Source organism: Taudactylus pleione, unplaced genomic scaffold, assembly GCF_031769625.1.
Source record: "Taudactylus pleione unplaced genomic scaffold, aTauple2 ptg000329l, whole genome shotgun sequence".
Taxonomy (NCBI): domain Eukaryota; kingdom Metazoa; phylum Chordata; class Amphibia; order Anura; family Myobatrachidae; genus Taudactylus; species Taudactylus pleione.
The window spans coordinates 5,774,669-5,846,757 of NW_028284730.1; the positions used below are offsets into that span (position 1 = coordinate 5,774,669).

Consider the following 72,089-nt stretch of genomic DNA (forward strand, 5'->3'; position numbering starts at 1 on the left):
AGAAGCCCTCCTCCCATAGCCTAACCATAACCACATCCCCTAGTGCATAACCCTAACCCTTCCCACCGGCACCTTATCCTAGTCATCGGCACTCTGAGAATGTCAACATTTCAGAAATTGACACAATAATCTTGTCAACATTCGGAGGATGTAGACATTTAAACATGGTGCATGTCAACATGTTGAGCCATGTTAACATTGTAGTGTCAACATGGTAGCTGTCGACCATGTGACTGGATACCCTTAGTATACAGTATCTTGCATCATCATAATGTCCGGGGAGGGAGAGGAGATGGTGACAGGAGCTCAGGTATCTTACACTGGAAAGGACTGTACAAAAATTCCATAATTTCTTGCACGAAAATATGGACATCTAGCAGAAAGACTGTTTTTTCGTTTTAACTTGTTGGTGTATTCTGGATCGAGGTGACTTTGAAAATTCTATGGATATCGATGTTACTGGGAGCTTAGATAAGGACACCTGTGGATATGGAATCATACCTCTTGAGAAAGTCATGTGAACGTGACGAAACATGTTAAGTACTCTTCCGATGTATACACACCGGGGAACCAAGTCTTGCCAGCTCCAGAATCAGCTCAGCCTCTCCCGCTTCATCCACACTAGAGTACTCAGTCTAGCCGCCTTCGGAACAAGTGCAACCACCTGCAGGAGAGCCGTTCTAGCGGGATCCGAGGACGCACGATCGGCGCGTTGGTTACATATGCGTTGTTCACCACTTGCCATTTAATTGCCGCTCCTGCTCCAACCTAATTTCCTCTGCAGGTTCATAGGATTTGGGCTGCAATAATATTGTGGATACTGAGCTATCACTTATACCCCTTTTACACCGTAGCTAAATCCCGTGTTATTGCAGGGTTAACCCGGGCAGCTCCTTGGTGTAAAAGGGGTGAGGGTTGGATCGTCGGGTCGAGTGACCTGGCACTCCAACGCAGGTAAATAGCACGGTTTAACACGGGCATAGCCCTTGAAACCCTGCTGTGTGAATGGAGCACTCCGGGTCTTGATGACCTGCAGTGCGCTGCAAGATGCCCGATTGGTCCGGCTTCAGTGGCGCTTGGAGATGATGTCATCTCGAAGCGTCCACTTTCACGCCGGAAAAGCCGGATCTATGCAGACCCGACTGCGGTGTGAGCGGCGCCGACTCGGAAATATCCCGAGTCAGCGCTGGCTAATTTCCAGGTCTGATCCGGATAGGAACCCTGGGCCTGATTCAGACCCGGTCGCAAGCGCTGAGTGCTCGCAACTGGGTTGATGGTGGCCCACAGCGCATGCGCATGACGGAGCCTGCTCCGTCATGTCCATGCGCGAGACCTGGCTAGCGACAGGCACTCCGTCGCTCCGGGTCTCGCACCAAATGGGGCGATGTTGAGTGACAGCTCGCAACGTTTGGTGGGCGGGCCGGTGGGTTGGCTGCCCAAACGGAGGCGTTCCCATGAGAACGCCTGCCATTTGGGGGAGTGATGTCACAAGTGATGTCAGTGGAGAGCTTCCGGCTCTGTTAGAGCCGAAAGCTCTCTGGGGCTTGCGATGGGCGAGACCCTACCACAAGGGTCTTGTCGCAAGCCCGATGACCATCATTCTGGCCACTCGCAATAGCTGTGGGTGGTCACCCACAGCTATGCGAGCAGCCAAGAAGCCGCTCCAAAAAAAAAAAAAGCCCGGCCCTGATTCAGAGCGAGCACTCTGTCAGAGCGAGCGACTCTGACTCTGAATCAGGCCCCCTGTTCCAACTCTGGTGGAAAAGGGGTATAATTAAGGTTAAACATAGACTGACCTGTTTATGGAAGATTTGGTTCCCCTGTTATTTTATTCAGGATCGTAGGAGATCCCCTAAATTTAAGTTAAAGAGAATATATCTTTGAAAAAAACAGATTGCTGTTAAACCCACAGTACGTCGTGTGAATTGCCAATATTGCATATTTTATTGCTGTTTGATCTTCCGGGGGATCAACAACAGGCTTACACTAACAGGGGGTTTTAATTAAGAGGATTCCAGTGTGTAAAGGCCCCCATACATGGTGCGATATGCAAACGATCCAATCTTGATTGCAATTTCCCTTGAAATCCTGAACTCTCCCGGGCAAACGATATTGTGTCCACACATGGAACAATTGAACAAACGACCAAATGATATAGATGGGTCGTTAACTACTGCAGATCGTTAACGAAATATAGTTTGGCAGTAAACAACCTCACGGTGCATCTGCTGGAACATTTAAAAATAGTGGAGGGGAGTGGCCAGGATCCGTGACAGCAAATCGACCATCGTACATCGCATCCTTCATCATGCACACACACGAAACGATGTGTGCCAAATCGTGAAAGATGGGTCAATATCTTTCTGCAGGTTCAATTGATCAGCGACGACGATGTACGATAGCGGGGGCGCACATCGGCACCATGATCATCCCCATACACAGCACTTTTCACATGATTGGTCATTCCAATCAATCGAAAATGGCCAAATCGTGTAAAAAATCGCACTGTGTATGGGGGCCTTAACCTTCTAGTATTGCATACCTCTGCAGAGACAATTCTATTGGACACATATTGAGACTAGGGGCTAAATTTACTAAAGTGAGAGGTTTTAGAAGTGAGTTTTAAAAGTGATGTTGCACATAGCAACCAATCAGATTCTACTTAACAGTTAACATGCACCTTCTAGAAGATAATAGCTAGAATCTGATTGGTTGCTATGGGCAACATCACTTTTAAAACTCACTTCTAAAAACTCTCACTTTAGTAAATTTACCCCTAGGAAATTGTTTCATTGTTTCCTCTTATGATTTTCTTTTTACTTTCTTTATAAGATTGATACATTGTGATGTTTTACATGCTACATTTTATTCAGTAATAATTAGTATTTAATGGTGAACCATCGGTATTCTGCTTCAATTGCGCAGTTCTTGGACAGTTAAGTGGCTTGTATCATCATGTACTACAAATCTGCCTCCATGTGTACAGTATGCATTTCATCCGTTGCATAAATAAAGGGTTTTTTTAAAACACAAGTAAAATATATGTAATTTCCTCATGAAATAATATTTTTGCATGTATAAATGTTAAACTATAAAAGAAAGATGGCTCAACTTTCCATTGCAATAGTAAGCTAGTAGTATGTGACATTACAAAGCAGCATATAGCGGTACAGATGTCAAAGGATATCATATGGTATAAGAGAGCAGTATACACATGCAAAACAATCTATAAAACACCATTGTACTGTATATAACAGCATCATACTGTATATGAGAATGTAATACTCATATCATTGCTGTAACAGTCAGTGGCAGGGTTAATGCTAGCATTATAATTAGCGGTGGAATGTGTATGTCTGACATGGCTCACAGAGGAAGTATTTCTGCCATCTGCCTCCTGCAGTGACACATCTGACTTGTATTATTGTGTCCAGCAGTTATTCAACATCCTTCACACACCCTGCATACTTCACGCTAACTTTCTACACACACCTCACACACAGCTTCCGACATGTATCTCTTACCCATAATATTAGGGCCGTAACTAGCCATGGGCGACTGGTGGTGCCGCCGCACAGAGCGCAGTGTCGACCATCCACGGTCCCCTGTATCTGGCTAGCAGGGTGCCTAGAAAGGCATCCTTCAGCCAGAGTCACAGATGCAGTGCTGCCCTGGAGCGTCCTCTGGACACTGCAAACTGTTGCTTGTGGCCCTGCCCCCCCGTGGCATGATGTCATACGCTGATGGGGGCGTGGCCGGCACCGAGCGCTGTAACTCAAAGTTACGGCTCTGCATATTACTATACGTATTTCTCACCCAGCCTCTTATACCCACTTCAGCTCTCGCATGCTATATGCACCTCTCACCCAGCATTCGCTGGGCTGATTCTAAGTCAGACGCAAAGTGACTGTGTTTGCATGATGCCGCAGAAGCCAACCTTATGCTATTGCGAGTTTCCATTGAGATAATGCGAGGATCCGTGTGGCTACAAGCTGGAAGCTGCTCCGCCCACTGTATTTCACTCCGCAGCCGTAACTCTCATCATCAGTATCTGCCCCATGGTAGGTGCAAGAAATCCATCTGTAACAGGTTTCCTTTCCCCGTACACATGACTCAGAGTAGTACGGACCTCTAGCTACGTACCCACCACACGCCCATAACATCCAACAATCCTGTGCGATGGCCTTGGTGTAGCCCATTTCACGCAAAGTGAGATCTAGCAAAGATCCGACCAACTCGCAATTTTGCTTCTGCGCATGCGCTCTATGTTAAAACTCACTATTTACATCCGTGAAAAGAGATGCGTCTGACTCAGAATCAGACCCGCCTCTACACACATCTGTCACACAGCATTCTACACAGAGGCATTGGGTGACACCCGATGCGCACTTCATATCCGCCCACAAGTGCCCAAAAAGGGGGCATGGCATATCATAAAGGGGGCATGGCCTCACCAGAAATCCTGATTGCATCACTCTGGGGGCATGCCCAGCATCCTCAGAGATGCTGCCCCTCCCCCCCTCCCTCCCCCGGAGACTAGAGCTGGGATTTTGGTGTCAGCCCCTCCGAGGGTGACACTCATGTGCGGCCCGCACTCCGCCACCCCCATAGTGACGCCACTGTTTCTGCACTCATCTCTCACCCAGCATTCTACACACTTCTCTCTCCCAGGGCAGGATGTGTTAAAGTGAAAAAAATCTGTAAAACCATGGAAAATGCCATCTTCGGGGGTTTCACCACATTTTCTATATGTACAAAGCATTCTGGTGCTTCTCCCCGTGGTGGGTAATGCCATCTTCAGGTGGCATTACCCAATTGAAGCCTATGGGCTTCTTTTTGGGACGCCTCCCCTGAGAGGGATCCAGTCGAATATCTCCCATCTCACCCAGCATTCTATACGCATCTCTCACCTAACAGTCTGCATGCATCTCTGACACATCTCTCACCCAGCATTCTGCACACATATCTCACCCAGCATTCTATACGCATCTCTCACCCAGCATACTATACGCATCTCTCACCCAGCATTCTGCACACATATCTCACCCAGCATTCTATACGCATCTCTCACCCAGCATTCTATACGCATCTCTCACCCAGCATTCTGCACACATATCTCACCCAGCATTCTATACGCATCTCTCACCCAACATTCTGCACGCATCTCACCCAGCATTGTACACACATCTTTCACCCAGCATTCTACACACATCTTTCACCCAATATTCTGCACACCTCTCTAACCCAGCATTCTACACACACCTCTCACCCAGTATTCTACACACATCTCTCACCCAGCATTCTACAGGCACCTTTCACCCATCTTTATACACGCATCTCCCACCCAGCATTCTACACGCATCTCTCATCCAGCATTCTACATGCACCTATCATCCAGCATTCTACAGGCACCTCTCACTCATCATTATACACACACCTCTCAACCTGCATTCTACACACATCTCTCACCCAGATTATACACAAAACTTTCACCCAACATCCTACACACATCTTTCACCCAGCATCCTACATGCATCTCTAACCCAGATTCTTACATGCACTTTGCATCCCGCATGCTACGTGTACCTCTCACCCAGATTTGTACACACATCTCAGCTTGCAACATGCACCTCTCACAGAATCTTACATGCACTTTGTACGCTGCATGCTACATGCACCTCACATTCAGATTTTTGCACGTAAAGCTCACCAAGATTCCTATATCATACTTCCAACATATGCCTCGCATCCTGCATGTTACACAACTCTCACCCAGCATCCTACATATGCCTTACATCCTACCTCCTACACATATCTTACATCATGGTTCTTACACACACGTATTAAACAGTGCCCCTCTTACATTGCTTCCTCCACACACCTCTCATATAGCTCTATTCATTATCACCTAATTTCTACAAAAGCATGTGACAATGAACATTTTCACCGGCTTTTGTAGAAATTAAGTTTTGGGGCCATTCATCATAAAGGTAATGCAGGAGATATCACAGATATCTCCTGCTTACCTTTCTCTGGCGGAATGGCCCGCTGCCCCATACACTAGTATCACAGATATCTCCTGCTTACCTTCCTCTCGCAGAATGGCCCGCTGCCCCATACACTAGTATCACAGTTATCTCCTGCTTACCTTCCTCTGGCGGAATGGCCCGCTGCCCCATACACTAGTATCACAGATATCTCCTGCTTACCTTCCTCTCGAAGAATGGCCCGCTGCCCCATACACTAGTATCACAGATATCTCCTGCTTACCTTCCTCTCGAAGAATGGCCCGCTGCCCCATACACTAGTATCACAGATATCTCCTGCTTACCTTCCTCTGGCGGAATTGCCCGCTGCCCCATACACTAGTATCACAGATATCTCCTGCTTACCTTCCTCTGGCGGAATGGCCCGCTGCCCCATACACTAGTATCACAGATATCTCCTGCTTACCTTCCTCTGGCAGAATGGCCCGCTGCCCCATACACTAGTATCACAGATATCTCCTGCTTACCTTCCTCTGGCGGAATGGCCCGCTGCCCCATATACTAGTATCACAGATATCTGCTGCTTACCTTCCTCTGGCGGAATGGCTCGCTGTCCCCACACACTAGTATCACAGATATCTCCTACTTACCTTCCTCTTGCAGAATGGCCCGCTGCCCCATATACTAGTATCACAGATATCTGCTGCTTACCTTCCTCTTGCAGAATGGCTCGCTGTCCCCACACACTAGTATCACAGATATCTCCTACTTACCTTCCTCTTGCAGAATGGCCCGCTGACCCATATACTAGTATCACAGATATCTGCTGCTTACCTTCCTCTTGCAGAATGGCCCGCTGCCCCATACACTAGTATCACAGTTATCTCCTGCTTACCTTCCTCTTGCAGAATGGCCCGCTGCCCCCATACACTAGTATCACAGATATCTGCTGCTTACCTTCCTCTTGCAGAATGGCCCGCTGCCCCATACACTAGTATCACAGATATCTGCTGCTTACCTTCCTCTGGCGGAATGGCCCGCTGCCCCATACACTAGTATCACAGTTATCTCCTGCTTACCTTCCTCTGGCGGAATGGCTCGCTGTCCCCACACACTAGTATCACAGATATCTCCTACTTACCTTCCTCTTGCAGAATGGCCCGCTGCCCCATATACTAGTATCACAGATATCTGCTGCTTACCTTCCTCTTGCAGAATGGCTCGCTGTCCCCACACACTAGTATCACAGATATCTCCTACTTACCTTCCTCTTGCAGAATGGCCCGCTGCCCCATATACTAGTATCACAGATATCTGCTGCTTACCTTCCTCTTGCAGAATGGCCCGCTGCCCCATTTACTAGTATCACAGTTATCTCCTGCTTACCTTCCTCTGGCAGAATGGCCCGCTGCCCCATATACTAGTATCACAGATATCTGCTGCTTACCTTCCTCTTGCAGAATGGCCCGCTGCCCCCATACACTAGTATCACAGATATCTGCTGCTTACCTTCCTCTTGCAGAATGGCCCGCTGCCCCATACACTAGTATCACAGATATCTGCTGCTTACCTTCCTCTGGCGGAATGGCCCGCTGCCCCATACACTAGTATCACAGTTATCTCCTGCTTACCTTCCTCTGGCGGAATGGCCCGCTGCCCCATATACTAGTATCACAGATATCTGCTGCTTACCTTCCTCTTGCAGAATGGCCCGCTGTCCCCATACACTAGTATGGGGACCTAAATTCATCAAGCTTCGAAAATACAGGGTAAGTGTGGAAACACCCTTATAATAAGGAAATGAGTAAGGAAATATTAATCCAGTGTCTACACATATGATATGGGAGTGGGGGGAAACTTTTCAGGGTATGTCACCAGAATGGCAATGAATTGCCCCAAAACGTAATTTTTCTTTACTAATTTCCTTTTTATAAGGGTGTTTCCACACAGAGGCGCACAACCACTGCTGAGTCAACATGGCACACACCTCTCATAGAGTGCCCCTCTTACACTTCTTCCTACACTCACCTCTCAACACTGCATCAAATGATCTACTTACACCAGAGCCGTAACTAGACTCTTTGGTGCCCTGTGCCAGAAAGAGCATTGACGCCCCCCCATTTTTAAAATAGGGACATAAGAGAGTGCACCTGAAAAAGGGCAATGGCCTCATGGGAAAGGGCCAGGGAGGTTATAAGGGAGGCCAGGAGATGTTGGGGATAAAAGAAGAAGGGGAAACTACAAGTGAGAAGGATAATAGACAGGAAAATTGACAGGCCCAAACAGCGCCCCCTGCCCTGCGCCATGGCACCGGCCGCACTACCATAGTTACGGCCCTGACTTACATCTGATTGAAAGTCACTTCTCTCTACTCGTCCTGCTTGAGCTCTCTGACACTTTCTATACAGACTACCACACTTTGACACCTGTCACTCCCATGATCTTCAAAACACTTTTCTCTTTTTGTTCACTGTCTAACTGTCATAATACTCCTGCAATGTCTCTTCTACTGATACATCCCCTCTACTCCCTCTATCTTTTGGGTCTCTTCAAGGCTCTGCTCTTGGTGCTTTGCTTGTCTCTCTTTATAGGGCATATTTATTAAACAAATTTAGTGGGAAATCCCCCGAAAATAGTCTTTGGTGATATCTGCTGCAGTTCCCCCGTTTCCGATCACAATAGCAGCCCTATAGGTTTCTGTGGGGGCTGCTATATTGTGAGATTTACTAAGCTCTGGAATGCGAAGCTTGACCCTGTTAGCTAACACCACATTATACAGGAAAGTGATCGCTGATGCAATCACTGTAATGTTCACATCACATGGACGGGCTCTCCTAAACCAGTACAGATATTCTTAATGCCGTGAATAGCGGCGATAGGAAATTCTAATTATCGGGTTTAAAAATTGATAATTGATAAATGGGCCCCTAAAACTCTTCTCTGGTGAACTAATACACTGCTTTGGCCTCTACTACCTTCTCTATGCAGATGACACACACATCTACCTCTCCTCTGCCTACCTCTCTCATTCTGCATTATCCAGTGCCTCACTTGGAGTGGAGTGGGAGGCAGAGATTTTTATGTGAAGGGGAGGGAAGAGGTAATTATGGGGAGTTGAGGTGGTAGAGGCATTTATGAGGAGGGGACAGAGGCACTCATGGGGAAAAGAGGGGAGGGGGCAGAGGCACACATGGGGAGTGGAGTGATAGAAGTGAGACATGGGCTGTCATGTGGAGGGGAGGGGACAGAGGCACTTATGGGGAGTGGAGGGGATGGAGGCACACATACTAAGCTACAGAGTGTAGACAAACAAAGACAGAGGTGGAGACAGGGACAGACACGCAGGGTGGTAGGGAGGGTGCATAAAGCTGCAGACACAAGGGGTGAGATCCTTGTACTACTTATACCCCTTTTCCACCTAAATTCCGGGTCTGACCCGGAGTTGGAACAAAGGCATGCGTACGGTTTTTAGTACGCATGCGCGAACCAGTCAGTGCGGCTGAAAATCGTTTGTACGCAATATAGCGAGTGCCTGCTATTTTGAGTGACAGAATGAGGCGTATGTGGGTGGTAACAGGGGAAGGTGCTTGAAAACGGGGAGTGGAGATCAGAACGCAGGCGTGCTTAAAGGTCAAAACGGGCGTTTTATGGGTGTGCATAATTAATATAGCAGCGTCATTGACCACGTCACTTGGTTTTTTTTAACTCAGAACTGCTCGCAAGAATAGCGAGCAGTTCATATCCTGTTCGATGTACTCGATTAATCTAATAAATAGCGGACATGACGTATGGTGCGAGCGCCCAGGGGGCGTTTTTAACAAATAAACGAGCGTATGTTTTGCTCGTTCGTTCAGACTTAGAGGTGTGAACAGACTGCAATGTGCGAACGGATCATTTGAATAGCCACCCCTTGTTTTTGAACGAACGAACGCAAATAGCAAACGGCTCTGAATGAGGGCCAAAGTTCCTATCCGGATCAGACCCGGAATTTTGCTGGCGCCGACTCGGGATATTCCCGAGTCAGCACCGCTCACACCGCAGTCGGGTCTGCATAGACCCGGCTTTTGCGGAGTGAAAGTGGTCGCTTGGAGATGATGTCATCTCCAAGCGCCACTGAAGCCGGACCAATCGGCCGGCTAGCAGCGCACTCCAGGTCATCGTGATCCGGAGAATGATGTTCTCACAGCACTGTTTCACGGGCTACGCCCGTGTTAAACCCTGCTAGTTACCTGGGTTGGATTGCCGGGTCACTCGACCCGGCGATCCAACTCTCTTCCCTTTTACACCAGGGAGCTGCCTGGGTTAACCCTTCAAAAACCCGGGTTTTAGCTCCGGTGTAAAAGGGGTATTACTGTGCTGCGCCTGCAGCATTCTTCCTGGGCTGTGTGCGTGTGCAGTATTGCGGTTCACAAAAGTACCCTTCCGGCCAGTGAGGAAGCCGAGAGAGGATGAGGGAAAGTAGTGGGGGGGGGGATGGGGTGGACTCTGGGGGAGGAGACATAGTGAACACAGCTCAACTGTGTGATAAGTCATTTATATAACTCTCTGGCAAGTTCTAGCGGCTTACGCTGTCCTGTATAAATGTGATGATTTTAAAAAAAAAACTATGCCGGTGGCTGGGCTCCCTTGGCTGTCCGGGCCTGGTACGGAAGAACTGGTGGTAACCCCCCCTGTATCCCCCCTGATGGTGGTTCTGTGTACAACCATTTAATTTTCCTCTCCTCCACAACTTTTAGAACTTTTTCCATTTGGCTTTCGATCTCTTCATCCCATAGAGACCACCCCAACCAAGGTCACCGATGACCTCCTTATGGCCAAATCTAAGGGTCATTTCTGCATTCTAGTATTTCTCGACCCCACTGCATCATTCGTCATCGCTGACCAACCCCTCCCTCCTCCAAACACTACACTCCATCATGCGTTGAGACTCTCCTGCTTAACCTCTTTGTCCAGCCACTCCTTATCTGTCGTATCACCTGCCTCCTCATCCACTTTGTGTTCCATTAGACAACGTCCCTAGCCCCCATCTCTTCCTCCCTTACACACCTTCCCTCTGTGAGCTCATCAGCTTCTTTGGCTTAAAAATACCACCTCTATGCCAACAACACCCAAATTTACCTCTCTTCCCCTCCTGTCCTTTCCTGAGTCACCTGCAGTCTGTTGGCCACCTTCTCCTGGATGTCATGATGCTTCGTGGAACTCAGTATTTCTAAAACTTAAGTTCCTCTCTGTTGACAGAATGTCCCTCTCCTATGTTCTCTAAGTCTGCTGTTTAGGTGCCCTCTTGTTCTACCCCACGTTCAGTCCCTCTCCTACTTTCACCTCTGGAATAATTCCAGGATCCGGCTCTTTGTTACCCTAGAAGTTACTAAAACTCTCATTTATGCACTTATGATCTCTCACCCAGAGTACTGTAATCTACACCTCTCTAGCCTTCCGAATTTCCACCTCAGTCTATCCTTAACACTGCTGCCTGCTTCATTTTCTTCTCCATTCGCTCTACCTGTGCTGTCCACCTCTGCACAGATAGCATGACAGGTAGAAAGCACAACTAGAATCACGTAGCAGCTAACACCACGCATATGGCTTTCAGAGAGAGCAGCTAATATTTGCATATATAACCTTGATAGAGTGCAGTTAGCATCACACATAGGGCCCGATTCAGAGCCGCTCGCAAGCGGCCTGACGGTTGCCCACTGTGCATGTGCCGCATCCAGCGTGTGCATGCGCAAGCCCAGCTGAGCGACTGAAGGCCAGTCACTACGGGGCTCGCAACAAGATGGGGTGACTGTCGATGTTGATTGACAGCTTGCCCCGTTTTGTGGGCGGGTAGGGGGTGGGTGGACAAACGTAGGCGTTCCCTTAGGAATGCGTGACGTTTGTAGGAGGGGTTACTGACATCCCTACTAATGTCAGTAGTGGACTTCCTGCTCTGTTAGAGCAGGAAGTCCACTCGGGCTTGCGGCAGCTAGACCCTACCCCAGGGTCTCGTCGCAAGCCCGATGGTCGCGATAATCGCGACTGTCTCCAGGCCGCTCGCACAAGCTGTGGGTGGTCACCCACAGCTTTGCGAGCGGCCGGTGATCTAAAATGAAAAAAAAAAAAATCCCACATTCAGAGCGAGCAGCCGCCAGCAGCGATCACTTCTGAATGAGCTCCATACAGCCTTCAGACATAAGAGCTATTATTGCACTTACATCCTATACAGCTAGTACACTCTCTGGTCACAATTAGTTTACTCTTTCCCTTTAATTTATAAGACAAAGATTTCACCATATTTAAAGAGTCAAACTCGTTATTAAAAAATAGCTATAAAAACAGTTTACATTACACACAATTACATACATTACACACAATTACATACATTACACACAATTACATACATTACACATAACCAGAAATAACAAGAAACAAATGCACACCTTTCCTCTCTGTGACAGCTGCTCACTCCATATACCAGGGTTAAAAGGCTGATTTAATAGGGTCATAGTCGTTGAACAGAAACGGGTGATGAATGAGTGCATTGTTAGGTAAGTAAGCTGAACAGATGATTGCTGGATATGCTGCCTGCTGACACAGTGGCTAAACAAAGAAATGTGGAAAATAGATGAGCACAATGCTGTCATTATGACTTCCCGAGCTGACCATGAGAATTCACAGAAGCAGCAGAATACAGTATAACACTGGGGATTGTGATGTGCTAACATTATGCAGATGTGTGAAATATGAAAACATGGAACAATTGAAAAAGAAATATTTTTATTTTCAGAACACCAGCAACCACAACCAATCAGATGATTTATTTGTAACATCAGCTGACGCAATCACTTTTCTGAATAAAATCTCCCTTGCTCTGCAATCTGGGAAATACAGTACAAAGAAAAGACCTCTATGGGTATATTTACTAAAGTGCGGGTTTTTCGAAGTGGAGTTGTTGACCATAGCAACCAAACCATACATGCCTACTCTCCCGGAACCTGTGGGAGGCTCCTGATTTTTCGGGTAACCCCCCCCCCCCCCACTTCCTAGTGAAGTGGGCAGACTGGGGAGATATTCTTGGGGATCGGCGAGTAGTGGGCAGAGCTTAATGATGCAATTTATAAAATTGCATAATTTGTCCCCGCCCTCCAATTTAAATATGTGGTATTCATGGCAATTTCCCGTGAGGTGACAGGGCCTACCTGCTTCCCCTCCCCAGGCTTCTCCCAGGGAGGAAAAACAAGATGTAGGTATGAACCAATCAGATTCTAGCTATTATCTAGAAGGTGCTAGATAATTTATGTAGAATCTGATTGGTTGCTATGGGCAACAACTCCGCTTCTGAAAACCTGCACTTTAGTAAATTTACCCCCTAGAGCACTGATTCCCAACCACGGACCTCAAGGCACACTAACAGTCCTGGTTTTAGTGATATCCATGCTTGAGCACAGGTGGGTAAATCAAAATAACTGAGGTACTAATTAAGTCATCTGTGCACAAGTATGACTATCCTTAAAACCTGGACTGTTAGTGTGCCTTGAGGACCGTGGTTGGGAACCCCTGCCCTAGAGAGAAGATACTGCTGCTATAGGGATCCAGGTCCCCTTCTCATATGCTGTGTGCACAGTGCTACAAAGAGATATGTACAGGAAAGTACTTGTGTGAATGAGCCCTAATTATAAGCAGAAAGGTAATGGTGGGGTTTTGTTTTGTTTTTTTGTTTTTATGAAGCCCCCAATTACATGTCATTGCTTCTTTGTAGAGCAGGGATGATGCCTGATGATGCAAATGAAGTCACAATGGCCCTGTCCGCTTCACAAGAAAGAGAAGTGGGATGATGCAGGAAGATGGGCTACTGTCCCAAGAGTCTATGGGCCTGATTCAGAGCCGGACGCTATTTGCGGACGGTCGTTCTTAAAAAGGGGCCGGCTATTTAAAATGAGCGCTTGCTCTTTGTGGTTTGTTGACGCCTCTATGTCTGAGCGAGCGAACGAAAAATGCGCTCGCTATTTTGTAAAGACGCCCCTTTGCCGTTCGCATCACACGTCATCTCCGGTATTTATTAGATTAATTGGGTACATCGAAAGGCATCTGAACTGCTCGCAGTGCTTGTTGTAGGTTTTTCTTACCGCTATCACTGCGAGCAGTTCAGGCTAAAAGACAACCAAGTGACGTGGTCGATGACGCTCCTTTACTAATTATGCACTCCCATTAAACGCCCTTTTTCGCGTTTGGCACGCCTGCGTTCGGATCTCCACTCCCCCGTTTTCAAACACCTTCCCCTGTTACCACCCACAAACGGTACATTCTGTCAATCACATTAGCAGCCCCTCGCTGTTTTGCGAGCACACGATTTCTGACCGCAATGACTGTTTTGCGCATGCGCATTATGACCCATACGCATGGGCAGTTGTGCGAACATCGCTCAGAGCGAACGAGCAGCCGCTTACGAGTGGTTCTGAATCAGGCCCTATGAGTACTCCCCACAGTTTGAGAGTGTCTGTGATATTCCAGGAGAGTAGGAAGGCAATGTCTGTTAGAGGAGAAGGGAATGGCTCATTAAATATGATGTCCATGCCCAGCTGGTAGCTATGAAGCATTTCAGTTTTCCCTGTAGTACATTTTAAACATTTTACATGTATCGGCAAGTTAGGTTTTATTGCAGCCCTTTCAAATGAGAAGAATATTACAATGCAGCCCTCAGACCAGACAGGGCTGTGCCCCCCTGATCGCAGTAGATCAAGCATCTAGGACAGGAGTGTGCATTATACGTGGCAGCAGATTTCATTGGTCAAGGCTCTGTATAGTGAACATATGCATGGAGAGTGAGTGCGATTTGTAAGCATCCCTAGACTGGGAGCATAAAATGACACGGGTGGAGGTGAGAAGGCTAATTTGTGCAAAAGACCATCCCTTTAATAAAAATGAAAAACTGTTGAGTGTCCATAGGGCCTGATTCACTACGGATCGATATTCCGATCGCCGATGTGATTACGCACGCTGGTCTGCTGCGACAATATGCTAATGACTGCAATCTCAAGGCCATCGCACAGCCAGCATAGAGACGCCCACTACCGCTATCTCACATCCATAATACCTTGCAGTCCTGTGTATACATCGGGAACATCGAGTAACATCGGCCCCTCATGCACAATTACAGTAGGTCTGATCTTACTCGTTCTAGCAGACAGGCACACCTGCGTTTCTCCGAGCCCTCCCCGGCACCACCCCCAAACGCTGCCCTCCTGTCACTCACTCTGCAATGGCTTTGCATCTGCGTAAGTGTTCGCAGCGCTAATGCAATGCTAACTCATACATATGCACCATCGGCCGATCTGCGTATGCTGTTGCAATTGTGATCCTTGATGAATCAGGACCTTAGTCCCATAAACCCTTCTTCCATTGCTACATCTGTACCAATTACACCGCTTACTCAAGTTGATGATGCACAATCTACAACAAAGTGCTTTTAGACACTTTTTGATATTTGATAAATAGAAAGTGATACATTATAGTATGAAGGTACAATTCCCCATCTAAACTTCCATAATAGGAGTCAGCGTAAGTTCAAGCATTCACAAAAAAATACCTTCCAACACTGTACCCGTTCACCAGTGGGGACATTTATTAAAAACAGCTGTAGAAATGAATATAGGTAATTTAATTTTAAAAAAGCCACAAAACAAACAGAAAAAATGAAAGAGGAATCTAAAGAACATCATATGGAGGTAATGCAAATCCGTGACAATGCAGATGGGATTATACACTTATTTGTATTTTTACCATGTCACATGTGTCCTGTTCCTGCTATAAATATGGAGTTGCCGGTTCCTGCAATAAATATGGAGTTGCCTGTTCCTGCTAGTGTCTCAGACACTCTTTACATTGCACTTTTAAAATTTGTCATTGTCGCCATTTTAGATATCTATAACAATGTGCATTTTCTGAGACAGCCATAATAAATGTATCAGAATGTGCCTTTTATAATGTTCTATACCCATTTTTCTCCACTAATACCCCTTTTACACCGGAGCTAAAACATGGGTTTTTGAATGGTTAACCTGGGCAGCTCCCTGGTGTAAAAGGGGAGAGAGTTGGATCGCCGGGTCGAGTGACCCGGCAATCCAACCCAGGTAACTAGCAGGGTTTAACACGGGCGTAGCCCGTGAAACCCTGCTGTGAGAACAGTGCACTCCGGGTCACGATGACCTGCAGTGCGCTGCTAGCCGGCCGATTGGTCCGGCTTCAGTGGCGCTTGGAGATGACGTCATCTCCAAGCGTCCACATTCACGCTGGGAAAGCCGGGTCTATGCAGACCCGACTGCGGTGTGAGCGGCGCTGACTCGGGAATATCCCGAGTCGGCGCTGGCAAAATTCCGGGTCTGATCCAGATAGGAACTTTGTTCCAACTCCGGGTCAGACCCGGAATTTAGGTGGAAAAGGGGTATTACTTTCCAGTCATAGGGGGGAATTCAATTCAACGCGAATTGAATAGCGCCGGGCTATTCAATTCAGTGCGCTGTGTGGTCGGAGAATGCCGGATCCTTGTTAAGGCATGGTCACTGGCATTCCCTGACCAAAGTACCTGGCGCGCATCGGTTAGCGCCGTGCTATGCAGAAAAACAGCTGCGCACCCGGCACTTTTGTCAGATTTCTCCTCGCATCCCCAGGGGGTGCAAGAAGAAATCCTTATCCCGCCCAAACAGCACGGTGTATTGAATAGCTTCGGGAGCTCCCACACATCGCTATTCAACATCGCGCTGAATTGAATTCCCCCCATAGTAATTGAGCTTTCCTGGGCTGAATTATAGGGGGGGGACATCATTCAAATATACTTGTTAAATATTCTGTGAAAAGTGAAAATAAAAATGAAACACTGAAATTGATTTTCTAACATATGACGGACACATCATTTCGATTAAATGTTTCCTTTGTCTTTAAGTACAATTTAGTGCAGTAGCATCTATCAGCCTGCAGATGTCATTGTTGTAATTGTCGTTTATAGAACGCATTGGGCTGGCCGGTAAATCTCTTAAGCTGGGTACACACGTAAAGATTTTCTGTCCAACCATCCAACTAGTTGATTGGTTGGAATGAAAATCTGGTAAGGTATGAAAGCAAATGACAATCAGCAATTTGCTCCTAAATGCCAGAAAACAGATGAAAATGGTCGTTCAGACAAGTTTGTTAAATGTTTGATCTAAACAATTTGTTCAAACAACAATTTTTGTCCATTTTCCAGCGTTTGGGAGCAAATTACTGATCATCAGTTACTCTCATATGTTACCAGATTTTCATTCCAACCAATCAACTAGTTGGATGGTTGGACAGAAAATCTTTACATGTGTACCCAGCTTTAGACAATAGTGAAAGCAGCGACTCTTGCAGGTTCCAAAATAAAAATGTTAAACTAACTGGTTGATAACGTTTAATGACAGTGACTAACATTATAGTAATGATCACTTTAAATAGTTGATGCTAAAAAGTTGAAAGATGCTTGTTTGAATTACATTTCTTCCACACAGCCTAGGTTAATTGATTCGGAAATACAGTGGGGAAACTGGAAGCAGAAGGTTGTGTCCTGGGGAAATGGGTCCTGTCGCGAGGGATGGGATTACTGAATACAGTAGTTCATTTATTTCAGAGTGCTTCCAGCCCGGATATTACTAAATGATGAAATATGAAACTCTACAATCTTGTTCTGAAATCATTGCTTCTGAATTACTAATAGGTTTTTGTTCTATTAAAACAGAGACAGCATCTCAACAGAGTCTGGTGAAACCTTTCGCTTCAAAACAAAACTAAAGACCCTTTGTTTGTTCCGAAGGATCTTTCTCAGGACCCAAATCAGTTCTGTACATCAATTTGGTGACGACTGTTCATTAATAATGTATTTATTTGAATTAATAAACTGTTGTTTACAAATATTATTGCTAAACCAATCGGGATTGCCCAATTTTGGAAAACACCCCTCCCACCGTTCCTTTATGTCTTTCCCCCTTATGTAGCAATTGACCTCTAGGATCCACTCTTTTAAATGAAGTCTCAATAATTTGCCTAATGAAGGGGTTCACCCTCTAATTGCAACATGAGGATCGGAGGTAGGGGGGGTTTAAATGTATCCAATTCATTAAGACGTAGGGTCTGCTTCAGAGGCAGACGCAATAGCGATTTGTACGCCACTGCACATGCGTATAAGCCCCACTGCAAACACTCTGCGATTTCATTGGAATTACGGATGCACAGAGGAATCCATCGCAAAGTGAGTGACAGTTTGTCAGCTTTTGGAGGTGGTAACGGGGGTGGTCAGAAAAACAGGTGTGTCTGACCGCCCAAACGCCGTTTCATGGATGCATAAATTAGCCACTGCGATTGCATATGCAGGATGAGGGCTCTCTGCATGTCAGGAGAGCTGCCGAGTCTGCGTCTGGTCAGACCTGCTGCAAGGGCAAGATGTGTGTCGATGTTACCATGATTTACGCATGTAAGCAATGTCGTTCGCAGATGAGAAGGCAGCGGTGGGCGTCCCTATTAGCATATTTTCCCAGCTGAGTTTAGTACAAAATCGCAGCTGCGATCGCATTAGCGTCCATCGCTGAACCATTATTAGTAAATTAGTTCATAATATTGCAAAAAGAAAAAAAATTCCCTGTATAATCTGGTGACATTTTCTAGACATGACCCATTGGTGAAACACCCCAGATGTAGTCAGTAGCACGGTCACCAGTCACTTTATTTTTTTTTTTTTTTACATTATGGCGGTAATGTAAACATTTTATTGTATTTGGTCCCACGAGCGATCTGTGGTAGTTTTTTATGAATGCATCATGAAATTGGTTACAAAACTAATTCCTGTATGAACGCCACTTACATAGTTTCTCGATTTTGATCTAATTGTCCCTAAAGAGTTTGGCTATACCGAATGTAGGAGTAAAAAAGCCAGGAATCGTGACAGACATATGGGCAGTATTGTTCAAAGCTTTTGGGACTTCCAAAAAATCCGGACAGGTGATGACCAGGATGTGCCGGCATGCCTCGTCACGGGCCAACTGCGCTGACTGGGTGGCTGGTATCCTGTCCGTGGATGTGTTTTTATGGTGCTCTACACGTATTAATCCTGTCCTAAATCTAGATTAGGCACCATGTGGCTTTCTATCTGGCTACCAAAGCATGCTGGTACTTGTACTTCCACAACAGGTTGCTTATCTCCGCTCTAACTAGTAAATGTCTGCGTCACCTGTGAAATGAGCCCCATCAGCTGTGCGGCATCTGTCCCCATGTACCTAACAGGTTGCCAGTCACACCAATTGCCATAAATAATATGCAATATTGGGTGACGGAATTTTCATGTCTGCCGCATAGAATCATTGACGGATAGGAAAATGCATATTATATATGTTTATGTTACAGAAGATGTATATGAAAAAATTATAGACAGCATATTAAATTGTGATTTAAACTTATTTTTAGATGGGAACTTACAAAGCAATTTGCAGTATGTCTGGCATGAAGCAAATCTATATAACCAGACTAATGTACATGAAGGAATGAAAGCTGGCGCTAAGGAGAATAGTAGATTTGTAAATAAATGAATGTGCTCTATGTAGTTGTTGATGTATTACTCAATGAATGATGTAAAATGTACCTGGATGAATGGTGCTCTAGCTGGATTACTAGGAGAAGTCTTAAATCTGCTTTGTACAAGTGGATTACGTGGTTATTTTGTAGCATTTTTGTCCAGTCCCAGAATCCCTCAGTGGACGCCTCTCCCCAGTGTCTGTATGATTTAGAGAGAGGGTGAAGTTAATGTTCCCCTGGACACCACCTCACTGCTCTAAATGTGCTGCAGAGTCCCAGCTCCAGCTGTAGAGACAGGATGGGATGGGACAGACCTCGCTTTGTCCTTAATAGGGAAACACATTCACATGAACGCTGAGTGAGGTCTGGGACATTTGTTCTTTTTCACTTTGCGCATGAAACGGTTAAACTCCCGATTGGCTTTGTCCCACTTGTGTAATGCTGTGAGAATGTGCTGGTTCTTCACCTTCCGTCCCAGGACCAGGAACTGTCCGTTCAACTGCTCCAGCTGCGGACATGGGCAATTTGCCCCGTTCTTCAGGTAGAGGACCAGATCTCCCCATTCTTTCTTCTGGATAGGTCCCTTCTTCAGCGCTTTCTTCTTACGTAGGGTCATCTTGCGGTCTCCGCCGTCCTTCTTCACCTCCCGCACAGAAACCTTCAGGGCTACAACATGGAGAATGGCAGAAGCACACACAATTTATTATGATGGAATGAACACACCCTTTAGGTATTTTTTGCAGAAGAGTCTAAACTGTTTTGAATTTTCTTAAACCAGATCAGCTGTAGTTAATTAGAAAATGATACTGAAGTTGCTCTCTGTGCTATGCCATATGTGTCTATATAACATCACTTGCTAACTTGTTTACATATCAGGCTTTAAAATCAGAGCAAAACATTTACATTATGTCACACTCTGTCCGATATTATTATGGAACCCTTTATCCAACAAAGTCTGTAGTATTGGAGGTATTTTGGTCCGGCACGGCTCCATGATGTTGTAGGGGTTGCCAGGCAGGCACGATGTCCCATGAGTGGTGGAAGTAACCCAATCTTGTAGGTTTTTGGCATGTGGTTCTCTCGGATAACAAGACCCGTACTGTATGTCCACCTGCTTCCTCCCTAATGTGCCTCCCCACTCTGCCCAATTAATTGGCCATTGGCCTTCGTGTAGCTCATGCTATGATTGCAGCCAACCCATCCCACCTTCTATTTATAGCCTTATCAACTTGGTGTGGCAAATCCATACTTACATCTATTCCTAAATCCCCTTGGATAGACCACGTTGCCTCTACTCGATAAATCTACCTCAATATGTTCTGTGCAATGTCAGGTCTCTCCTCTCCTACCCTCCCCCTTTCTTCCAAACTCTTATTGCCACTCACATTTCTGATGTTTGATCAATGTCAGAAATTATTTTGTACCTTACATGGTTGTTGTAGCTAATTTTGACTGTATCACTATATGGCTTCCTTTCTGCCTTAACTGTTTCGCCATAATGTTCTTCTTTCAAAATTTCTGTGATGTGCATCCACACCTCCCTTTCTTCTGGAGTGGACAAGTATGCCTAATTGCACCTAGCAAGGGCGAGTCGGTCATTTAAATCTTTCCCTGATTGCCAAAGTTGATGTTGGTGCTACCGATATATGGTATGGTGATAAAATTCACATTCTTCTAGATGGGCTGGTGCTGCTGAGGGAACAGCCCACGATACTGCAGCTGAGGAGCATCTAATTATGCTGTGGTCTGCTAACTATTTAACGGGGAGATCACACAGTATCTCTCAGCAGTATCAATCTGGCCTGCAAACAGCTGGGACAGCAAAGAGCCAGGTGCTGCAGGTTCTCACGCTGTTTTGCTGAGACTTAAAGGGGCATTACCAGACCAGCCACATGAAGCAGAGAAAACCACATTGCTATACCTCAACCTGAATAATCCAGGATCCTGTTCCTATATGATCAGAGAAACACTGTTGTGATGCTCTGATTAAATCTGGCCTCCAAAATTAGAAACAAGAGTGCAGGGCAGGAAGTAGTGAAGTGCTATGTTTGTGCCCACCTCTTTTGCTATAATTGTACTGCTTTCAGCACATTAATTAGGGTAGTATGTTATATCAGTCTAGAAAAGTTAGAGGAGGTTCGTCTGAAATTAGGCTTCATTGAGCTTTTACTCTCCTTCCTTTTTGAAGGCCTAACTTTACCAGAAGACCACAGCAGCACAGAGGAAAGGAGTACAGAAGGGATAGATTTTTACAAAAATTTTGTCAAAACTGGAATTAAAAAAAAAAATGAATAAAGGTCTGGAGAGAACCTGTGAACTGTGAGAAACTGAGAGATACATTTATAGAAAAGATCAACTTCCTACATTGAACTATGGAGGCCCCTCGAACTCAGTAACACGTTACATTATTTGGTATATACTTTAGGTTCTGTATGATAACAATGACATGAGAATGTTCTAAGTCAATAGACGCAGCTCCCCACTGTTCCAATACCGGCTACACTCCCATGCTGTGGATTAAGATTAATTTCCGAAGACCCTGGGTTCTCTTACCGAATTCACTGGCGCACATATGTTCATAGAGAGAGTCTGCTTTTATCTCGCTGTCACACTGTGGGCACACCTCCGTCTCTGTTTAATACAGAAAGACATAGAAGACATCACTTTCAGGTTTGAATTATCTACATCAGGGCTGTCCAACTGGCAGACACAGACATGCACGTTCTAATGACAAAGAACAGGAACATAGCAAATATAATACACACCAAATAAAAGCCACATTATAAGATATACATACATACAATAAATACAAGGAACTGCAGAGCAGAAATAGACAATGCTGGGGATACATAAACACTTTTAGATTGAAGCCAGACCAGAAGACTGTATTTACAGCATCTATTTACTGCATGTATTTGCTACCACAGAGAAAATATGAACAGTTCCAACCTAGACAGCAAAATAAAATGATTAGGATTATATGTAGTATAACAGAAAGTCTTGGACCTGTAAATGTTCCAATAGTTGAAATGTGGCAAGAGTGTAACACCAAATATTTACTACATGTATTCCTTCCTAACATTCTACCTGATACTTTACTAAATACCTATGTGACTTCAGATATCTCACAATATAAACAACACCTATAAGTACAGTGAGTTTGGAAAGTCCCTCCGCCATGACTGTGTGCTAAGTGTGTGACAGGAGCAGTGGCAGCTACAGAGCTGGGCTGCAGCGCTGTCTAAAATTCAAATAGAGAAGCCACACCAACTGCCACACCAACTGCCACACCAACTGCCAGCCCAAACGCTGCCAAACATCGCCGGCCGGGACTCACTGGCAGCTGGTGTGGCTCTCATATTTGAATTTTGGACTGTCACACAGCACACAATCATTGCGAAGGGACTTTCCAAACTCCCTGTATATTACTTTATAGAGAAACCACATTGAATTTAACTTAAAATGTCAGCTACTTCTATTACTCAACAAATATACCTAATAATTACTCCTATGACTCTCTTTGACATTCCAAATATCCCCTAATACTCCATAATAAAACATTACTTCATTTATAATTTAGAAAACCAAACAGAAAAAGAAGGGCTTGTTGCTGGGGCACGCTTTAGAAATATTCACTGAAAGTTTACATCCATATGACACAAAAGTACCAAACAGAAAACTCTAATTATATAAGTATTAATTCTTCCAGGTGTTCGATTTCAACACCTGTGAAACATGTGGCGAAAATATAAAATTCAGTTTACCTTCCTCCTATCATATCATGCTTACTATATATGCATTATAACAACAATACGTGAGGATTGATAACCTGGTAACCCTGGTAACACATTGTCAGGGTGATGCGCTGATTTTCTTATTCGATGAATACATGGAAGCTAGATTCCAAACACTATGCTGTGTACCACTCTATCCCAAACATCCTCCTGTGTGCATTTTACCTACAGCACCTGGCAGGGGCGTTTCTAGAGAGGAGGGGGCCCGTGTGGGGTGTAGTAGGTATTACTGCCGGACGCAGGGCCGGCGGTTCAAATCCCGACAGCGGCAGCCCGGCAAGGGTGAAAATCCAGATCGTCCCTAAGGTAAGTATCACTAACCTAATCCCCCCCCCTAACCCTCCCTTAGGGGTGCTTAACCCTAACCATCCCCCCAAGTGCCTAAACCTAACCCCCCCTTTCCCGCCGCCTAAACCTAAGTCTCCCGGGGGCGTGCCTAACCCTAATCTCCCCTTCCCCTAGCCTAAGCCTAACCCTCCCGGGGAGGGTGCCTGATCCTAAATCCACGCCGGGATTAGAAAGTCTGGAAGCGGGCGGTCGGCATTTTTACCGTCGGCTTCCAAACTACATCCCCCCCGTGTGCAGTCTCCGACACGGGCCCCCTCCTCTCTGTCCGGCGGCCAGCAGCACACTGAGCTGTGCGAGGCCAGCGCCGGAGTTATAGACTCTGGGCCCTAGAGTGCGCCCAGAGTTTATAGAGTATGCACAGGTCACTGGGAAAATGGCTGTGGCGGCCATTTACCCTGTACTGCGCATGCGCAAACTATGGGAAAATGGCCGCGGCACCCATTTTCCAGTCGTTTTTACAGCACAGGTACATAGCCAAGTGACTGTGAATGTAGTATTATCCCAAATGAGGAGCACACTTTATTAAATAAAACACAGGGCCTGATTCAGAGCCGGACGCTATTTGCGGACGGTCGTTCTAAAAAAGAGGCCGGATATTTAAATTGAGCGCTCGCTCTTTGCGATGTGTTGACGCCTCTATGTCTGAGCGAGCGTTCGAAAAATGCGCTCGCTATTTTGTAAAGACACCCCTTTGCCGTACGCATCACACGTCATCTCCGGTATTTATTAGATTAATCGGGAACATCGAAAGGCATCCAAACTGCTCGCAGTGCTTGTGGTAGGTTTTACTTACCGCTATCACTGTGAGCAGTTCAGGCTAAAAGACAACCAAGTGACGTGGTCGATGACGCTCCTTTACTAATTATGCACTCCCATTAAACGCCCTTTTGACCGTTAGGCACGCCTGCGTTCGGATCTCCACTCCACCGTTTTCAAGCACCTTCCCCTGTTACCACCCACAAACGGTACATTCTGTCAATCAAATTAGCAGCCCCTCGCTGTTTTACGAGCGCACGATTTCCGACCGCAATGACTGCTTTGCGCATGCGCATTACGGCCCATACGCATGCGCAGTTGTGCAAACATTGCTTAGAGCGAACGAGCGGCCGCTTACGAGCGGCCGCTTACGAACGGCTCTGAATCAGGCCCACAGTTCAAAGAAAGTAATGCATAAGCGTAATTCCAGAGGAGAGACGCACCTTACATGAGGTGGGGGCAGATTCCGACGCTACACGACACTAAGCCCCACCCCCCCACTAGAAAAGCTGCAAATTGTATGTTAATTGAGAGGCGACGGGGACAATATGATGTAATTTTCTAGGAAACTCTTCGTATTGGCCCCGCCCTTTCACTGTAAACACCTCATATTGGCTCCGCCCCTTCACTGTAAACACCTCATATTGGCTCCGCCCCTTCACTGTAAACACCTCATATTGGCTCTGCTCATTCACGGTTTACCTGTGATTCTCCCCATAGTGCCCACTTCAATAGGAAGTGGGCAAGATAAGGAACGCGCGCTCATAGGTGTTGTTTTCACAAAGTAGGCAAGTATGGTTGTGTAATGCTTGAGAACTTGTAGCTATTATTCCATATATCACCTCCTGATACCTCTTTCTATCATATCACCTCACAACATACTTGCATTTCAGGGAGAGTGTGAAAGCAGCACCTATGAGTGCGGCAGTAAAGTTGGCGTGTACTGCTACATCTGAGGGGCGTGTCATATACCTGACTTACATCCACATGTACATGAGCCCCAAAGCTGATAGTAAGATCTACTTGTTGATAAAAACACACTGATACTTCTCAGAAAATGCCTGTAGCTGAATGTAAGCTCTTACGAGCAGGGCCCTTTACCCTCTTGTGCTTTAGTTCAATCTACTTCTTACTCACTACTAGGGCACCCAACACTTTGTTGCTTATGCTCTGTTGCTTAACTTGGTGTTATGGTCACTAATGTAGCAATATATATTATCCATGTCCTGGTCCTGTATTGTATTGTTCTGTAAGTCGCTTGTCTACAACTTGTTTATGTACTTTGTAAGGCGTTGCGGAACATTTGTGGAGCCATATAAATAAATGATAATAATAATAGGGATCATTGTGCCTTATAACCAATGCATGGTAATGACACTAATGATCCCATTTGAATTTATATATCTCTGTTTTTTTGTATATAACAGCTTCATAATGGGGGTAAGGTGAAATGAGGGAGATTGGTAGACTATTCAGGGAGACAGGGAGATTGCTGCTATTTCAGGGAGTCTCCCTGACAATGAGGGAGAGTTGGCAAGTATGTATGTCTCACAATAATGCCTCCTATTACACCATATATCACCTCCTACGAACTTCTACTACATATATGTAGCCCCCGATACCTCCTCCTATTACTTCATATATCACCACCCAATAACTCCTATTACACCTTATATCACCTCCTAACAACTTCTAGTACTACATACTGTATATGTAACCTCCCAATAACTCCTATTACACCTTATATCACCTCCTAACAACTTCTTTTACTACTTACTGTATATGTAACCTCCCAATAACTCCTATTACACCTTATATCACCTCCTAACAACTTCTATTACTACTTACTGTATATGTAACCTCCCAATAACTCCTATTACACCTTATATCACCTCCTAACAACTTCTATTACTATATACTGTATATGTAACCTCCCAATAACTCCTATTACACCTAATATCACCTTCTAACAACTTCTAGTACTACATACTGTATATGTAACCTCCCAATAACTCCTATTACACCTAATATCACCCCCTAACAACTTCTAGTACTACATACTGTATATGTAACCTCCCAATAACTCCTATTACACCTTATATCACCTCCTAACAACTTCTATTACTATATACTGTATATGTAACCTCCCAATAACTCATATTACACCTTATATCACCTCCTAACAACTTCTATTACTACATACTGTATATGTAACCTCCCAATAACTCCTATTACACCTTATATCACCTCCTAACAACTTCTATTACTATATACTGTATATGTAACCTCCCAATAACTCCTATTACACCTAATATCACCCCCTAACAACTTCTAGTACTACATACTGTATATGTAACCTCCCAATAACTCCTATTACACCTTATATCACCTCCTAACAACTTCTATTACTATATACTGTATATGTAACCTCCCAATAACTCATATTACACCTTATATCACCTCCTAACAACTTCTATTACTACATACTGTATATGTAACCTCCCAATAACTCCTATTACACCTAATATCACCTCCTAACAACTTCTATTACTACATACTGTATATGTAACCTCCCAATAACTCCTATTACACCTTATATCACCTCCTAACAACTTCTATTACTACTTACTGTATATGTAACCTCCCAATAACTCCTATTACACCTTATATCACCTCCTAACAACTTCTATTACTACTTACTGTATATGTAACCTCCCAATAACTCCTATTACACCTTATATCACCTCCTAACAACTTCTATTACTACTTACTGTATATGTAACCTCCCAATAACTCCTATTACACCTAATATCACCTCCTAACAACTTCTAGTACTACATACTGTATATGTAACCTCCCAATAACTCCTATTACACCTAATATCACCTCCTAACAACTTCTATTACTACATACTGTATATGTAACCTCCCAATAACTCATATTACACCTAATATCACCTCCTAACAACTTCTATTACTACATACTGTATATGTAACCTCCCAATAACTCCTATTACACCTTATATCACCTCCTAACAACTTCTATTACTACATACTGTATATGTAACCTCCCAATAACTCCTATTACACCTAATATCACCTCCTAACAACTTCTATTACTACATACTGTATATGTAACCTCCCAATAACTCCTATTACACCTTATATCACCTCCTAACAACTTCTATTACTATATACTGTATATGTAACCTCCCAATAACTCCTATTACACCTTATATCACCTCCTAACAACTTCTAGTACTACATACTGTATATGTAACCTCCCAATAACTCCTATTACACCTAATATCACCTCCTAACAACTTCTATTACTACATACTGTATATGTAACCTCCCAATAACTCATATTACACCTAATATCACCTCCTAACAACTTCTATTACTACATACTGTATATGTAACCTCCCAATAACTCCTATTACACCTAATATCACCTCCTAACAACTTCTATTACTACATACTGTATATGTAACCTCCCAATAACTCCTATTACACCTTATATCACCTCCTAACAACTTCTATTACTACATACTGTATATGTAACCTCCCAATAACTCCTATTACACCTAATATCACCTCCTAACAACTTCTATTACTACATACTGTATATGTAACCTCCCAATAACTCCTATTACACCTAATATCACCTCCTAACAACTTCTATTACTACATACTGTATATGTAACCTCCCAATAACTCCTATTACACCTAATATCACCTCCTAACAACTTCTAGTACTACATACTGTATATGTAACCTCCCAATAACTCCTATTACACCTTATATCACCTCCTAACAACTTCTATTACTATATACTGTATATGTAACCTCCCAATAACTCCTATTACACCTAATATCACCTCCTAACAACTTCTAGTACTACATACTGTATATGTAACCTCCCAATAACTCCTATTACACCTAATATCACCCCCTAACAACTTCTAGTACTACATACTGTATATGTAACCTCCCAATAACTCCTATTACACCTTATATCACCTCCTAACAACTTCTATTACTATATACTGTATATGTAACCTCCCAATAACTCATATTACACCTTATATCACCTCCTAACAACTTCTATTACTACATACTGTATATGTAACCTCCCAATAACTCCTATTACACCTAATATCACCTCCTAACAACTTCTATTACTACATACTGTATATGTAACCTCCCAATAACTCCTATTACACCTTATATCACCTCCTAACAACTTCTATTACTATATACTGTATACGTAACCTCCCAATAACTCATATTATACCTTATATCACCTCCTAACAACTTCTATTACTACTTACTGTATATGTAACCTCCCAATAACTCCTATTACACCTTATATCACCTCCTAACAACTTCTATTACTATATACTGTATACGTAACCTCCCAATAACTCATATTATACCTTATATCACCTCCTAACAACTTCTATTACTACTTACTGTATATGTAACCTCCCAATAACTCCTATTACACTTAATATCACCCCCTAACAACTTCTATTACTACATACTGTATATGTAACCTCCCAATAACTCATATTACACCTTATATCACCTCCTAACAACTTATATTACTACATACTGTATATGTAACCTCCCAATAACTCATATTACACCTTATATCACCTCCTAACAACTTCTATTACTATATACTGTATACGTAACCTCCCAATAACTCATATTATACCTTATATCACCTCCTAACAACTTCTATTACTACTTACTGTATATGTAACCTCCCAATAACTCCTATTACACCTTATATCACCTCCTAACAACTTCTATTACTATATACTGTATACGTAACCTCCCAATAACTCATATTATACCTTATATCACCTCCTAACAATTTCTTTTACTACATACTGTATATGTAACCTCCCAATAACTCCTATTACACCTAATATCACCTCCTAACAACTTCTATTACTACATACTGTATATGTAACCTCCCAATAACTCATATTACACCTTATATCACCTCCTAACAACTTCTATTACTACATACTGTATATGTAACCTCCCAATAACTCCTATTACACCTTATATCACCTCCTAACAACTTCTATTACTTACATATATGTAACCTCCCGATACCTCCTGCTATTACATACTCACCGACTTTTTGGCAGCCCCCCCCCAGGAGTGGGCTGCCGGGTCGCTGCAGCAGGTAGGGTGGGGGCCGCTGAAGTCGGCGAAGCGAGGGTGTGTCCGATATTACTGGCATTACAAAGCAGGGGTTGGGGCTACAATGACGTGATTCAGCGCGAATCGCGTCATCGCCCCTCGAACCCACCACTTCCATGTGCTGGCGTAGGGGGTCTCGGGGGGCCAGCACACAAAGCGGGGGACTTGCCTAATCTTACGGGGTGCCGGGAGCGGCACCCGATTTTCGGGAGGCTCCCGACAGTCCCGGGGGAGAGTAGGCAAGTATGCATATAGCCACCTAATAACTTCTATTACTACTTATATGTAACCTCCCGAGACCTCATCCTATCACTTCATATATCAACTCACAATAATGCCTCTTATTACACCATATATCACCTCCCAATGATTACTCTTATTAGTCCATATATTACCTCCTAATAACTATTGTTACACCATATATCATCTCTCAATAACTCCTATTAAACCATATATCACTTCCCAATACCTACTACTACTACTACTCCATCACCTAACTACAGCTCTTCCCATTACGCTGCATAACTATACATCTGTTAGTCCTTCACAGCTGTACTTGATAGCTCCCCAATCTCCATGTGTCAGAATTTAGGCTCAGCCCTTGCAGTTACTAGTGTAAGGAGTGACACTCACACTTGGAGTGACACATTTAGCTGACCGGTTCCCTGTGACGTCTCTGTCAGACTCTGATGTGTAAATGGATTGCAGTCTTGCTTCCTGCTCCATCTGACATATACAGCACAGCTGTGCTTCCCATGGGAACACCGAATGTGACCGCTGGCCCACCCAGTCATCCCTTTTATCATTCATAATTAGGAAAGACTACAGGAGCCAGGGATTGTCCTATGGCACCCATTAGCTAAAGCAGGAGGACACTGGAACTGAAGTAGTAACCCTTCTGTCTAACTGATTAGGATTGATTGCAAGCCTTTGGGACAACTTAGATATTTTTATTGGTCACTCTAATTAGAGGTAGGTCTGTACGGCCTCTTAGTTTAATTGTCCAGTCTAGGTGGAAATAGATGCAGACAAAAAATATTCATCAAAGCCTTGTAAAGAATAAATGTCAATCAGTCAATCGCTGTCATGATGGAAGACAGCAATTAGCAGACAATCCACTTTGCTAAGCAACCCCGAGGCAGCTGCAGTTTTATAGCATTGCCCTTTGTGATTGACAACTGCCCTTCCCTGGAGACTGTAACAACTAAAACATCAGCTGTTAGGGGTACAATTGGCCCCTTCTATCCCCTGCTGATCAAGATCGCTCATGCTTGGGCCACGTTTATATATTTAATAGTTCAATATGTTGCAATCACCAGGCGTGGGTGTGGCACAGACTTCTATACAGATCGGCCTCCAATTTGTACCACCCGGCTCCTGTCCCTCTTCTGTGCACCCTCTTTACCTTCTCTTCCTATAACGTGCAGACAATGGGGAAGATTGTGTAACACAAGGCAACCAATACATTATTATACTTTTCATAATGCAGGTTATAGAATGTAAACAAAGGTGTTATTTGTTACTGTAATTTACAGCACATGTTCTTGTACCATTATAGGGACTAATATTAATGTAAATGCCCCCTTTGTTGATAATAAAAAGACTTATGGTACAAATACAAGTATAACTTGCACAAGTGAAACAACAAGTAGCACAAAACAAGAACAGAGGGCCTGATTCAGAGCCGGACGCTCTGACAAGAGCGCTCGCTCTGTATCAGTGCCCTCCTACCTAAAATTGGAGCGGCCTCCTGGCCGCTCGCATAGCTGTGGGTGAACACCCACAGCTTATGCGAATGGCCAAAAAGGATGGTCGCGATGGTCAAGACCATCGCGACCATCGGGCTTGCGACGAGACCCCGCGGTAGGGTCTCGCTGCCGCAAGCCCAGGAGTGCTTTTGGCTCTATCAGAGCCAAAAGCACTCCCACTGACATCACTAGTGATGTCAGTGGGGCCGGCCCCAGACGGTAGGCGTTCCCATGGGAACGCCTACCGTCTGGGCAGCAACGCCCCGGCACGCCCACCAAAGGGGGCGTGCTGTCACTCACCATCGACAGCACGCCCCCTTTGGTGCGAGACCCATAGCGACAGCTTGGCTGTCGCTATGCGGGTCTCTCGCATGCGCACGACGGAGCTCCATCCGTCATGCGCATGCACACTAGGGCACCATCGACCCGCTTGCAAGCGCTCGCGAGCGGGTCTGAATCAGGCCCAGAGTGCACACGTGTAAGATGAACTTGGCAGAATAACACTCACCTTATGCTGGGCATACACGGCCAGATAAAATGTCTGTCAGACCGACAGACATTTTATCTGGCAGCCTGCCAACCGCAGATGTCGCCGGCATACACTGTGAGATTTCTCTCACAGTGTATAGCCCGACATCCGCGCTCCGCCCCCGGGGGAGGAGACATTTCCCTGTTCCTTCCATAGGAAGGAACACAGGAAATGTCTGTCTGTCGGCCGCGGCTGGGCATACACTGCCCGATGCGGCCGACAGTTTACCGGTAAATATCGCATCGGACGGGCATGCTGGACAATCCGGTATGCCCGACCAAGCAATATTTAACCCTCGCCCCCCCACACGCTACAATTATCGGGGCGATCCACCGATATGAGGCGGATTGCCCCGATAATTGTAGCGTGTATGGCCAGCTTTAGTAACATTGCAGCAGCTATTACATTTTGTAATAGGTAGTACAAGCGAGGTAGGCAGAGAGGGGGCAGACATGAGACAGAAGGTAGTGTGGGCCCTGCTCGTGAGAGCTTACATTCTAAAGGGACGGGACAGGTGTAGTAATGGGATACAGGTATATATGTTACACTGCATTCCATTCCAGGAATATCAACCAAGGGGCCTGTTCATCAACAATAAAATAACGTTTTTGAGGACATATTCCTTAATTAACGTTAGTTTAGTATTCATGAACAGCAGGGGCGTTTTAAGAGAGGAGGGGGCCCGTGTTCACTCCCCGTGCGGGGCCCCCTCCTCCCTTCCCGGTGGCTGGCAGCCGACTGATGCAGCTGGCCAGATATCGGAGCATTAGTAGACGCCGGGCAGTGGAGTTTACCCGGAGTATAATGCGCATGTGCAGAACGCCGGTAAAATGGGCGCGGCGGCCATTTTCCAGTGTTCTGAGCAGCGCTGACACCCGCCGCGGGACCACGGACAGGTAAGTTTAAAATAATATGGGTGCAGGGTGTAAAAAGTGGGAGGCACATATTGAAACCGTTGTAATTCCTAAACCGTTCACCCGATTTGGATGTAATTACCCTCAACTTAAATCTGAAAGTCTGCAGTTAAAGCACATCTTGTTTGTTTCATTTCAAAACCATTGTGGTGGTGAATAGAGGCCAAAATCTGAAAATTCTGTCAATGTCCCAATATTTATGGACCTGACTGTATATATAGTATTTAGAAAAGAAGGCACTCAAAAGATAAAACTTATCTACATTACGTCATAGTTAGAATAGAAGGCCTCAGTTTCCTGAAACGGAGGCGTGTTGCCGCCGTTGGGGGGGAGGGAAGAGGCCAGGATCTCCATCGGTTATCGGAGATTTCCTGGCCTCTTCCTCGCGGCTGCGACGGCCGGCTGCACCTTATCCAGCCGATGATCCGCAGAGTATCCGATGCTGCGTTGGATAACGCAGCTCGGATAAGTAATGCAACAGAGGGTGTGATGCTTCCTGCAGCATTACCATATCAGCACAGACGGAATAGCTAAGCTGAATCAGGCCCACAGTTTGGCAGACTGGAGAGTAAGCGCGCACCTGGGTAAGGCCATGTAGGTGCACGGGTGGAGAACAAGGCGTTTTGCACTGTGCATATGGTGTGCGGTGCAAATAAGGTCAAATAAGGGTTCATTATAGGTGATAAATAATAGAAAAAATACAGCCTGCCAAATTATCTGATATATCACATAAAACACATTGCTCTATGTATCTCTATGTATATATATTTGTACAAACTGATTCCCATTCTTCTTGTGTCACCAAATACAGATTCCACAACAAAGGTCATATAATAGACACACCTTACAAAGCTGTCGGTTGCTATTTATTGTACCTGGGATGCTTTTTCAATTACTATTTTGGATGTTTTATTACCGTTATGTAATGAACGGCTTGCACCTATGGTACATACATATATATACTTGCCTACACTCCCAGAATGTCTGGGAGACTTCTGAATTTCAGGGAGCTCTTGTGGACTCCTCAGAGAGTTTACCGGCCTCCCGGACCTGCCCACTTACCCACAGAAGTGGAGTACTGGGGGGCACAAATTGCATCTTTGCAGCACTGTCCATTGGGGACAGGGCTGCAATGACACAATTTGTGGCACCACCACCTTCCCCACACCACCAACCTGGATCTCCTCCTTGCCTGGGCATAAAGTCATCAAGAATGCTGTGATGGTTACACTTGACAGGCAAGCATTTAGGCATAAGCTCATATACCATACACATAGCTTTCTATATATAAACCCAAACAACAATAGGGAAGACACAGGGGAAGTGTGTGTAGTGTGTACAGACAAGGGAAGGAACAATTGGGAAACCATAAAGTGTTTGGTCACCTGCACATGGAGGATCCAGCCAGTTTAGGCCATATGCCTCAGGGGTATCATTGGTTTCCAGTAATTCAGCGGTCTGCACAATACTAGTTCAGTCCACCATGTATAGGCAACAGCATACTTGGCAAGTTTTTGGATCGCCCCTCCGTGGCGGGAGGTCCAAGGGACAGGAGTGCGAGCGTGATGACTTTAATGATAAAAAGCCGCGTTAATGAATTTGGTCTCGCTGTGCATAGCGAGGGATGTATCAAGAGAATTTCACTGAATAAAACAGGCCAGTCATTATTTAGGGACAAATATTCCTGAATATTAAGCGGCCAAGGTTCAAGCAGGGAGTGCTGGGAACAGGACAGACTGGGTGGGCCGCTGGGCTGTTATCTCCATTAACTAAATTTGGTGTTACAAAGTACAGTAGGGAAGGTCACCAGTCCTAGAGAGGTTAGTGATAAATCCCCCTCTACTTAATGACTCCACTCAGTATTTAGTGCAGCCAGTGGGGATATAACCTTTGATGTGGTAAAGAACTCTCCTCACCTCTGCACTAATACTTCCCTCCCTAGCCCATTTAAATGTAAATGTTTATCCTGCCCGGCTTATGGAGATAAGAAATGTTTGCGCAGTGACAGGGAAGGCTGTGGACAGACCCTTGGTCCCTTGATGCTGGCTGCATAGCTCTATAAAGGGCCTCATAGAGTTTTGTAATCCCATTAAGCAAATCATAACGATATCTCCAGACTTCATCTCCACTAGTCACTTCTGTACTTCCTATGTTCACTCCACACCCAGATATAAACTGCCTAGTAGGCCACTTTCCTCTCTCCAAATAAGTATTTCTTTATTGGATAGATGTTGCTCTTAGCATCTAGTAAAAAGGTCAGTATTTGTGCGGAATTGACGTACCACGAAATAATGTGTCAACAAATTGGTCTATGTAACCTTTCTTTGATTTTGACAAAGTGCCAAGCAGGGATACAGGCTTTTCGGTCTTGGCCGTGTACCACGCACACAAATAAGATACACCGCAAGTACAGGAGAGGAGGCAATCGCAAGTCACACAACAGGAGAGAGGGTCAAGGAAGGAGACCACACATGTGACATATCTAGGTGGCTAAATGGCCAGATCTGGATTCAATCTACACACACACACATCTGGGCAATCACATTGGACAGATCCAACAGTCTGACATGACACATAGGAACTTGCTCATTTTTGCTTTTATAATTTAATTTCGCAGTGCACTTTTTTTCCCTGGCGACTTTTATTGTGGCTCCCAACAACAAGGGGGCCAGGTTGCGGGTTGGAGGGGACGTGTAGAAGCGGCCAAAGTACAGTAAGGGAATGCTTTGGGCATGCTGACGTGATATGTGGCCAAGATGGCAGGTAAATAGTTTTGCATGCGTCTGTTTGCAGGGACTGGACCGGCGTGTGCCGGGCCCCTGTGTAAGTTGTGAGCTGAGGATGATGGGTGCGTCTGATACGTCGAATGTGTCTAAGTCACAACCATTAATGCAAATGGCGTTAAAGCATGGTTGCCTACTCTCGCGATTCGCCGAGGAGCCTCCCAAAAATCGTGCAGAGCCCCCCCGCGCCAGAGCAGGCAACTCTCCTGGGTTGGCTGCTGCCCCCCGATTCCTCTCGCACACCCCCCACGTCCCCATCGCACCTACTTATCGAGCAAAAGTGGGTGGTCGGGGGGTGAGCGATGACGCGATTCACGCTGAATTGTGTCATTGTAGCCCCTCCCACTGCTTTCAAATGACAGTAATATCGGTATTGTAAAGCGGGGACGCGATTGCACCACCACGCCCTAGCTCCGCCCACTTACACTGCAAATACGCCCCCTTCTGTACCGACCTGGCTGCCTCCTCCCGGAAGGGGCAGCCAGAAAGTCGGTAAGTAAGCATTAAAGTGCTGCAACTATTTAAAAGCAAGATTACAATATACTGTACACTCGTTTTACTAAAATAATGTATTTACTATGCTGTTTGGGAAGGCGACTGCTGCTCATCTGTTTACTAGTGTTGTCTGTAAAAATTATACACATTTACATTGTTTTGTTGGACTAACTTCTCACATGCACCAATTAAATTGGGTATTTATCATCCGCACTCTCAGACCCGTTACTGTAATGTGTATGCACAGGGCCATAACTAGGGGTGTGCGAGCGGTGCTGTTGCACAGTGCGCAGGGTGCTGGCATGGCCCGACAACCCTTACTTATACCTAGCAGGGTTACTGGAATGGCACCTTGCAGCCAGAATTGCTTACACAGTACCTCCCGGAGCATCCTGACAGGCGCCCTGCGCAGTGCTGCACTTCCCGATACTGGCGACCCCGCCACCCTCTGTGCGACGTCATGCACTGAGGGGGCAGGGTCGGCACAGGGCTCTCTGCATGTTGTACTGCTAGTTTTAGCATATTTTGTACTCACAGTGAAGCCACACTATCATATATTCCTGGCGCATCTGCTCCGGTTACTAGCTTGCTGCATTTGTTACTCATGCAGAGTCGGTCGCATTTCACGTCTGTGACCAACTCAGAATAGGTTGCAGAATGCAACTTTTTTCCCCGGATGCATTTGATATTTGCGTCCAGCTCTGATGGAGGATCATAGTGATTGCAGCCTCCGCATTTCTCTGTCAGGAGTGATTGAAATTTGGCTGGATGTTATCTCTTCACCCCATTGTTAGTGGTTGGTGAAGTCTTGCAGACAACGGTGCTTTCGGTCAGTTTGGCCAACGAACTTGCCGCTTGGGTGGTCAACTTAAAGCAAGACAGCCACAGTGCAAAATCGAGACAAGGGGGGAAATAAATCCAAGTAATTAGGTAATGGAATCGGTATGTAATGCCGACAGCTGATTAGCCACCAGATGAAATACCGATGCCGGAATCCCGAACGCTCTACATCCCGACTGGGGCAGGTAAGTACCCTATCCCTCTCCTGCGCCCCCCTAACCTTAAACCTCCCTTAATGGTGCCTAACCTTAACCTCCCCCCGATGGTGCCTAAACCCCCCTTTTCCTAGCCTAACCCTAACCCCCCTCCACTTAGGGTTACCCACCCCCCTTTCCCTAGCGTAACCCTAAACTTAATCCCCCCTGTGGCTAACACCTAACTTACAGATGGGGAAACATTGGGGAGCTACATGTACTGTTGTAATTTGTTCTGTTACAACCATATCAAGGTGATAATAGAGGAAAATGAATTTAAAAAAAATTATTTACATTTTTTCAGTGATGAATACTTTTTTTGCCTTTTTATTTTTTTAACTTTTTTTATATATTACAAATCTATTGCTAACTTTTTTTTCTTAATGGAAATGAAGGCATAAGTCTAGCTTAGTCATGGCCATGCCTATCCTGGAGCAGCAAAGCAGTAAGTTAACCGCTACCACTCCGGGCCATCATGGTGGCAGAAGCAACATATATTTTATTGGTAAATTGCAGCCTCAGGGCCCAGACATGAATGGGGACTCAGAGGAGGCAAACAACACTCTATATCACAGGTGGAGGAGAGACTCAATTGTAGGGGGTACATTTACTAAAGTGAGAGTTTTTAGAAGTGAGTTTTAAAAGTGATGTTGCCCATAGCAACCAATCAGATTCTAGCTATTATCTTCTAGAAGGTGCTAGTTAAATGTTAAGTAGAATCTGATTGGTTGCTATGAGCAACATCACTTTTAAAACTCACTTCTAAAAACTCTCACTTTTGTAAATTTACCCCTAGGACTTAAACAATAGTCATATATATATAGTGGAGATCATAATCACAAATGATGGGGAATATGGAGAGATCAATGACGGGTGAGGACTGTCACACATCTAATGAAGATAATAACTACGTGTTAAATATATAGCCAGTGATTAGTCAACATGGCTTATTCAGGGGCCGATTCAATTTGGAGCAATGTACATCATGAGCAGTTGGAATAGCGTGGGAACGTTCCTAGCTGTGTCACATCACTAGAACGCAATATCACATTATCACTCATTATGTCTCCACTCCCCATATGGGTACGCAGTAAAATGTCCAGTGCTGCTCCACTGTAATTCCGAGAGATGTGTGAAGCCGCTTATAGTGACAGCACATTGACTTTCCCTGTTAATATTTTTGCACTTAGGTGCAATATTTGCACTAATCCATAGCAATCAATCAGAGGCTAGCGTTCCTTGTCTATATTGCACTAGACAGACAGAACCTAATGCCGCGTATCCACTAGGAGAAATGGAAACGACAGCACGATTACGACATTGTAATCGTGCTGTCGTTTCCATGTCTAGTGATGTGCCTACACTGAACGTTCAGTCGTTCAGTGTAGGTACATCCATCATCCCCGTACATGCTGAACCTCACGGGATTGTCAGGTTATCCTGCATGTACGGGCGATGATAGATGTCGGAAACGACCAGCAGGCACGCTCATCGCTGGTCGTTTCCGACCAAAACATGCCCGATGCATGCGCGATTTGCAAGCGATTGCACGATAACGACGTCGTTATCGTGCAATCGCTTGGTGAAATCGTTAAGTGGATACTCCCCTTAATTCCTGACTGGTAGTAAGTGAGACCTATGAGATGACTCAGCCCAGGGGGAGAATCACAACTTTCACCTTGACGAGAGTCACCGAAATGAGACAGAGTTAAGTAAAGGAGACGAGCAAATGTATTTGATTTAATTAGTGCACTGCGAGAATAAAAGCAAATGCCATATAGCTTGCTACAGGTTACTGCAGATATGCACCTTCTTAGTAAATAATCCCCAATGAGATAAAAGCAGGACAGAAAGAAAACACAAGCATTAGCACACAGGATTTCAACATGTCAGTAAATTTAACAACTCTAAAAAAAAAAAAATCTGATGTTCCTTTTCCTTTAAATACTATTACACTATCACAATTCTAGTTATCAGTAAAATCATATATCTTTGTCAGTAAAACCATTACCAAGGTTTGGCCAGTAGGAAGACATTACAGTTCAAAATTAATACTAATACTCAATGAGTAGACTGTCCCTAAGCACCCAGGGACTATCTACAGAGATAGAAATAGCATTTGTAGCTGTAAAAGTCACAAAGCACAGTGTTGTACATAAATCTGCACAAGATCAAATAAAGCAAACAAATGCAATTTACACGTGGCGTTAGTACAAACATGATACAAAGTGACAGGCACCTCACAGTAATTTAAGAAAACTTGCAAAGCTTATAAAAGAAAACTACTAAAACAGACCAATACTTTCAGTTATATAAATCACGTCTATGGTATCATGTTTGTAGTGCAAATTTGTACTGGACACTTTGCAGTATGGACTTTAAGATCTGCAGCCTAATTAGAAGTGATCAGTTTTCTGATTTGAGTCCCCAAACTCAATTCTAAATTGCAGTGTAAAAATAAAGCTGTCCAGTATTTGTATGCTACATGCAAAAGCTGACACTATTTGCCCTGCATGCAAAAAAAATTAAATGTATTTGCACCCATTGCATTACAACTTGGTTTGTCCATGTACAAAGTTACTTGTTGTTTTTGCTTTTGCTCCCAACTTAGAATCAGCCCCTAAACCTGTAAAAAAAAAATCCCATTCACAGTATGAGCAGCTCTGATGTTGGAGCCTGTGAGAAGTACTGTAGCAGTAATGCGGAGCTGAAGATAGGCTAATGGGGACGGTCCAGAGACAGAGTTGCCAAACCTAGATCACTGATACTTCTTTGCGAACTTAACAAGAAAGATCTTATCAGTTCCGTTTCCTTTATTCCATATTTGCCAGATCATTCATTAGGTACATCCCTTCTTTTTGCTTTTTATTATAACATAAGCAAAATGACGTTTTTCTGGTCCCTGTGTATTAAATAAGGTGATTGGGTATAATGGTCTTGTATCAGGTTTACTCTGAATAAAAGGCTATTACAGGTTATTGGAGTTCTCCACTGTAGTTAGCAATAGATGATTTAAAACAAACAAGTATCACTTGTAAAGCGCAACGCAATATGCTGGCACTATACTATATAAATAAAAAAATCACGTACATGTAAAGAATTAAACATTAACATATGCATTTCCGGTTTATATTTTCAGTGCTACATCCTCATAAAGTTGCTCAAAGAACAAGCCAAAGCCAATGTTATAGTACGGACAGTGATATAAAGGAGGTAACATAGAGCGCAGTTAATAGATTTTGATTCACCTTTACATTGTGGTAAGGGTGGCCACAGAAAAAGGGTGGTATAAAGAGGGAGCCTGTATAATTCTTGTTAGCAATGCGATATATACAGTGTATAATACACAGGGCAGAATTGTACAAAATCTGAAGCTCACACAGCACAAGGTTGTAGCTCAGCATAGAAAGTGATGCACAGCATCTGTGTATATGGTGTCACAGTAGGGAATCACAGTGTGAAGCGGGTAATATAGAGGGGATATAGTGAAAGTAAAAAAACAAACTGGTCACCAGTATACTACAGTAGGTAACAATATTGGCAGGGCAATCATACTCACTCCGTGGGCGCGGGGCCTGGGTGGCATTTGGCGAGGCAATGCAGACATCCTCCCTTGGGTACTGCTCACAACGAAGCATATCTGGCCAGGGAAAACCAAAGTACTGCATAACTGGCTCACATGCGTCTCTGACCTCCTCACATAACCACCTGCATGGGTAGAGGGGCTGTTCCAGACACACCGGGGCAAACAGAGAGCACAAGAACACTTGTGTGCCTGGGTGGCAATTCTTGCTCAGCAGGGGTACCCAACTGCTGGCCTGGTACTTCACCTCCACCATTGTCTCATGGTCCAGTAGGTTGGGAAGTACCATCTTGTTGTAGCCCACACCATGGCACAGTGCTAGATCCTGGGGGATATCCAGGCACTGCGGTGTTCGAGAATAAAACCTTCCACTTTGGTAATTCCGAACCATCTCCGGCTGGAAGCCTACATAGTCATATTCACTGGGCTGTGCCTCGCTTGAGAGGAGCCCTGGTGTGACCCAGAGAAATAACAGGGGCCATATGCCACCCCTGGGTGACATTGCTCCCCAAACTCCACACTTTCCTTGTTAAAAAAAAAAAAAGAAAAGAATCTGTAAGTGGAAAAATCCCAATATCAGTATATTGCTGTGCTCAAACAATCAGCTTGTGCTCCCTGTAAGAAGTTTATGGTGCTGACAGTGCAGTGGTGCAGTACACCAGGCTGATAGATGCTTGGAAGCTGTCTGCTGTCTGCGCACAGTTTGATACTGGAGAGCAGGGAGCAGAGTGTGTTAACCAAGAAAGAATCAGGGAGATCCAATGGGAAGACTGCAGTCCCTCCTTCACTCCACCCCTTCTCCTCCTTGTGTTACACTGTTATATACCTCTGTGTCTTTCCTCTCCCTAATGATGTCCTGCCTCTCCTGTCCCCTCACACTCTTCTCTTCTCTGCCCACTGGCAATCTCTATCACTACACCCATCCTCCCCAATCCTCTCCTATCTTCCCCATCTCCCTCACTACCATATCCTCAAGGCATCATTCATGTACAATGGTCACTCTCAGCCACAGCATAGCAGCCACGAATGCACTCCCTAAACCGCTCACCTGCATCACTCACCACTCAGTGTCGATCTGTTCATAAGTTGTGGACTTTGGAAAAATTCTATAGTGTTATAAGTATGAGTATATAGAAGTTAGTAATTTCTAAAATGTTTTAGCAAGACGTGTGCATGGTGGTATCGCTCACTGCCCAGGGCCTGGTTAATTTTAGCCACCCGCCCTGGGCTAATAATCTTGTAGCACACCTACGGATTGGATTATTAATTGCCTCACTTAATAAACCTCACTGTTTATGGTTTGTACAATACAGAAAGAAGCAGCAGCTGCATTGAAGATTGGACACTGAATTGTTTCATTTAAAATTTGCCATTAAAAATTCTAAATCAAAGCAGATTATTACATATCCTGATATGCTCCCCCCAAAAACATTCCTTTTGGCAGCATATTAGGAATATTTTTCTGGGGACATTTACCATTTAGAAGTCACCGGGACAAGGGCTCTGATACGTCCTGATGATCAGTGACAAGTAAGATGATAGTTTACGCTATAATTTTACTTCCAGGTTTGCACCAGGCCGCAAAACTGCGCCTGCGCGGTCATCCGGCCACAGGTGCAGAGTAAGAAACTTGCAATGGCCATTGCAGTGACTCCAGCCCACCAGAAAGGAATTGCAAGATCTCGCTCCGGCCGTGCTTCCCCCATAGTCTACAGTGGGATAACGACATTTAAAGATCCGATAACTGCTGCGGTCCCCCATACATACATTCAGAAGGTGCTTAATATTTGCAGGTACCCCCCGAAAACAGGTGATTTCGGGGGATATCAAGAAGCAGAGGTTAGAAGATAGAGATGTGTAGGCACAAATTATACGCAGACAAGAGGAGCAACATATTGGCCGACATTCCTGTGTGACTGGATCATACAGCCAACCAAGAAACTCTGCATTCTGGCTGGACCAAAATTGCAATATATAGCACCTATCCTTGTGTATCAGTGTCTATTTTCCTATAGATTGTAAGCTTGCGGGCAGGACCCTCTTACCTCTAGGTCTGTCTGTTATTACCCAGTTTTGTTCTATTAATGTTCCCAATTGTAAAGTGCAATGGAATATGCTGCGCTATATAAGAAAGTGTTAATAAATAATAAAAAGTATATATATATATATATATATATATATATAAATATATATATATAAATGTATTGTTTAAATGGTGTGGTCACATACCACTGGCACCGCAGATGTTTGAGTGCCGTGGGCAAAGCCAATTGTTTTTATATATATATATATATATATACAGAGAGAGAGAGTGAGAGAGAGAGTGAGAGAGAGAGAGAGAGAGAGAGAGAGAGAGAGAGAGAGAGAGAGAGAGAATCTATATTACCAAAACCAAAAGTGGCAATAAAAGGCTATAAAAATGACCTCATCACATTGGCACACGCGTGCACTTTGGACCTATAGTGCACGGCACGCCTGCCTCTAAACTTTAATGTAAAAAACCCTCTCACCAATAATTACTGTGTAATATCTCAGGTCAAAGTGGCATTTTCATGAACAGATTGCAGCACAATACAATTTGAGCACTCTTGTCTTTACAAGCTAATTAGTTCCAGTATGAATGTAAAGACCATAAACAGTCTGTTATTAGCAGGTGACAGAGTAGCTTTGTGAGCTGTAACTTTGGAACGCGAATAGTCCCGCTGGTAATGATTAGCAGTAGGGCTCACGTCTGGTTATCCCGGCTAGAATGTGAATGTACAGTGATCTTCGAAGTCTTTTTTTGTAAATATCGTAACTGCTTAATCAATAACCTATATGCAACATTGGGAGAGTATAGCCTTTTATTACAATGATTTAGACATGTACATTACTTTACATTTTTGATATAGATATGGATTAAAGAACCCCTAAAGCAGCTGTGTAATTAGGTAATTTGTTAGCTCTAATTAGTGCCTATGTGTGATTTATTTTCTTTTTCAGGTTTAAACAGCTTTCAACCTCACATTGTTTTTGGTGTGCATACACACAGCCCAATCACTGCCTTGTCCTATCTGTATAAAAGAAAAATACACTGAAAAAAAATACAAAATAGAGCATACATTATAAAATGAAAAACATACATTGTATAAAAAACTGCGTAAGAAAACTGCATGGTAGTTTTTTTTTTTTTTTTTTATAATTGTAGTCTAAATACAAGAAAACAAAATTACTTTTACCCAGTAATTTGCAGATCAACACGGGTAATTTTTCTGTGTGAAAGGGTCAGCCCGGGTCGTAATTCACGATTCTCCGACCTTGCTTTTTACCAGGGTCAGAGATCCAGTTTGTCCCTATCACACAGGAAAAATACCCGTGTTGAATAGCAAATTACCGGATAAAAGTGCTTTACCCGATAATTTGCTTTTCTGTGTGAAAGGGGGGTCAGGCTAGATCTGGCAAACCGACCTGGCTCTCAAATGCTGGGCAAAAGATGGGATTTTGCACACATTCTGTATGACAGGAATGGCTGGTATAGGGAGTCAGTTAATACTTTATACCCCTTTTACACTAGCAGCAATAACCTGGGTTATTGCACGTGAACGCGCAACAACCCGGGTTACTGTGCAGTGTGAAAGGGCCAGCTTGAAATAGTCTGGGTCGAGCGACCCAGCATTTCAACCCTGGTCACAAGAAGGGTTGAACGCGTGTTCAACCCTGCTCATGATGCTGTGTGAACGGTTAACCCGGGTCAATGGCATGCTGGTATAGGGGAGTAATGAAGGTGTTACTATGAGTAGCGGCTGGTATAGGGGAGTAATGAAGGTGTTACTATGAGTAGTGGCTGGTATAGGGAGTAATGAATGTGTTACTATGAGTAGTGGCTGATGTTAAAAGTAATGAATATGTTTCTATGAGTAGTGGCTGGTATAGGGAGCAATGAATGTGTTACTGAAAGTAGTGGCTGGTATTGGGAGTAATGAATGTGTTACTATAAGTAGTGGCTGGTATTGGGAGTAATGAATGTATTACTATAAGTAGTGGCTGGTATAGGGAGTAATGAATGTGTTACTATAAGTAGTGGCTGGTATAGGGAGTAATGAATGTGTTACTATGAGTAGTGGCTGGTATAGGGAGCAATGAATGTGTTACTATGAGTAGTGGCTGGTATAGGGAGTAATGAATGTATTACTATAAGTAGTGGCTGGTATAGGGAGCAATGAATGTGTTACTATGAGTAGTGGCTGGTATAGGGAGTAATGAAGGTGTTACTATGAGTAGTGGCTGGTATAGGGAGTAATGAATGTGTTACTATAAGTAGTGACTGGTATAGGGAGTAATGGATGTGTTACTATGAGTAGTGGCTGTTATAGGGAGTATTGAATGTGTTACTATGAGTAGTGGCTGATGTAGGGAGTAATGAATGTGTTACTATGAGTAGTGGCTGGTATAGGGAGTAATGAATGTGTTACTATGAGTAGTGGCTGGTATAGGGAGTAATGAAAGTATTATTATAAGTAGTGGCTGGTATAGGGAGTAATGAATGTGTTACTATGAGTAGTGGCTGGTATAGGGAGTAATGAATGTATTACTATAAGTAGTGGCTGGTATAGGGAGCAATGAATGTGTTACTATAAGTAGTGGCTGGTATTGGGAGTAATGAATGTATTACTATAAGTAGTGGCTGGTATAGGGAGTAATGAATGTGTTACTATAAGTAGTGGCTGGTATAGGGAGTAATGAATGTGTTACTATGAGTAGTGGCTGGTATAGGGAGCAATGAATGTGTTACTATGAGTAGTGGCTGGTATAGGGAGTAATGAATGTATTACTATAAGTAGTGGCTGGTATAGGGAGTAATGAATGTGTTACTATAAGTAGTGGCTGGTATAGGGAGTAATGAAGGTGTTACTATGAGTAGTGGCTGGTATAGGGAGTAATGAATGTGTTACTATAAGTAGTGACTGGTATAGGGAGTAATGGATGTGTTACTATGAGTAGTGGCTGTTATAGGGAGTATTGAATGTGTTACTATGAGTAGTGGCTGATGTAGGGAGTAATGAATGTGTTACTATGAGTAGTGGCCGGTGTAGGGAGTAATGAATGTGTTACTATAAGTAGTGGCTGGTATAGGGGTAATGAATGTGTTACTATGAGTAGTGGCTGGTATAGGGAGTAATGAATGTGTTACTATAAGTAGTGGCTGGTATAGGGAGTAATGAATGTGTTACTATGAGTAGTGGCTGGTATAGGGAGTAATGAATGTATTACTATAAGTAGTGGCTGGTATAGGGAGTAATGAATGTGTTACTATGAGTAGTGGCTGGTATAGGGAGTAATGAATGTATTAGTATAAGTAGTGGCTGTTATAGGGAGTATTGAATGTGTTACTATGAGTAGTGACTGATGTAGGTAGTAATGAATGTGTTACTATGAGTAGTGGCTGTTATAGGGAGTATTGAATGTGTTACTATGAGTAGTGACTGATGTAGGGAGTAATGAATGTGTTACTATGAGTAGTGGCTGATATAGGTAGTAATGAATGTGGTACTATGAGTAGTGGCTGGTGTAGAGAATAATGAATGTGTTACTTTTATTGACTGATGTAGGGAGTAAATTAATATGTTACTTTGAGTAGTAACCGGTATAGGGAGCAAATGAATGTCTCACTATGGCTAGTGGCAAGTGTATGGAGTAAATGATTGGGTTACAATGAGCACTGGCATTTACAATGAGCACATTAATGGGTTAATACTATTAGCATGTATATGGAGTAAATGAATGGTTAACTTTGACCAGTGGCACATGTAGGGAGTAAAGGGGTCATTCAGACCCGCTCGCGAGCGCAGGATGCTCGCAAGCGAGTCGATGTTACCCCAATGCGCATGCACACGACGGAGGGAGATCCGGGTCTCGCACCAAAGGGGGCGTGCTGTCGATGGTGACTGACATCACGCCCCCTTTGGTGGGCGTGTCGGGGGCGTGGCTGCCAGACGGAGGCGTTCCCATGGGAACGCCTACCGTCTGGGTCCGGCCCCACTGACATCACTAGTGATGTCAGTGGGAGTGATTTTGGCTCTGATAGAGCCAAAATCACTCCAGGGTTTGCGGTCACCGAGACCCTACCGCAGGGTGTTGACCATCACGACCATCTTTTTGGCCGCTCGCATATGCTGTGGTTGGTCACCCACAGCTATGCGAGCAGCCAGGAGGCCTCTCCATTTTCAGGTAGGAGGGCCCTGATTCAGAGCGAGCGCTCTGGTCAGAGCGTCCGGCTCTGAATCAGGCCCTCAGTTTGATTGTGAATGGGTTACAATGAGCACTGGATGGTACAGGGAGTGAATGGTTTACAATGAGCACTGGATGGTAAAGGGAGTGAATTAATGGGTTACAATGAGCACTAGATGGTACAAGGAGTGAATGAATGGGTTACACTGAGAACTGGATGCAGGGGCGTGTCTATAATGGGTGCAGGGTGTGCGGGGCACACGGGCCCTGGGTCTAGGGGGGCCCCGCATCGCACACCCTGCACCCATAGCATACTTACCTCTCCAGAGTCCCACGTCAGAGCGGGGGTCTGGCACTCTAAAATCGACTGAAAAATGGCTGCTGCAGCCATTTTCCCGTCGTTTCCGCATGCGCAGTATAGGGAAAATGGCCACCGTGGCCATTTTCCCAGTGACCTGTGCATACTCTATAGACTCCGGGCGCACTCTAGTGCCCAGAGTCTATAACTCTGGCTCTGCCCAGGGGCATATCTATAATGGGTGCAGGGTGTGTGGGGAACACTGTGCGCTGCCCAGGGGCGTATCTATAATGGGTGCAGGGTGTGTGGGGAACAGGGCCGATGGGGGCCCTGCACCGCACACCCTGCATCCATAATATTACTTACCTCTCCGGAGTCCCACATCGGCGCGGGGGTCCGGTGCTGTAAAACGACTGGAAAATGGCCGCCTCTGCCATTTTGCCGGTGACCTGTGCATACACTATAAACTCTGGCATACACTATAGACTCCGGCAGCCGGACAGAGAGGAGGGGGCCCGTGTCGGAGACTGCACACAGGCCCCGTCCTCTCTAGAAACGACCCTGACTGGATGGTCCAGGGAGAGAATGATTGGGTTGCAATGAGCACTGGATCGTACAGGGAGTGAATGAATGGGTTACAATACAATGAGTACTGGATGGTACAGGGAGTGAATTAATGTGTTGCAATGAGCACTGGATGGTACATGGCGTGAATGAATGGGTTACAATGAGCACTGGATGGTACAAGGAGTGAATGAATGGGTTACAATGAGCACTGGGTGGTACAAGGAGTGAATTAATGGGTTACAATGAGCACTGGATGGTACAGGGAGTGAATTAATGGGTTACAATGAGCACTGGATGGTACATGGAGTGAATTAATGGGTTACAATGAGCATTGGATGGTACAGGGAGAGAATTAATGGGTTACAATGAGCACTAGGTGGTACAAGGAGTGAATAAATGGGTTACAATGAACACTGGATGGTACAGGGAGTGAATGAATGGGTTACAATGAGCACTGGGTGGTACAAGGAGTGAATGAATGGGTTACCATGAGCACTGGATGGTACAGGGAGTGAATGAATGGGTTACAATGAACACTGGATGGTACAGGGAGGGAGTGAATGAATGTGTTACAATGAGCACTAGGTGGTACAGGGAGTGAATGAATGGATTACAATGAGCACTGGATGGTACAGGGAGTTAAGTAATGGGTTACAATGAGCACTGGATGGTTCAGGGAGTGAATGAATGCTTAGGCTGTTTTAGCGGGGCAACACGACCTGCCCTATTTCTAAAGAGCAAAAAGCACCCTGCCCTCCGGCACGGCGCCCTGCGGAAACAGCCTGCGGGTGCCGTCCGCACACCCATGGGTCACAGTGTCCTGTGGCTGGGGAAAACTGCAGTGTAGTGGTCACCACCGGTGCATGGATCCAGGGGGCATGCGCCCAGCATCCATTCACACTGACAGCAACGCTTGGGGCGGCCCGGGATGTCCGTAAGTGCTGGACACGCCCCCAAGAGTGACAAAAAGGGGACGCGTCTTAAAGATACACCCCCTTTTGCTTGGCGCGCACAGATGTGCCCTTTCTCTAGGTCCAGCGCAGGACCTAGAGTGAACACTATTACTATGAGCATTGGATGGTACAGGGAGTGAATTAATGGGTTACAATGAGAACTGGATGGTACAGGAAGTGAATGCATGGGTTACAATGAGCATTGGATGGTACAGGGAGTGAATGAATGGGTTACTATGACTAGTGGCAGATGTATGTAATAAATGAATGGGCTACAATAAGCATTGTCTGGTATAGTGAGCACATTCATGGGTTAGTAGCGTATTAAGGAGTAAATTAGACTTAGTAGTTCTAGGAAGATAATGGAAATGTTAGTATGTGTAATTCTATGGAGTTTATCTATGGGTTAGTCAATTATGTGCAAATGATGGAAATAAATCCATGTAAATCTATAGTGTAGTAAAAATAATAGTTGTAATAAATCAATGTTTTGTCTAGTATTAGTAATTCTGGAGAATATACCTATGAGCTAGTACAAATAGTCATAGGGATCAAATAGATGGATTAGCATGAACTGTAATACAGGGTAGTTTAAAAGTGAAATACAAATTATTGTATTGTAGTAAGTAAATGTAAGGGCTATAACAATTGGCTGTATACAGCCATGGCCAAAAGTTTTGAGAATGACACAAGTATTGGTTTAACATTTCACAAACAGTTTGCTGCTTCAGTGTTTTTAGACCTTTTTGTCAGATATTACTATGGTATACCCATTGAGAACTTGTGGTCAATCCTCTAGAGGTGGGTGGGCAAACAAAAACCCACAAATTCTGACAAACTTAAAGCATTGATTAGGCAAGAGTGGGCGGTCATCAGTCAGTATGTGGCACAGAAGTTGATTGACAGCATGACAGGGCGAATTTCAGAGGTCTTGAAAAAGAAGGGTCAGGGCAGTAACTAAGGTAGTGCCGCCTGTGCCATGGCACAGGGCACCGCAGGGCAGGGGGCGCTGTTCTGGCCTGTCAATTTTCTGTTTATTATCATTCTCACTTGTAGCTTCCTCTTTTTTATCCCCAGCATCTCCTGGTCTCCCCTATCTCTTCCCTGGCCCTTCCCCATGAGACCATGGCCCCCGGGAGGTTAGGTTTAGGCTAGGAGGGGGGGGTTAGCGTTAGGCACTCCCGGTAGGGGAGGTTAGGGTTAGGCACCCCCGGGGGACTTAGGTTTAGGTGGCAGGGAAGGGGACGGTAGGTTTAGGCACTTAGATGGGGGATTAGGGTTAGGCACTTAGGGGGGATGTTAGGGTTAGGCACCCCTAAGGGAGGGTTAGGGGGGAATTAGGTTAGTTTATACGTACCTTAGGACGATCGGGATTTCCTCCTCTGCCGGGATGCCGCTGTCGGGATTAGAACCGAATCTCTGTATATATATATATTGGGCATCACAGACTCACAGCACTGAGGTTGTGGGTTTTATTGCCACTATGGCCTGAACTGTGTGTAGTTTGTATATTCTCCCTGTGCTTGCGTGGGTTTCCTCCGGGTGCTCCACTTTTCCTCCTACACTCCAAAAATATACTGGTAGGTTAATTGGCTTCCAACAAAAATTAACCCTAGTCCAAGGCCAAAACTAGGATTTCTGTCACCCGGAGCATAGCAGTAATTTGGCGCCCCCCCTCATGTTTTGATATTACTGATTGTCTTACTGCCTCCCAACCCCCTCTCTATAATTATAATAACTTTACCTGAAATAACAGCAGAGAAAACCCCTCTCTGCACAGCCCAGTCCCCGCACCACAGACCCCTCATATCACAGTCCCCTCACATTACAGCCCCTTCACTGCAGAGCACTCACATCACGCACTGCACAGCCCTCCTCATCACAGCCCCCTCACACCACAGCCCCCTCACATCACAGCCCCCTCACATCACAGCCCCCTCACTGCAGAGCACCCTCACACCACTGCCCCATCACTGCACAACCCCTCTCTTCTCCCCGCCAGCTACCTTTCCTTGCCGGCGGCTGCACAGCGGAGGACTGGTGGCAGTGGCAGCAGCTGTGGATTGGCGGCAGCGTGGAGCTCTAAGCATAATGAACGGACTGGCACTGGCTGCCCGCCACAACACCATGGACGTCCTAATGGCTCCTCGGCGCAGGCCAGGGTACTCTGTGAATGGACTAGGTAATGAGGTCTCTCCCAGTCCCAAGAGACACTGCAGGTGATAGAGCAGACCAAAAGGGTCAGGCAGCAGCAAGCTGCTCCCTGCAATGTGTAATGGTAGCGGTCCGTCTGGCAGAGAAGGAACCGGGCACACTGCTACGGTTAATTTAGACGCCAAACCAGACATCACCGCCCTCTAAATTCGGTGCCCGGGGCACGTGCCCCCCCAGTTGCGGCCCTGCCTAGTGTGTAAGTATGTGCATATACATGTGGTCGGAAATATTGATTGTAAACTCCACAGGGGCAGGGACTGAATAGCCTAATATTCACTGTAAAGCGCTGCGGAATATGTGTGCGCTATATAAATAACTGGCAATAAAATAATGAATACAATAATAAAATCTGATGGACTGAGCCAGCAGGGGCCCATTCACACTTCTCTGTGATGTTAATGTGGCCAGCACAAGAGGAGTAGTGCTGCCTCTGGGTGGTGGCGGCGGAGTTGATGAGGAGCTAGCAAGAGCGGATTGGCTCCCAGCTGTTTCCTTCTACCCTGACAGTCTCTGCTTTGTAATGAAGCCTATAATAAGACTGACCACTAGCAGCAGGCTTCCACATCATGCGACCTCCTCTGTATGACGCAGGGAGTCACACAGCATGACAGAGAAGGAGGTGGGACTGTAAGGTGCTCTCCCACTTTCCTTTGTGGGCATCAGCTATAGAGGTCAGGAGAGGTATGAGAAGGCATGTGTGGACGGTCTGATGGACATATAATGGGCATGTGGGGAGATCTTATACGTTAGGCTTGTAAGGGATATGTAGGTAAATCTGAAGCATATTTGCCTACCCTCCCGATTTGGTCGGGAGCCTCCTGAAAATCGGGCGCCGCTCCTGACCTCCCAGGAAGGCAGGCAAGCCTCCCAGGTACCAGTGACTCGTCCGCCCCCCCCTGCACTTACCGGTGTCACACGGCCCCGCCCCCTGCCACACAATGCCATTAATAACGGCATTGTGAAGATGGGGCGGAGCCGCAATGAAGCAACCGCAATGCCACGCCCCAATGCCCCGCCCCAAAATGCTCGTCACCGTACCCCCCCCCTCCCCCCCCCCCCCCTGCCGAGAAAGCCCGACAGCTCCCTCCCGGAAAGAGGGAGTGAAATGTCGGCATGCATGATCTGAAGAGCATATAAAGGGCATGTCAAGAGATCTGATGGGCATGTGGGAGGTCTAAGGGGCAGGTGGAGAGAAATTCTGATGTGTATGTAAGGGGTAGGAATTGAGGGGGGGGCTAAACTGCACACCCTAATTTTGAACATAATAAGATGGCTACCATGCTGAGACTTATAGTGCTATGCAGAAAAAAGTAAATGCAGGTACACACTCCTGATACAGAGTTGTACTTTAGGCCATGTTTTCGCAAATGGAGCAATTTTTTTGCCACTGCGCATGCATCAAAGTACATCACCGTAGTCGCACACTGCCAGTCTTTTATCGCAGTATGATTGACACGAAGGGAGCGTTTGGGGGAGGCAACGAGGAGTGTCGGCCAAAAATGCAGGCATGTCTTGACCATTTTAGTGGTGTATCATATCCTGCATCTGTGATCCCGTACACACGAAACATGGTTCCGGCATCTCAGTTACGTCGGCCATTCTGAGTGACCATAGACTCACTCAAGGAGTCGACGTTTGCCGGATCTGCGTCTGATGCTGTGTATGTATACCCAGTTGTGGACAGCTGCAACGGTTCCGGTGGGCGTCTCAGTGCAGAGTCCCAGCGGCTGTCTTATTAGTAGATTTTCACACATCCACAGAGAAAAAAGTAGCAACTGTGGCAACAATAGTGTACAGCTCTGACTCAGGCCCTCTAAGCACTAAGGGCCTGATTCAGAGCCGGAAGCTCTGACACTCATGATGTCAGTGGGACCGCCCCCAAACGGAGGCATTCACATGGGAATGCCTCCGTTTGGGCAGCCATTCCCCCGACCTGCCCACCAAAGGGGGCGAGCTGTCACTCAACATCGACAGCTCATCCCCTTTGCATACATACAACGGAGCCGGATCCGTCGTGCGCATGCGCACTGGCCCACCATCGACCCGGTTGCGAGCGCACAGCGCTGGCGACCGGGTCTGAATCAGGCCCTAAGATTACTGATAATCAATACAATTTCCTAGTACTTAGAGTTTGCACTTTCATGTAAGGGGCAGATGCAGAGGTCTGATTTGCTTGTAATGTGTGGAGATCTGATGGCAATTGGGAGGTCTGATGGCATGTAGTTTTGTCTGATGGGCATATGGGGAGGTCTGATGGCATGTAGTTTTTTCTGATGGTCATATGGGGAGGTCTGATGGCATGTAGTTTTGTCTGATGGGCATATGGGGAGGACTGATGGCATGAAGGGTTGTCTGATGGGCATATGGGGAGGTCTCATGGCATGTAGTTTTGTCTGATGGGCATATGGGGAGGTCTGATGGCATGTAGTTTTGTCTGATGGGCATATGGGGAGGACTGATGGCATGAAGGGTTGTCTGATGGGCATTTAAGGGACATGGGGAGTGGTCTGGGGCATATATGGAAAGGTCTGAGAATCGCCAAAAGTCCAGCTTAATAATGAGCAAATAAATAAGCATTTCGTTTTAATGAATTAGCAAAATATTGTAAATTATTTAATATTTTTAGTGTGTATGGTATGTATGTATGTATGTGTATATACTGTATATGCACACACATGTAATAGCGGGAGCTTGGTTCTTTGCAGTATGTATCAGAATTTTGGCCTCCCAATTTGGCCTCCCAGTTTCACCCCTTCCTCCAGCTTTGCATCCTATCACCTTGCATGGCTGTAGTAGAAGGAGTTATAGGCTAAGCTGATATGGGTAACAGGAGAATGGGAGATGTTACCCTGATAGGAAAACTTACAGAGAGAGGCTATATGGAGTAATACGAGGAGTTATAGGGATTTGTTATTGTAATAGGAGTTATAGGGGTAGGTTATATGTAGAAAATGGGGGTAGTATATTTGGTCGATATTCACGAGACATGTCAACATGAGAATGAGTCAAGATCGTAATGTCGACATGCAGCATGTTAACATGTCGACATTCATATTATTGACACTGATTACATATCTACATGATTAGAATGTTGACAAAATGTCCCTGGCGGTCTAGTGGTGACTTACCAGGTACGGTGGCTCCTGCTGTGTCCTCTAGGATTGGGCGCTGATGTCCTAATGACTGTATTGTTAATCCTAACCAACAACCCTCCCCCTAGTGCCTAACCCTTACCATCCCCTTCTGCAGCCTAACTCTAACCCTCTTTGTGCATAACCGTAACCTCCACTCCTGCAGCCTAACCCTCCTCCTAGTGCCTAACCCTTACCATCTCCTCCCGCAGCCCCACCCTAACCTTCAACTTAGTTCCTAATCCTAACCTGCCCTCCCACAGCCTAATCCTAACCTCCTTCTAGTGTCTAATCCTTACCATCCGGTCCTGCAGCCTAAATCTAACCTCCGCCTAGTTTCTAACCCTAACCTGCCCTCCCGCAGCCTAACCCTAACCTCCACCGAGTGCCTAACCCTAAACCTCCCCCTGCAGCTTAACTCTAACCATCCTCCTAGTGCCTAACCCTCCCCTCCCGCAGCCTAACCCTAAACCTCCCCCTGCAGCCTACCCCTAACCATCCTCCTAGTGCCTAACCCTCCCCTCCCGCAGCCTAACCCTAACCTCCCCCTGGTTCCTAAACCTGACATGCTCTCCTACAGCATAACCCTAACCTCCCCAGCCGCAGTCTAACTCCTAATCCACCCCCTAGTACTAAAACCTATCCTCCCCTCTAGAAGCCTAACCCTAACCAACCCCCTAGTGCCTAACCCTAACCCTCCCTCCCGCGCGTGTGGTACAAAAGATCGAGAATGTAAAGTTCGACAGTCAATGGGTTGACACCAAATGGTTGACATGTAATAGGTCGACAGGTACAAAAGGTTGAGAGTGCAGATTGTCAACAGGGTTAAAAGGTTGACAGGTTCAAATGGTCGACACATATGTTCGACACAAAAATGGTGGACGCCTTTTTTATTTAACCCTAACCCACCCTCCCCTTGTGCCTATATCCCCAAATGCCTAAACCTAACCGTAGCCTAACCCTAACCCTCCCCCTAGTGCCTAACCCTAACCATCCCCATCTGCAGCCTAACCCATCCCCAAGTACCTAACCCTAACCTTAAAATTTAAAAAAAAAACATAAAAAATGTGTTGACCATTTTTTTTCTGTCAACCATTTGTGTCGACAATTTGAACCTGTCAATCTTTTAACCCTCTTGACCTTCTGCACTGTCAAACTGTTGTCAGTCGACCTTTTGCACCTGGCGACCATCTGGTGTTGACCTTTACATTGTCCATCTTCTATCCGGATACCCCCTCCCGCAGTCTAACCCTTACCCTCCTTCTAGTTCCTAACCCTTTGCCTCTCCCCTCTCTTTTCTTATTGGCTTCTGTCAGTGGCCCTCTGCGATTGGCATTGCCCCTCACCTCTCATTTCTTATTGGTTTCTGTCAGCTCCCCTCTCTGATCGTCATTTTCCTCTCCCCGTCCCGTTTGATCCCCTCCCTCCTTCTCTCCTCATTCATTCGCTGTGCTCCAATGGACTTAAAAATTACATTATAAGGTATGAGAGTAAAGAAGAGCCACTGCATTGCTATTAAAAGTAATGGAGGTGTTCCCAGGCATGACCATACAGTGTTATTTGAAAGGTCTTTTAAAAAATATTAGGAGACCTGAAATTATAATAATGGTGGTAGACAGAACATGACATGGTTAGTAGTACTCACATTAATTAATATAGGTGCAATGTATATTTGCTAAGTAGGAGCATAGCTGAGAAGGGAGCTTCCCATAGGTGTCCCCACTCCAGTGAAAGCTGCTTGGGGCAGTGATTGCAGTAATAAGCTGGGCACCCTGTGGAATCTCACTCTAGCACATGTACTCTGTCAGTTTAAGTTAAATGCTCAGAATATATATTATAATTAGGGGTGTGCACCGGCCACTTTTCGTGTTTTGTGTTTTGGTTTTGGATCTGGATCTTTCTTCGTGTTTTGGATCTGGATTGGTTTTGCCAAAACCACCCTTCCGTGTTTTGGGTTCTGGGTTTTGTGTTTTGGATCTGTATTTTTTTTTAAAAAAGCATAAAAACAGCTAAAATCACAGAATTTGTAGGTTTTTCTGCTCCTATGCTATTATTAACCTCAATAACCTTAATTTCCACTCATTTCCAGTCTATTCTGAACACCTCACACCTCACAATAGTGTTTTTATGTCCAAAACGTTGCACCGAGGTAGCTGGATGACTATGCTAAGCGACACGAGTGGGCGGCACAAACACGTGACCCATCTAGGCGTGAAACTGCAGTGGCAGACAGGATGGCAGTTTGAAAAACTAGGCCCCAAACTGTACATAATGCAAAGAAAAAAAAGAGGTGCAAGATGGAATTGTCCTTGGGCCCTCCCACCCACCCTTATGTTGTATAAACAGGACATGCACACTTTAACAAACCAATCATTTCAGCGCCAGGGTCTGCCACACAACTGTGGCTGAAATGATTGGTTCGTTTGGGCCCCCACAAAACAAGCTGGCAATTAATGTGTCCCTGCACAAACTGGCTCTATGGAGGCAAGATGTCATCCTCATCCTCCTCATCCACCGATTCCTCACCCTCTTCAGTGTGTACATCCTCATCCTCACAAAGTATTAACTCGTCCCCACTTGAATCCACCACCACAGGTCCCTCTGTACCTTCTGGAGGCTGGTCTCCCTGGAAGAGCTGATAATTCATTTTGATGAACATCATCTTCTCCACATTCTGTGGAAGCAACCTCCTACGCCTTTCGCTGACAAGGTTCCCGGCTGCACTAAACACTCTTTCGGAGTACACACTGGAGGGGGGGCAACTCAGGTAAAATAGAGCCAGTTTGTACAGGGGCCTCCAAATTGCCTCTTTTTCCTGCCAGTACAGGTATGGACTGTCTGCCATGCCTACTTGGATGCTGTCACCGATGTAATCCTCCACCATTCTGTCAATGGTGACAGTATCATATGCAGTGACAGTAGACATGTCAGAAATTGTTGCCAGGTCCTTCAGTCCGGACCAGATGTCCAAACTTGGTCCTGCCTGTCCTGCATCACCGCCAGCGGGTTGCTTAGGATACCTAAGTTTTTTCCTGGCAGCCCCAGTTGCAGGAGAAAATGAAGAAGGAGCTGTTGACGTGTCACGTTCCGCTTCAGCTGACAGTGTGTTCACCAGCAGGTCTTTGCACCTCTGCAGGCTTGTGTCGGCCAGAAAGAGAGACACCACATAGGCTTTAAACCTAGGATCGAGCACGGTGGCCAAAATGTAGTGGTCTGATTTCAACAGATTGACCACCCTGGAATCCTGGCAAAGCGAATGAAGGGCTTCATCCACAAGTCCCACATGCCGAGCGGAATCGCTCCGTCTTAGCTCCTCCTTCACTTTCTCCAGCTGCTTCTGCAAAAGCCTGATGAGGGGAATGACCTGACTCAAGCTGGCAGTGTCTGAACTGACTTCACGTGTGGCAAGTTCGAAGGGCTGGAGAACCTTGCACAACACGGAAATCATTCTCCACTGCGCTTGAGTCAGGTGCATACCCCCTCCTTTGCCTATGTCATAGGTGGATGTATAGGCTTGTATGGCCTTTTGCTGCTCCTCCATCCTCTGAAGCATATAGAGGGTTGAGTTCCACCGTGTCACAACCTCTTGCTTCAGGTGATGGCGGGGCAGGTTCAAGAGTGTTTGCTGGCGCTCCAGTCTTCGGCACGCAGTCGCTGAATGGCGAAAGTGGCCAGAAATTTTTCGGGCCACCCAAAGCGTCTCCTGCACGCCCCTGTCGCTTTTCAGAAAATTCTGCACCACCAAGTTTATTGTGTGAGCAAAACATGGGACGTGCTGGAATTTGCCCAGATGTAATGCCCGCACAATATTGGTGGCGTTGTCAGATATCACAAATCCCCAGGAGAGTCTAAGTGGGGTAAGCCACTGGGCGATGATTTCCCTCAGTTTCTCTAAGAGGTTGTCGGCGGTGTGCCTCTTACTGAAACCGGTGATACACAGCGTAGCCTGCCTTGTAACGAGCTGGCGTTTCTGAGATGCTGCTACTGGTGACGCTGCTGCTGTTGCTGCGTAAGGTGATACATCTACCCAGTGGGCTGTCACAGTCATATAGTCCTTAGTCTGCCCTGTTCCACTTGTCCACATGTCCGTGGTTAAGTGGACATTGTGTACAACGGCATTTTTCAGGACACTGAGGACACTTTTTCTGACGTTTCTGTACAGTCTCGGTATCGCCTGCCTAGTGAAGTGGAATCTAGACGGTATTTGGAACCGGGGACACACTACCTCCATCAATTGTCTAAATCCCACTGCACTAATGGCGGATACCGGACGCACGTCTAACACCAACATAGCAGTCAAGGCCTCAGTTATACGTTTTGCTTCAGGATGACTGCTGTCGTACTTCATCCTCCTCGCTAAGGACTGTTGGAGGGTCAATTGTTTAGTAAAAGTAGTGGTGTTCCTACTTCCTCTCTGGGATGATGAACGACTCCCAGCAGCAGCAACAGCAGCAGCGGCAGCAGTAGGCGTAGCAATGCAGGATCCTCCAGAGGAATCCCGGATAGGAGAGTCAGTCATGCCAGTGACATGGCCTGCAGGACTACTTCCGATCCTGACTAAGGAGGAAATTGACGAGGAGGGAGTTGACGGTGTGGTTTGCAGGCGCTTGGATACAACAGGACAACGGGATTTAGGTGTCCCTGGACTGCTTACGGTCTTAGCCAAAGTTTCTGAACTTGACAGTAACTTTTTATGAACGCGCTGCAGGTGCCGTATAAGGGAGGATGTTCCTAGGTGGTTGACGTCCCTACCCCTACTTATTTCACCTTTACATATGGTACATATGGCAAGACAGTTGTTGTCCGGATTTGGATAGAAATATTGCCAGACCAAAGAGGTGGAATGTTTGGTCTTCTGCCCAGGCATGACCGTGATGGGCTTTTTCATCCCACGGACAACAACTGTCTCCCCCGGAGCCTGATTTAAACAAACCACATCACCATCAGAATCCTCCTCGCCAACTTCCTCCTCAGCGCCAGCTACACCAGTATCCTCATCCTGTTGTACTTCAACAGTGACATCTTCAATTTGCATATCAGCAAGTGGACTGTGGGTGCTCCTTTCAGCACTTGCAGGGGGCATGCAAATGGTGGAAAGAGCCACCTCTTCCCGTCCAGTGCTGGGAAGGTCAGGCATCGCAACCACCACCACACTTGGACTCTCCTTGGGGATTTGTGATATCTTCTTAGAAAGCACAGTTCTTCGCTGTGCTTTTGCCAGCTTAACTCTTTTGATTTTTTTAGTGGGAGGAGGGCTTCCATCGTCATGTGAAGCTGAACCACTAGTCATGAACATACTAGGGATCGACCTTAGCCGTTCCTTGCCACTCCGTGTCGTAAATGGCATATTGGCAAGTTTACGTTTCTCTTCAGCTGATTTAAATGTCTTTTTCAAGGTCATTTTCCTGAACTTTGCCATTTGGGATTGTATGTGCCCTCTACTATGACATTGGGCATCGGCCTTGGCAGACGACGTTGATGGCATGTTATCGTCTATGTCATGACTAGTGGCAGCAGCTTCAGCACTAGGAGGAAGTGGTTCTTGATCTTTCTCTATTTTATTTTTATCGGAGAAAGTTTGGTCCTCCATTTATGTTATATCGATTTGATATATACGTGCGGCTAAACACAGAAAATAATTTTTTTTTTGGTTTGGACTGGAGTGTACTTTGTGGGTTACAGCACCCTTTAACGGTCAAGCCAGCCGGCCCTTTACTTATGACACAGGCGCACTCTTGGCACTACTTTGTTGATGCACGTGCGGCTACTGCGCACACAATTCACAAACACAGAAAATAATTTTTTTTTTGGTTTGGACTGGAGTGTACTTTCGGGGGTTACAGCACCCTTAACGGTCAAGCCAGCCGGCCCTTTACTTATGACACAGGCGCACTCTTGGCACTACTTTGTTGATGCACGTGCGGCTACTGCGCACACAATTCACAAACACAGAAAATAATTTTTTTTTGGTTAGGACTGGAGTGTACTTTCGGGGGTTACAGCACCCTTTAACGGTCAAGCCAGCCGGCCCTTTACTTATGACACAGGCGCACGCTTGGCACTACTTTGTTGATGCACGTGCGGCTACTGCGCACACAATTCACAAACACAGAAAATAATTTTTTTTTTGGTTTGGACTGGAGTGTACTTGGGGGTTACAGCACCCTTTAACGGTCAAGCCAGCCGGCCCTTTACTTATGACACAGGCGCACGCTTGGCACTACTTTGTTGATGCACGTGCGACTACTGCGCACACAATTCACAAACACAGAAAATAATATTTTTTTTGGTTTGGACTGGAGTGTACTTTCGGGGGTTACAGCACCCTTAACGGTCAAGCCAGCCGGCCCTTTACTTATGACACAGGCGCACGCTTGGCACTACTTTGTTGATGCACGTGCGGCTACTGCGCACACAATTCACAAACACAGAAAATAATTTTTTTTTGGTTTGGACTGGAGTGTACTTTCGGGGGTTACAGCACCCTTAACGGTCAAGCCAGCCGGCCCTTTACTTATGACACAGGCGCACGCTTGGCACTACTTTGTTGATGCACGTGCGGCTACTGCGCACACAATTCACAAACACAGAAAATAATTTTTTTTTTGGTTTGGACTGGAGTGTACTTTCGGGGGTTACAGCACCCTTAACGGTCAAGCCAGCCGGCCCTTTACTTATGACACAGGCGCACTCTTGGCACTACTTTGTTGATGCACGTGCGGCTACTGCGCACACAATTCACAAACACAGAAAATAATTTTTTTTTGGTTAGGACTGGAGTGTACTTTCGGGGGTTACAGCACCCTTTAACGGTCAAGCCAGCCGGCCCTTTACTTATGACACAGGCGCACGCTTGGCACTACTTTGTTGATGCACGTGCGGCTACTGCGCACACAATTCACAAACACAGAAAATAATTTTTTTTTTGGTTTGGACTGGAGTGTACTTTCGGGGGTTACAGCACCCTTAACGGTCAAGCCAGCCGGCCCTTTACTTATGACACAGGCGCACGCTTGGCACTACTTTGTTGATGCACGTGCGGCTACTGCGCACACAATTCACAAACACAGAAAATAATTTTTTTTTTGGTTTGGACTGGAGTGTACTTGGGGGTTACAGCACCCTTTAACGGTCAAGCCAGCCGGCCCTTTACTTATGACACAGGCGCACGCTTGGCACTACTTTGTTGATGCACGTGCGACTACTGCGCACACAATTCACAAACACAGAAAATAATATTTTTTTTGGTTTGGACTGGAGTGTACTTTCGGGGGTTACAGCACCCTTAACGGTCAAGCCAGCCGGCCCTTTACTTATGACACAGGCGCACGCTTGGCACTACTTTGTTGATGCACGTGCGGCTACTGCGCACACAATTCACAAACACAGAAAATAATTTTTTTTTTGGTTTGGACTGGAGTGTACTTTCGGGGGTTACAGCACCCTTAACGGTCAAGCCAGCCGGCCCTTTACTTATGACACAGGCGCACGCTTGGCACTACTTTGTTGATGCACGTGCGACTACTGCGCACACAATTCACAAACACAGAAAATAATATTTTTTTTGGTTTGGACTGGAGTGTACTTTCGGGGGTTACAGCACCCTTAACGGTCAAGCCAGCCGGCCCTTTACTTATGACACAGGCGCACGCTTGGCACTACTTTGTTGATGCACGTGCGGCTACTGCGCACACAATTCACAAACACAGAAAATAATTTTTTTTTTGGTTTGGACTGGAGTGTACTTTCGGGGGTTACAGCACCCTTAACGGTCAAGCCAGCCGGCCCTTTACTTATGACACAGGCGCACGCTTGGCACTACTTTGTTGATGCACGTGCGGCTACTGCGCACACAATTCACAAACACAGAAAATAATTTTTTTTTTGGTTTGGACTGGAGTGTACTTTCGGGGGTTACAGCACCCTTAACGGTCAAGCCAGCCGGCCCTTTACTTATGACACAGGCGCACGCTTGGCACTACTTTGTTGATGCACGTGCGGCTACTGCGCACACAATTCACAAACACAGAAAATATATTATTTTTTTAGCACTTGGGGGGAGCACCCCTGATGGACAGAGCACCCCCTGGACAACACTACAGCACTCCTTTAGGACTGGGACACTGCACAGGACTTTGGAGTGGACACAGCCCCTATGGAGAACTGACTGCACAACACAGTCCAGCCAGCCCCTATGGACTTTGAAGTAGTGGACACAGCCCCTATTAACAACAGCAGCACAGCACAACACAGCCAGCCCCTATGGACTTTGAAGTAGTGGACAACAGCAGCACTACACTACACTACACTACACAGCCCTAACTCCCACCCTCCCTCTTCACTGTCCACAGCCGAGTGAGAAAATGGCGCCGACGTGTGTACCTTATATAGGATCCAAAACCCGCGAGACTCGGAAGGCGGGAAGATGACGTTTTGCCTCGATTTCAGATCCGAGTCAGGCGGGAAAAGTCGAGCCTGACTCGGATCGGACTCGGATCGGGGGGGCTCGGGGGGGTTCGGATTTCAGAAATCCGAACCCGCTCACCCCTAATTATAATACAATCTCCTCTATTGACTGATAATGATTCAAAGAAGCAAAAGTCATATCCTAAGTGCTATAGATAAATAAAGCAGCGCCAAAGAAGCTGCCCCTTAATGTCAGATTCTATTCCCCCAATGGGACCTCAATTCCCCTTCACTTCAGTATTTTCCCGCAGGCTGACCATACCCCACTGGCACAGTTCAGTACAGGGAGGGGGGCACTATGACATGCACTTTTTCCGGGCACATGGTTCCATGCTACTCCTCTGCCCGCACCCTAAACCTAACCCCCCCCTTAGTGCCTAATCATCCCCCTAGTGCCTAACCCTAACTCCGATACTTACCTTCGGGATCATGGCGGAATCCCGCTGTTGTGATTCTGAATGCAGGGCCGTAACTAGGGTAGTGCGACCTGTGCCATGGCACAGGGCACCGCAGGGCAGGGGGCGCTGTTTGGGCCGGTCAATTTTCTGTTTATTATCATTCTCACTTGTAGCTTCCTCTTCTTTTATCCCCAGCATCTCCTGGCCTCTCCTATCTCTTCCCTGGCCCTTCCCCATGAGGCCATGCTCCTTTTTGGGTGCATTTTGACCCTATTTGAAAAATAGGGGGAGTGCCAATGCTCTTTCTGGCACATGGCACCAAAAAGTCTAGTTACGGCTCTGTCTGAACATATCCCAGAAATAGTAATATAATAGAATTTTATTAGTGTTGCATGTTGTTTTCAGTATCGCAAATGAAATAATCAATACCACCTGTGGATCTTTTTTTAACATGTGCTACCCAGTAATAAATACACCTGTGCACCAACTAGGAGATCTGGAAAACATGCACTGTAAGTGGTGCACTGCTATAGACTATCAATAGGGTTAATTATTAATACTGTATAATAATACACTATCAAGTGCTTAAGGAGACCAATCTGTACATATATGTCCAGAGCAGTGCTAGGTTCTTCTGCTGCTCCCCCAGACTCCCGGACTTGCTCCAATGCTCTGGAATGGTGCCTACATCTAAAATAAAAACATTCAGCTCAGACAGAATGGCCCTACTGCCACATCTAATGGCTTACTGTGATCGCTGGTCCTGTATATGCTGGAATTATGACATACACTACATTTTGTATGTTTGTATGACACATTATAGCTGGTAAAGTGATAATTATGCCCTCTTCATGGACCTGCCACACTCTAAAATCAAGCATTTGGAAACCTCCCTCTAGAAATACTGCGTTTGCCAGTGAATGTTGACATTATGGGGGGTATTCAATTAGTCGCAATCGGCTGGGATTTTTTGCCAATTATCCTCGTTTTAAAAAAAAAAAAAAATTTCCCCTTTCCTATTATTTTGGCCAAAATAATAGAATATTTCTCCCGAAAACACACAGGATCCGCAATATGCGTACCTATGTGTTTTCGCCATTTAGGTGGTGGAAAAACAGCATTTATCGTGGATTATTTTTCAGGACACATCAAGTTCTGAAAAATATCCACGATAAGTGCCGGCTTTTTCACCTGCTTTTGTAGAAATTAAGTTTACGGGCCATTTATCAAAAATGTAATGCAGGAGATATCACCAGCTTACCATTCTCTCCCGGAATGGACCGATGTCCCCATACACTAGTATGGAGACAGAATTCATCAAGCTCCGAAAATACAATATTTTCGGAGCTTGACTGCGGGAGCATTCGCCATCTTCAGATGGTGTGTACTCCCGCAACCTGGAGTCCTGGGTTGCGAAGAGGGACCTTTTAGGATCCCTCTGCCCCTGTCCGGATCCTTCAGCCAGACACCGGAGCTTTTGTGCGCATGCAGGATCTGTAGGTCGTGCAGGCACACTTGTGTCACTGCTAACTCGCGTCGAGTTATACCCCTTTTACACCAGAGCAAAACCCTGGGTTTTTGCTGGGTCTACCCAGGTTGCAGCTCAGTGTAATGGGTCCCCGGGTAATGGTGCAGTGTATAAGGTGCAACTCGGGTTATCCGACCTGGGTCATGCCTAAAATGAGCTGATTGGTGATTGTGGAGCAGTCACCTCCCACTTTTTATGACCTCACAGGTTTAGCAGGACAGACCTGGGTTCAGTGTGAACAGGGCTGACCTAGGAGTAACCCAGATCGAAGGTGCAGTGTAAATGGGGTCTGACCTGTTTTGGAACCATGTCCAAAAACCCAGGTCGGACCCGGGTTTTTGGTGGAAAAGAGTTATTAGTATGCTACTTAATGGACCCCGATAATTATCATATTGAATAGAGCCCTATATCCCGTAGAAAAAAGGAGAAGTTATAGGAGTAGGTTATAAGGAGTAGCTGGAGGCTGTATAGGGATGGCTATATGGTGTAATAGGAGGTAATAACAAGAGTTACAGAGAGATGTAATAGGTAAATGTTATTTGAGTAATAGGATTGAAAGGGAGGGGATATAAGGTATTATAGGAGGAAGTATAGCTACAGGCCATATGGAATAATTAGAGGAGTTACAGGTAATATATAATAGTAGTTATAAGTTTATATATCATGCATAAAGCTGCAGTCTGCAGTATTCATTTAGGGAATGCTGGCAGGATACAGCATATAACATCTATATGTTACATATGGTTAAGTATATTCTTCTATATCTTACTCCCCGCCATGGAAAATGTTATTTTTACTGGGAACAAAAGTTAAGCTCCGAGCAATAAACAGATCAGTTTCACATAAACAGCAGTCTTATTAGAAACACATGTTCATTCAATACTTATCTAACCAACCAGACTGCATTAACCTGATCTCTGCTGGGTGCAACAATCCGGGGTCATTAGACAGGTTACATTTACTGAGGGAGCTATTGCTGGTTGTCTCAGTCAGTCATGTGACATGTCAGCTTTAAAGGTGCAATATTAACCATGTATTGCACAACTTCTACATACGAGTGACAAGATGGAGACATTCCCATTAATAAATGATGTAGTGTGGTATGCCGCACATTTTTTTACAGCTGTTTATCCTCATAGGTAAATGGGGAATTAGGACATTCTACAGACAGCAATATTAGAATCAGCTTTAGTACCTTTAATGGACCTCCAAATATTAAATACAGGGCACATAATATACTGAAGGCTGCGTTGATTTTCTGAACGTTCCAGGAGTGAGGGATGTGCAATTAGGGTAGGCAGGGGAGGTGGAGCCTCCCCTGTCATACCCCTGAGATTTGATATAAAAATTAATAGAATACTACAAAGAAGATATTTATAACTTATTAACATCTTATTTGTTTATTTAAATCATTTTTATAGTAAACACTCACCAGCTTTGTGGAGCTCCCTGGAACTCCAGGGAGATGAGAGATGAGGCAGCAACAGCTCAGCCTCACTTCTGTATATTCAGACACTGCATGCAGAGCTGGGGGTGTGGGCCACAACACGGGCAGTAAGCTGCACAGAAAGATAGCTAATAGAGGCATGCTTCTGAGTAGGGCGGGGGGCGTGCCTTGAGCACTGATGGACACCTTGGATGTGTCATGTGACCTGGAAGTGCACTGCAGTGTTTAGAGATTGTAGCACAGTCAGTAGCAGCAAGAGAAGACACAATGATGCAGGCAGGCGTATCAATGGACACTGAAGCTTAGTATAGCGAGGGGAGAGTTACAGTGAGTAGGGGGTGAGACAGGCTCCCAGCACTCAGGGCTTTATTCAGAGGTGGCCGTACGGTCTACGACCACACAGCCGCCTCGATGTTTGTCTAGTGCGCATGCGCACGAGGGAGCCGCATGTGCACATGGGAACGCCTCCGTCTGGGCAGCCACCCCCCCGGCCCGCCCACCAAAGGGGGCGTGCTGTCACTCAACATCAACAGCACGCCCCCTTTGGTACGAGACCCGGAGCGACGGATTGCCCGTCGCTATCCGGGTCTCGAGCATGCGCACGACGGAGCCGGTTCCGTCGTGCGCATGTGCTCTGGGCCACCATCGACCCGGTTGCGAGCGCTCCATATTCGCTCCATATTCAATTCGGAGACTTTTTGCCGGTGCGGAAACTCAATGCATTGGGACCTGCAGAAAAGTTTCGCCTATTAATAGGTGTTGAAAAAAAGTGCAGAATTGAGGTTTTGGGGTGCAAAGCTGTGGGAACCCCCTGCACCCTTGGGACAGTCCCCCAAAGGTAAACTGCTTAAATTTTTTAAAAAAAAAGCTTGAGATCACCACAAAAAAGTACTTTAATTTTGGAGGCAAAAAAGTCCAAAGTTAGGGGACAAACGTAAAAACTAGCGAAATAGACTCCAGGGGGGCCCTCAAATATGCCCCAGGTGTTTTTAAGTTTGCAGGTGCTTGCGGCAGGTAAATTTTGAACGATTTCTAAAATTTCACTTTAGCAACTTAAAAATATGCTAGCACCCATTTTCATGTACCCCAAATTTGCTGGGACTACTTATTTTCATCAAAGAACACTGTTAAATGCTATTCTTCACCACTTATGCAAGGACGCAAAATAGCAGCTATTGAGATTTAAGTACCTCAAATACCTTCAACAGGCCTATTCAGGGGCATCTATAGTGATCCCCAATGTCAGTGCATCTTTTGGGGGGTGTCAGGCTGATTTCCCCAAATCTGACACTACTTTTCATGTTACAGTTTTGCCAGGTCCCGTTTTCGCTGATTTGTAATTGAATACGGGGATAAACGGCGACGCACGCGATACTTTTTCGTATGGAAAACCAGTGAAGTCAGCGAAAAGTCCGGCATGTGAAAAGTACGGGACTTTTTGCCTGGAATTGAATATGCCCCTTAGTGGTAAAGTTAGCAGCTGAAAGTATACTGAGGGCGGTAAAGCTTTACAATTGTCTGTATTAGCCCTGACAGTAGTTCTGTGGTAATAATGATGTCTGCCTAAGTTGTGGGGGACCGTGCTGTTTCACAGACCTGTTCCAGATGAGCGCTGCTCAGGTGCTATGATAAGACACCTCCTTTCCATTGCCATCAATCAGCTGGACACTGTAGCTACGCTTCCGGCTCTGTTCTACACAGGGCCGGATAATAGGGGGGGTGGATGGGGCGGTCGACCAGGGGCCCCCACACATTTGGAGTCCCCACATTGTGGCAAACGTACTCTCTCTGACCGGCTTCGAGTTCTGACATCAGTGACAGCACAGTCACTGATAGACCGTGGCTGATGATGGAAGCCCCGCCCCCTCGCTAACATACGGCCGCAATTCGCGGATGTATGGGTAGGGGGTGGAACCTGATGATGTGATTTGCCAGCCTGATCAAAAGCCTGCCTGATGCTGTGAGTCTGCAAAAACACATTGGTGTGCATGAGCTCTTTGTCCCTTCCTCTCTCTCTCTCCCTTCCTCTATCTCTCCCTTTCTCTCTCCCTCTCCCTCCTTCACTCTCTCTTCCTTTCTCTCTTTCCTCCTGTCCTTTCTCCCTCCCTCCCCTTCCCTTTCTTTCGCCCCCTCTCTGTCTCTCTACATCTCTCTCTCCCTTTCTCTCTTCCCTTCCATCCGCTCTCCCTACCCCTTCGCTCTTTCTCTGGCCCCCCTCCCTGTCTCTCGCTCTCTCCCTTCTCTCTTCCCTCCCAACCTCTCTCCCTCCCCTTCCCTCCTTCTCTTACCTCCTGTCCTTTTTCCCTCTCTCTCCCCATCATGACCTCTCTATCTCCCTTTCTCTCTCTCCTCCCTCTCTCTCTCTCCCTCCTTTTCACTCTGTCTCCCTCTCTGTACCCTCCTCCCTTACCTCTCTCTTGTTTTCTCTCTCTTCCTCTATTTTGGTGTCCCCCCTGCCTCTCCATGTCTCACTCCCTTCCTCTCTTTTCCTTTCTCCCCCTCTCTCTCTTTCTATCTCCCTCCTTGGGCAGGATGCATGACGATACGCATTTGGGTCTTTGACCAAGAAGCTCCTGCAAGGACACAAGCGCCGTGCAGCCGGGGAGGTCCCTCTTAACCCCTCCTGTTGGGGCCCTGGATGTTCAACTGCCCCGAGTCCCTGCTAACTGGCGCGTGGGATCCAGTCTCTCTAACCAAGTGCCAGCTCCTGAAGCTGGCTACAGTTCTTCCCACCGGCACCAGCATTGTTATACATGAAATATATACATATATATGGGGTTGCTGTTAGGCTCCTTAAATCATGCAGAGCCGCCCCTATGTAGGACATTAAGCACTCCCCTATGCAGTACTTTGGTGGGGTATCAAGTTTTAAAAAATCGTTGTGTATGATAATGGTGCTCCAGCCAATCAGCTCCTGTCATGTTTGAAAAGTGACAGTTGAGAGCTGATTGGCTTGAGCACCATTTATCATACGCAACGAGAAACTCATTGCGTATAATAAAACTCGTTGATAAATTGACCCCTAAGTCACCTAACACCCATGCTGTCATTGCCAAGCCGAGGAGCAGACTAATGAGGCCTGGGGCATCTGGGATTCAGCGAGATGATGACTGTATTGCATTGAAGCTCCGCGGTGGCTGCTGTATACGGAACAGCTGAGCCACCAAGGTAGACCGGTGCGGATGCGGCAAAATGCTGTACTCCAGAGTTTGGAGATACTAATTGTAGGGACAGTGTGTGGCGCCCCGGGGCGACCACCCTAGCCACAATAGGTTCTTGATTCCATAGTAGCTACCATACAATTAAACCCCATTGAACCAATTTCAAAATGTATACTAGATATAGATAACCAAGAAAGTGCTGTACACTAGTCTCCAGAACCTGCAGAATGACTAGTCACCGGGGAATCGGGACTGCACAGAATGTACTAGAGAATTGGGTATATGTTGCATGCTAATCACCAGAAGGTGCTTTACATAGGATTATTGCACAGGAGTAATCACTTATGGTATTATGGGCCTGATTGTAAGGTGGATGCAGAAGCACAGCGTATACTGGCGGACGACTGTAGAAACCTTATACAAATGGAGCTACAAAACCCTTCCCTTGTGTACATTGGTGTGGCCAAAGTACTGAAATGCCCACTTTCATCATCTGTACACGCAGTACAATACCAATTGGTGCATCCTTAGATGCCACCACCGGTGGCACCATTAAACAGCCCTATGGCAGGTGCAGTGTGTCCATCTGACTATGACCTCCTATGTCTGAGGCTGTGCGACTGTTTTCGCGCATGTGCAGTTGCAGAAAATCGCTCAATTATGTGAAAAACAGCATTGCATGCGGCGTGGCAGTGTGCACTGAGCAACTTGAATGCTCTGAGCAAAAATAGCTATTTTGAGATGCAAGGAAAAGTAAGACAATACAGTTTATCCAAGTGTAATACTGTATTTCATTTGTGAAGAATGTATAAATGCACTTCACGTAAAGAAAAAAAAAAAGAACCTTAAAAACTTATAATAACTTAATTACTTTATGTATGTAATTACCCAGTAACATTGCTGGAGCTATCCTGGCAGGCATGGTAAGTCTGTGCCTATGAGAACATATGGAAGTGTATAGCCCATATGTAGGAAACTATGTATATGCACCTGTGTGGTGTTATGTTGCTTGGGACAAACCATTTCAGGAGCCAGGTGTGTGCAAGTCTATTATACGTGCCAAGAAATCTGCCATACACAAGTATATCCATTGTGGCACAGCTACTTCCCTCTTACTGTAGGATTATCACAGACCATAAATCATCTCCAAGCTCATACAGACTGCGCTCTCTCCGCCAGTGTCTGAAAGTCCTTAAGTCTTTTCATAAAATATGCTTGAAAACATTTACTTAACGACTCTGGAACAGATTCAAACAACTTCAACTAAAAAAGTGAGACCCAGACAGCACTAAGATTCTGTCTATAAGGCAACATAGTTGTACAGTGGTTAGTATTGCTACCTCACAGCGCTGGACGAGTGAGCTTTGGGCCTGATTCAGACCGGTTCGCTAGGCTGCGTTCGCACATAGCCTGCCGATGTTTGCAATGTGCGCATTCGTATAAGCCGCAGTGCGCGAAACCAGTCCATGCGATCGCAAAATAGATAGCCCCTTGTACATAGACGCCTCGCCAGATTGAGTGACAGAACGAGCCGTTTGTGGGTAGTGAGAGGGGTTGGTTGATGGAAACGAGGGGAGTGGTGGTTTCTGAACGCAGGCGTGTCAGAGCATCTTAACGCTGTTTCAGAGGCGTGCATAATTAAGAAGCAGCGTCATAGTAAACGTCACATGGCTGAATTGCACACTGAAGCACTCGCAGTGCTTGCAGTAGGGTATGGTCAGCCACAAGTGCTGTGTACGGGTCAATGGTATTCCATATTATTAAGGTGAAGTGGGCGTCTTAAGACAGGCTGGTGGGCGTCTAAAGACACACCACGATCGCACGCCAAGACATAGTGGACGTGCTAATGCCTTGCCGTGCGATCACGGGATTTGCATACTTTGGCAGCTGACGGCTGCGTGCGAACGCATCTAGCGAGTGGGTCTGAATCAGGCCCTTTATTCCCACAACAAGTGCACTATTTATGTGGGCATTGTATATTCTCCCTAAGCATGCATGGGGTCTCCCGTGGTGCCCGATTCCCTCCAACAGTCCAGTGATAAATGTGAATGATACAAAAAAAAGCTCTGTAACGCGCTGCATAATATGATGGTGTAAAATAAACAAAATGTACTAATAATATGTAAAAATACTAATATCCAGCAATATCCTAAAGATAATTAGGACAGGATCCAACAGTTCTGTCTTTAACAATGTCCAGCTGTTTTCAGACTGGCGATATGGAGTTAAACATAGACCTGTTCACAGAGCGTATCTGCTGTGTTTCTGTACTGTGCATGATGCAAGTATGGGTGATGCATTTCAATCACACCTACATTTACGACAACATAGGCATAACTGGCCTGTACCTTTTGTACCTAGCATAGGCTTGTGACAGTCCAGTGATTAGGGGGTGGGCCATACTTGCCGACTCTGGTCGGCTGAGCAGTGGGCGTGGGGCATGTGCGATGGGGGTATGATGGCACAATAGAGTCAATGTGGTCCCGTCGTTCCCACTATACAATGCCAAGATTACTGCCATTGTACAGTGCGGGGGGGAACTACGATGGCGCCATTCAGCGCATATCGCGCCATAGGCCGCCCGGACCGTCCACTTCACTCAGAAACTTGGTGGTGCCGGGAAGATGCAGCCAGTCTACAGGAGACTTGACCACTCTTCTGGGTGTCCAGGAGTGCCAAATGCTTTTCGAGAGCCTCTCAGCTGGGAGAGTAGTGGTATGGGGTGGGCTCGCTGCAGGATGTGTATTACTCTGCGTACAGGTGAATGTATGCATTTCATTCTGTGCAAGCAATGAGGGGAAACATATGACCGATATCCCTCCAACTCTGCACCACACCCTGAGGATGAGATATTGTAAGGACTCCATACACTGTGACCATTGAGGATAATGAGTCCCACTCTAAGCTAGAGAGTGTATCTAACTAATGATTAACTATATTGTATACTAAAAAGGTTATATACTTATTCT

General features: G+C 45.6%; 1 protein-coding gene across 1 annotated transcript; it reads right to left on the reverse strand.

The window, feature by feature from the left end:
* Positions 1-17,297: 17,297 nt before the first annotated feature.
* On the reverse strand, positions 17,298-41,453 carry SFRP1 (secreted frizzled related protein 1). The gene is made up of 3 exons (XM_088443217.1): positions 40,727-41,453; positions 22,098-22,175; positions 17,298-20,210 (listed from the first exon to the last, which is right to left on the reverse strand). Exons 1-3 carry the CDS (start codon positions 41,250-41,252, stop codon positions 19,888-19,890), a joined length of 927 nt encoding a protein of 308 aa, XP_088299343.1. The 5' UTR covers positions 41,253-41,453; the 3' UTR covers positions 17,298-19,887.
* Positions 41,454-72,089: the final 30,636 nt, after the last annotated feature.

What these genes read in the sequence shown, in the direction of transcription:
- SFRP1 (XM_088443217.1), bottom strand. Translation starts at nt 41,252, where the DNA reads ATGTCACCCAGGGGTGGCATATGGCCCCTGTTATTTCTCTGGGTCACA. An exon ending in CCAGGCCCCGCGCCCACGGA is followed by an intron (nt 22,176 to 40,726) that starts GTGAGTATGATT and finishes TGTATTAAACAG; the next exon opens with AGACGGAGGTGTGCCCACAG. An exon ending in TATGTGCGCCAGTGAATTCG is followed by an intron (nt 20,211 to 22,097) that starts GTAAGAGAACCC and finishes TCCATGTTGTAG; the next exon opens with CCCTGAAGGTTTCTGTGCGG.